This window comes from Podarcis raffonei, chromosome 11, assembly GCF_027172205.1.
Source record: "Podarcis raffonei isolate rPodRaf1 chromosome 11, rPodRaf1.pri, whole genome shotgun sequence".
Taxonomy (NCBI): domain Eukaryota; kingdom Metazoa; phylum Chordata; class Lepidosauria; order Squamata; family Lacertidae; genus Podarcis; species Podarcis raffonei.
The window spans coordinates 22103764-22164711 of NC_070612.1; the positions used below are offsets into that span (position 1 = coordinate 22103764).

The following is a 60948-nucleotide window of genomic DNA, read 5'->3' on the forward strand; positions in this document are numbered from 1 at the left end:
CTTCACTGCCTTCCTCTTCGCCACTCCAGGGAGGGTCTCCTTGTAGGCCGCATCCAGATCTCTCTCGCCATTTCATGGTATGATTGTATTTCTTTATTTTGCAGCGGTCCATGTATATGTGGTCATGCACGAGTAGAACGCATGTAAGGGTGTGTGTGCCTGTATAACACTTCCCTAATTTTCATACCCACCCCCAGCGTAACTCAAAAACTATAAGGCATAGGAATTTTTTCACACCCATGGCTGACCTGTGAGATATTCCAGTACAGCAATTTAAATCAAAATCTGAGATGTAGTAGTTATTAAAAATAAAAAATAAGATGTGGTGTTCTGTTGTGGAACAACCCCATTGAAGAAGATAATAGTGCTTAACCTGACCTCACTGCTGGTTGTGAAGGGGCCCCCAACAGTAATCTTCAGGGCCCCCAAAATGTAGGTCTGTCACTGCATGCAAAGCTTCAGGGATGTCAATGCTCTGCCCTCCCTTTGCCCACCAACTGAGACAATTGTCCCATTCCACTTCATTATTGGGCCAGCCCTAGAAATGGGATATTATGGAGGGTGTCCAATGGTACAGTTCCATATACATTTTGGTGACCATTCTTTCCAGATTAATAGTTTGCTTGACTTGTTTAGGTATGAGAAGTCCCAAATACGTTAAGCTGTCTCTTTGCCATGTGACTGGCCAATCGGTCTAGTGATTACCAACAGACAGATAGAATGAGGATATTTCAGATTGAGGCATGCAAACAAGTTGCATTCCTCAAGTGTTGCTAACTCCAGTTGTTTTTTGAGCGCTGTCATCGTCAACTTACAGTAGCCTGCACAAATATATCCAATTGCACTGGAAATATCTTGACCATCTCTGGGGCATCATCAAAGATCCCTGCATAAAATTTGTATTTGTCATCCAGAGTTAATGACATGATTTCAGAAGTGCTGTAAGGCCCCAAACACAAAACGACTGAGGGGGGAATCTAGATCATTTTAACCAGCCATTTCATATGCTGGGGTTTTTCTTCCAGTCGAAATGAAAAGGCTAACTCAGATGCTAAGTCTCTGCCTCATTCCCTGCACACAACTCAATAGATAAATTATAAATTTGCATGCACTGTTCCAGTTAAAGGATAATAGAAGTAATATTGGGTCTTGAGATCTAACAGACTTTCATATCCTCCAAGTGTCCCTATTTTCCAGGGACAGTCCCAGAATTATGAAAGCCATCCCGGCTTCTGATTTGATCCCAGAATGTCCCCGTTTCCCCCACCAGTGTCAACATGAGGAAGATGAGCTGGCAATTGTCCTGAGCGGTGGCAGTGGCAGCTCCGAAGGAGCATCCCATGGCCTCTACATGGCTGCCACTGCTGCAGCGGTGGAGCAAACCGATCGGGTACCTGGGGCGGCGCACGTGCCCTGCGCCAAGGGGCGGGGCCAGCTGTCTGCAGAACGGGGCAAGCTGGGGCCGGACGCTCCACGGGGCCTCCAAGGAGCCTGCCTGCCTCCTCCCACTCAGCTACCCTACAGCTGAGGGGGAGGCGACAGGCGGACCGTTTGGGGCAGCGCGGAGCCTGCGGGCACCCAGGAGAGCCACGTGGCTCGCTCCCAGGAGAACCGCATGGCCTGGGTGCACTGCAGGCCCCACGGTGAGTGCCACCCAGCATTTTGTCACCTCCCCCCAGTGGTGGCACCCGGGGCAGCCTGCCCTCACCGCCCCCCTCCTCTGCCCCTGCACTGCCAGCCTCCACCCTTGGGCAGCTTGTAGCAGCTACTGGAGACAGGTGAGGAGGAGGAGGAGCTGCCATCACTAAGGCCCAGCCCCACATGGTGTGCCAGCTCTGAGGGGCAGGCAGAGGGCAGGGTCATCCTGGGCGAGAAGAAAGAGGGAGTGGAGTGGAGTGCAAAGAGCTTTTTAGAAAAGCTCTGTGCATCCACATCTAATCTTGCCCCTTTCTAAAATGTAATTACTGATGTGTGTTTTTCTTTTTGTAAATCTACCAAAGAATCAAATCAAATCAAATCAGGATTAAGGAGTTTTCTCAGGATGGCAGAGGGTATGGACTTTTCTTCTTCCAGCTTACTTTAGCAATGGCCAATTTCACTTCCTTGAATGAATTTGTGAGGGGACACTTTGTATTATGCATTTGAAGAGTAACTCTCCACTACAAAATGCATGTGTACATCTAATGAAGCACTTCTGGTGGTTCCCCACCCCCGTGATTCAACTGGCCTTCACTATGGACCGAGCTGTTAATTTGACAGGCCCTGCCCTGTGGAACTCCCTGCCAATAGAGGTTCAGCGGTAACCATCCCTCCCTCCAGATGCCTTTTGAAAACGTTTTTGGTCAGACAGGCCTGTGCAAGATTATTTTTTCTTCTAACCAATCAGTATTTAATGATAGTTATTGGCATTTTGCTGATGTTTTTTAATGATGTTCTTATTGGTTTTATCCTCAGTCTTGCTATATTTGGTTGCTTGTAAGTTGCTTTTGGTTGCCTTGGGCAAAATAAAGCAACTAACAAGTTCAATAAATTGTTATATACCGTATTTTTTGCCCTATAGGACGCACTTTCCCCCCTCCAAAAATAAAGGGGAAATGTGTGTGCGTCCTATGGGGCGAATGCAGGCTTTCACTGAAGCCTGGAGAGCGAGAGGGGTCGGTGGGCACCGACCCCTCTCGCTCTCCAGGCTTCGCGGAGAGTTGCCTGCATGCCGAAGCCTGCGCGCGCTGAGCTCAGCACGCCCAGGCTTTGCGGACCTCTCCACAAGTGGCGGGAGCGCTCCCGCTGCTTGCGGAGAGTTGCCAGCATGCTGAAACCTGCGCGCGCTGAGATCAGCGCGCCCAGGCTTCACAGACCTCTCCGCAAGCGGCGGGAGCGCTCCCGCTGCTTGCGGAGAGTTGCCAGCATGCCGAAGCCTGCGCGCGCTGAGATCAGCGCGCCCAGGCTTTACGGACCTCTCAGCAAGCAGCGGGAGCCAGCGCTGGGCTCCCACGGCTTGCAGAGAGCTGCCTGTTTGGGGGCTGGGGTCGGGGGAAGCTCGGGCCTCCCCCGCCCCAGCCCCGCGCCTGGGGGGGGAAATAATTTTTTCCCTTTATTTCCCCCCAAAAATCTAGGTGCGCCTTATGGGACGGTGCGTCCTATAGGGCGAAAAATACGGTATATATTTATGAACATGGGATTTTAAAGTCATATATTACAACCACCCAATTGTATCAATAGCAGCATTTTGCTTCAAAATGCATATGAACAGGGGCGAGCTTAAACCAGGAAGCATGGATCACCAGTGGCAAGATATATCTTTAAGATCTGGCCTCGTGAAACAATACTTGTTAAAGTGCCAGCCCAACAAATCACAATGTAGTGTGCAAAGTTTCAAGTTCTCTAAAACTCTGGGGTGTGTTGGCATCGTTGCTTCACAATTAATTCAAGTTGAAATGTTCCCATGTGGATGTAAGATGCTTCTGTAGATCTGCACGAAATAAAAGAGTAAACAAATACAATCTGCCTGCCTCCTTATAAGTCTTAGCTGGTTACTTAACGTGTTCCTCCGCTTCCTCTAGCCTGAGAACTTTGAGGTCAAGATGAGGTCAAGCTGAGTCAGTCAGCTCTAGTGACACAGCAATACATACATCTGCTAAGCAATGGAGCCAAGGGAAGAGGGGGCTGGTTGGAAACGGAGGCTTAACGTCATTCTTTTCGGTTACTACCAGCCATAACCCTTAAAAATTATTAGGCATCCGGGTAAACCAGGAACAGCTGGCTCATTAAAAGAAAGAGGGTGAAGAAAAGATGGATCCACCCATAGAATAATTTTCAGTCTCCCTTCCAAAATCTGTTGATGACATTTTTGGGTCTTGGTTGCAAAGGATTTTGTGTTCGAAGGGATTAGAGGAATTTACAGTGTCAGCAACTGAGCCTTGGATCACAGCATAATGACAGAGACATAATGACTATTACAGCACCAAAAGTGGGTCATGCCATCACTTTCCAAGACCAATCAAGGAGACAGATGAAGTGTCCATCACAGAGATAAAGCTTCACCTTCCAGAGGCGCAGGGAGCAGGGTCCATGACATTTTTCAAGAGTACACAGAGTACTTTCGATCTTGCCAACTCCTGAAATGGCACTGAGGACATCCCCAAAGGGGGCTGTTTGCTGCCTTAAAAATGCAAAGGTCAAATGATCAAAATGTAGTAAATTCTGTACAACAAAATATGTTTTTGAATGATCACATTGTTTTGGCATCAAGCCCTAATCCTTGGCTCAAGCAAAATGTGAAACTTGGTTTTGAGAGATCTTGGAGAATTCAGTATGCACAGTCCAGTTTTTTAAAAAATGCCACAAAGGTAGTGTTTGTTTTCAGTTTGATACATATTTTGATTATTGATATATTTATAATTTGTACTGTGATTTATGCCAGAGTTGCAATCTGGGATCAGGTCCCGCTGTCACTAGGAGCTTTAAAAATAAAGAAAAATACACTTGGACCAAGACTGCCCCAAATATTTTCCTCTCGGCTTAAGTTATCACAAAAGGTCACAATTCCTTTTTTACTTTGGTTTACCCAGTTAAAAAACTGCATAGAGTATAAGCACTAAAGAAGACTTGTTTTAAGTATTATTGAAAAGCTCAGGTAGATGGATTTGGTATTTCAAGGCCCTGGATTTTCTACTTGCAGGAACACAAAAAGCTTTCTTTTCCTTGAAATTGTATTTATCACAAACAGCATTTACTGTATATATGAAAATAGATTTGCTTATAACCCACTCTGATTATTAACTTTCATATGTAATTTAGTGCCAATGTTAAAACAAGAAGAGGAAAATTTATTTACACCCATAGGGCTTTTTCCTGCAAGTTGATGTTCTTCAGCAGCATCAAAGAGGTATCTATGGAGAGATTAATTCACAGAGTCCTGCTCCGAGTAAAGCCTGATTGAAACAAACAGGGGACTTGCGGAAACTTTTATTTGTGAATGACTTTCCCAGAGCCAATTGCCATGACAAATGTGTGCCGAGATCACAGCCAACCATGTCCTCTGAGCTGTGAGTTCAGCAAATGTACATTGGGATCATCTTCGCACATTCATAAAACTGTCTAATATAACAAAAGCCAACTTATGAGGCTTCGTCAAAAGCAGTTATGTGGTCTGAAAAATGCAAAGGTTGTAAATGATACTGAGCTGTGATCTCAATGTGCATCAGAAAAGGTACCAGAAGAAATTAAGTTTGAGGTGGTTTGATCGCACTCACCACCACAATGTTAAAAAAATAAAATAATACTGTGTAAATTATCTCTTGCACAGATAGCAGCATTCTTACAAGAATCAAAATTCTATTTATTTTCTCCTGCAACATTTATGTTTCATTAATGTAGTGAATTAATCATTATGTCAAGGGAATTACTAAATGGATGCCCAGCCAAGTGGAGAATATTATGATAAACATATGAAGGGCCACAACTGGAAGGGAGGGAGCAAGTATGGCATTGAGCCTCTTTTCTGATGGCTCAGGCTCCAGGTATTGACAGAAGGTTTAGCCAATCAAAAGACTTCATAGACCATTAATGGCCAACTGCAGGACCCTTGCAGGAATAATTAGGTGCATGGGGTAGAGGTTCCCCACCAATGTCCTATTTCCTAACAACTCTGAAGAGGGTTCTGAGGGATTAGGGTAAACGAACCACTAGACAGGAGACACATCTGCAACATATAAGAGGGTTTATTGGGTTGTTTTTATTATGTTATTCTGTGTTTTTATATTGTGATTTGATGTTGTAACCACCCTGAGACCTGCGGATATAGAGCATTATACAAATTTAATAAATAATAATAATAATAATAATAATAATAATAATAACAACAACAACAACAACAACAACACTATTTTGATATCATTGAGCAAAGGCATCAAGTTATTTTATGAAGCGTGCCATTCTTTCAAGTTGTTCAGCTAGTGTTCCTGTTGTGGGTGATGGTGTATGTGTAAGGTTACCAGACGTCCCCATTTCACAAGGACAGTCCCCAGATATACAAATCAGTCCCCATACAAAAGCAATTGAAGTTGAAAAGTGTCCCCGGATTCATTGAAAAAAATCTGGTAACCTTATTGTGGTGTTCTCGTTTTAACTCACCATAGACTGATCAGGAAAGGAGGAATAGGATAAAACCTGAAGGAAGAAAAAACAAACAAAATGAGGTGTCCTATTATCAACGACTTTTAAAGCTCTTCTTTGCTTTAATGCATTTGAAAGGCTGCCCTGATGTTCTAAGGGTCTACCATAATGCCTTTAAACCTCTGGGTACTTTTCCATCCCTTAACAAAATTCAGGGCCATATCATGTTTGGGAGGACTTAGGATAAAGTTATAAAAACAAACACATTTTTGCAAAGTCTCTTCTATTTTATTATGGGGCCAACGTTTGAAAAACACCCGCTCTTCACTGAATGAAACTGAGTTGCCCTGGGTGTGAACCAAGTCCCAGAATTTAAGTCTGAAGTAAACAAACCTGAAAAAGAGTAGCATAGCCTATTATCTGAGCTTAAGGGATCAAGCCATTATCACTTGCATTCCATCTGCAGGTACTTTTTAACACAGCCCAGGGAGGTCAGGATCCCTGAGAGGAATTCGCAGTAACCATCCCGTGTAAACTGTAATGGGTTTTGTGGGGGGTGACTATTGAAATCGTTTCATTTTGCATATATTTTGTACAAATGGATGTTGTGGAAGGGGGGAGGGAATACAACCCTAGTACATTTTTTCACAGTTTTGACACCAAGTGTGTGAATCAGCCCTACTCAGTGAAGACCCAGGTGGAATCTACACACATTTAAAAAACACTATGAAAATGCTTTTTTAAGAACGTTATTGAATTTGCCAAAGCTCACTGTCGCCAGTGTCACATTTTCATATTGCACTTCACAATACACTTAAAACATTTTATTTGCAGCTGTATAGCTGAATCCCCTGTGTGGTGTAATGATAAGAGAGCTGGACTGTGACCTGGGAGACCAAGGTTTGAATCCCTGTTCAGTCATGAAGCTCACCATGTGTTTAGGCCAGTCACCGTCCCTCAGATTAATCTACCTCATAGGGCTGTTGTGAGGATAAAATGGGAAAGAGGAGAAGCACGTATACTACCTTGGGCTCCTTGGAGGAAGAGTAGGTATAGAAATGTAATAAATAAATACAGTGGTACCTGGGGTTAAGAACTTAATTCGTTCTGGAGGTCTGTTCTTAACCTGAAACTGTTCTTAACCTGAAGCACCACTTTAGCTAATGAGGCCTCCTGCTGCTGCCACGCCTCCGGAGCACGATTTCTGTTCTCATCCTGAAGCAAAGTTCTTAACCCAAGGTACTATCTCTGGGTTAGCGGAGTCTGTAACCTGAAGCATATGTAACCCGAGGTACCACTGTAACTGCATTTGAGGCGTGGCTCCTGTTTCAAAAAGGATGTAAGCAACAGTGATTTTGCAGTGTGGTTTCCCCCTGAGATCTCACGCAGTACCTCAAACACATGTTTTGGGGCACTGTGCCCCAAAAAGGACTTTTGGGGGGGAGGTGGGAAGCAAAGCACAAAATCACTCGCAATCACAGCAAGCAAAATGGCCAGCGTGCGCTCACGATAAAAAATGGGGAGATGGTGTCTGGGAAGATGGCATCCCGGATTTTGGCTTCTAAGTATGGGAGAGTATGAATGCAGGTGCTCTAAGTATCCCTATTTTCCAGGGAAAGTCCTGGATTTACCAGCCATCCTGGTTTCTGATTTGATCCTGGAATGTCCTGCTTTTGCTTAGGACATCCCTATTTTCATCAGAGAAGTGTTGGAGGATATGGCAGAATGTCCCTATTTTCATTGGAGAAATGTGGGAGGGTATGGAGTTAGCCAACCCTCAAGCTGTCTGAAGGTAATCCTGTACAGGGAAGTTTTTCAAACATTTAATGTTTTATTATGTTTTTATATATGTTTGAAGCTGCCCAGAGTGGCTGGGGCAACCCAGTAAGATGTGGAAGTTTCCCAGAATTGTTGTTGTCATTGTTGATGTTGTCATTGTTATTGTTGAATAGGACATTCCTACTTTCATTGGAGAAATGATGGGTGGTCTGTGAATGATGAGGTCGTGGCCTCCTTTGTTATTGCTTAGAAAAAATGTCTCACTTGTATTGGCTGTTGGCACCACCTCACTGCTACTGATCTGCAAAAAGCCCCATGGCAGAAGGTTTCATGATATCTTCTCCTGGGCTTTGATGGAGAAGAGCCATAACTAAATAGCAGAGCATCTTATTTGCATGCAGAAGATCCTAGGTTCAATCCCCAGCAACTCTAGGTAGCGCTGGAACAAACCCTGTGCCTGAAATCCCATAGACTCACTGATAGCCAGTGTAAACAATACAGAGTTACCGGTAAATGGACCAATGATCTTACTCACTATAAGGCAGCTTCCTCTGTTCCTATGCAGAATGCAGGTGGGAACATCACATGAGGAAATGTTCCTCCATTATAAATCCTCAGAGAGCATTGGGGAATGTTAGAAAGAAGTTGATATTGACCATTCTACATTTTGTGGTCACTTGTATTACTGACTGTCCCTTATATATGCACATTGTTACCTGTTATATTACCTGGGGAAGGAACATAGTTCAGGGAAGGGATGTAGCTCAGTGGTAGAACATCTACTTTACATGAAGAAGGTTCTAGATTCAATCCCCAACAAAGATGGGGACGCGGGTGGCGCTGTGGTCAAAACCACTGAGCCTCTTGGGCTTACCAATCAGAAGGTCGGTGGTTCAAATCCCCACGACAGGGTGAGCTTGCCTTGCTCTTTCCCAACTCCTGCCAACCTAGCAGTTCGAAAGCACACCAGTGCAAGTAGATAAATAGGTACCACTGCAGCAGGAAGGTAAACGGTGTTTCCATGCGCTCTGGTTTCCATCACAGTGTTCCGTTGTGCCAGAAGCGCACAACGTCCTGCTGGCCACATGACTCGGAAAGCTGTCTGTGGACAAACGCTGGCTCCCTCGGCCTGAAAGCGAGATGAGTGCTGCAACCCCATAGTCGCCTTTGACTGGACTTAACCATACAGGGGTCCTTTACCTTTTTTTTTTTTAACCAACCCCCAGCATTTCCAGGGAGGACTGGGAGAGGCCCCTGTCTGAAACTCTGGACAGCTGCTGCCAGACAGAGTAGACAATACTAAGCTAGGTGTACCAACAATCTGGCTCTACTTCCTATGTTCCTAAAAAGTGCAGGAGGCTGGCTTCCAAGTGCCTGGTATCAGAGCACTCACTGGTTTTGTTTTCGATGATTTTTTTAAAAAAAATCTGCTCTGATTTCCGTACAAGTAGACGAAGACTAAAAGTTATTTTAAAAAATGTCGAACAACAACAACAACGAGCAGCTGTCAAGAGCATGGTAGGCAGCTTCCGTGACTTCACGTGATTATAAGAAAAACCAGCTGGGGATGTCTTGGGCTTTTCATAAAGTGTGGCCACCCTGGAAGGCTTCAGAATACAGACCACCGGAGAGAGGCTTTGCAGAACGAAAGAAATGGCTCCCACAAACCCTGTCCGCCACTTCAAAATTAAGGTAAGTGCAACAGCAAAAATCCTCTGAAATATTTTTAATGATTTTCAAATGCCATTTCTTTTCACGTTACCTGATGAAAAATGGTTGTGGGGTGGGAGAATGGAAGACCCTTTTTGGCACAGCATCGAATAGACATCCCTTTACACAGTGCATGCACGTTCTGTACTCAGGTATGCATTTTTGAATAAATAAAGGAGAGAGGAAATCAGGCCTCAGCAAAAGAAGCTAACAAAAATAAACGACTGAAACCATTTAAAAGACAAGAGCTTTGATCCAAGGCGCTGAGTTTAGGCCTGAGCATCTCACAGGAAAAGCGGCAAGCCCATCCTTGTTCTTTTCTGTTGCATCAATAAAGGCACGGAGGACAGAAAAGAGTGAGAGGTTGTGACACTACCGGCCAATGCCAGAAAGATATTGATGACTTGGAGGGAGTTCAGAGCAGAGGAACAAAAGTGGTCAAAAGGGGGCGGGAGCTGGAGGAAAGATTAAAGATTAGAAGAGACAAACGTGTAGTTAGCTAGTCAGAAAAGACAAAAGAGCTCCAGATAAACAAAGGCTGTCAATGCCAGAAGTGGGGAAAGTGGGCTGAACAAAAGGGGGAGGGAAGTAAGCTAGGAATGCCCTGCCCGTGAAATTGATTAAACCTGGAAAAGGAAAAGGGCATTGGCCAAGAAAAGCAAGGGGAGGCCTATTACTAATTACAATTTTAAAAACTAAACTGGACCACATATTAGATCAACATTTCCCCATGTGGACAGCAGAAGAGCAACTCCCATGATTGCACTGTCTGCGCTCCAAAGGAAAGTCTTTAGAGTGGTATTTTTAGCAGGCCAGCTCAAGGCATTTTGCCACCTGAGGGAGACCACCCAGCTGCCGCTCCCTCTGCTGCCACCTTCTTCTCCTTCCCCCACCTCCTCCATTACAAAGTGCCGCTATCCCACCCACCCCCTAAAGACTCACTCTGAGGAAGAATTCAGAAAAAAGTGGGGGTGGGGAAAACACAGAGCATTGCCACCCACTTTCCTGCAACGCCAAATTTATAAATGGTTTTTGCATACCCTCTGACATTTCTCTGATGAAAATAGGGAGATCCTATTCCATACCCGCCAACATTTCTCCAATGAAAATAGAGACCTCCTAAGGAAAAGCAGGGCATTCTGGGATCAAATCAGAAACTGGGATGGCTTCTGTAAATCTGGGACTGTCCCTGGAAAATAGGGACACTTGGAGGGTGTGTTTTTGCCACTGTGGAAAAATGGAGGTGATACAGGCAGTCTCTGAGGCCACCTTTTCCCGCAATGCCTTGCTCTGAAAAAGGACCCTACACGGTGTACGGTTCATTTTCAGAGTAAAGCACGGGGAAAGCTGCATCTTGGACAGCCTCAAAACAGCACTGCCATCCATTTTGCCACAACAGCAAATGCCATATAATTTTTAAAATGTTTGCACTGTTTTTGCTGCCAAATTCAAGTAGTATCAGTGCCAACGATATCTTATGAGGTGTCTAAACGCATAGCCAAAATCTATAACTAGATGAAACCATGTATCTAACCAAATGCATAGTGAACAAGCAGCTTTCAAAATAGCATAATATTGTTATTTTACACAGGATTTACCTTTGGGCTAGCAAAGCTATGGTTGGGGGGGGGGGTTATCTCAACATGGAAGTTTATCAAAATTAAGAAACAATGCAGAAGCCAATTCATACCAGAATATACTCATTAAAAGTTAAAGCACGAAAAAGGAAAGGAAAGAAATTGTGTGGAATAATTGTCAGGAAGAATGACAGCAAAATGAATTGGATGAGCTCATTGTTCTGTGCAATCTTTAAACTTCTGTATGTCCATGAAAACAGTGCATTTTTCTGTGATGTGCTATTTGCAAGTCAGGATATAGCGCACCAGATGAAGAAAAATTAAGATGATAATATTTCGCTCATAAAACCACTGGTGTGCTAAACACTGCCATTGTCGATTCTGTGGTTTTTTGAAGAGGAAGAACGCCTGGTTCTTTTGAAAGAGTATTTTATTCCACACACTGACTTTTAAAATACGAGCTGGTTCTTCATTACACCAACCTTTCCACATTAGTGAGTGACAAGGATTTCTGTGGAGCCTGTTTCACATGTGGCTTGGCAGGTGCTTTACATTTAAGACACATGAGGTTTTTTTCAGATTGTGTTGAGTTGCTCTAATCATAACCTCAGAGAATCCGTCATTGTTTACTTTAGTTCTATCATAAGCACATCTGGGCAACTCTTTCAGTAATGGCCAAGGTAATTAATAATGAACTGAGGTGGAAATCTGATAAAGTACTTATGACATCCATATTAGTGCCAAATGAATTCATCATGGCTGGAGTTATTGTAAAAATGCTGAAGGAATTAAAAGCCATTTGAGGTAGTGTTTTAGGTGTGTTACTAGCATTCATACAGGACAAAAAAGAAGAATTGCTTTGCATCATGGGATAACACCGTATCTTTCCAAAATTCTTCTGTTTGTGTATTCTGCCTTTTCCCACTCCCATCAGTATGAATAATGATATATAAAGCTAAATATCAAAATAGGAGATTAATTTGAGTTTTGATTTCTGCAGAGCTCTCTTTCTCATTGTACATTTGGAGGCAAACATCCACAGCATTGATCTACCTACCCATCAACATGTTACAATAAACAGTAGCCTACAGCATGGTGGGGCTGAACCACTCATCTAACCTCCCTCTGACTGTGTCATTGCTTCATACAGGGATGGAGAGAAGCAGTGGCAAGGCAGCAGCAAGGTCAGCATAGTGCAAATGTTGTGCAAACAGCGAGGCCAATCTGTTGCTCCTGCCAGCGCATTTGCACTGTGCTGACTTCACCGCTACTTCCCCCTCTCTGTCCCAATATGCAGCAGCGACACAACCAGAAGGAGGTCAGGTGAGTGGAAAAGCCCTGCCGTGCAATGAAACCAGTTTCTGAACCACTCCATATTACTCAAGTTCCATCTCCATTTTGGGTAACTGAAGCAGAGGTTTAGGCGCAAGGTTTAGGCTCAAAATATATCTGTACATAAGTGAAGCATACAGCCAGGCATAACAGCATATGGTAAAAAGAATTAAATCTTAGGTCTTAGTGCATGTTTCGTTGTTCCATTACATTCCTTCTCTTTCAACATCCTCCATCAGTGTTTCCCAAACTTGGGTCTCCAGCTGTTTTTGGATTACAACTCCCATCATCCCTATTTAGCAAGACCAGTGGCCAGGGATGATGGGAATTGCAGACCAAAAACAGCTGGAGACCCAAGTTTGGGAAACACTGTACCCATAACACTGACCCTACACATCTCCTTATACAGGCATTATCAGGGGGCGGGGAGTAGGCCAGCCATGTACACTAGGACTACCATGTGTCCGGACATTACTGGGATTTCAAAGGCAAGTCAATCAAAAGCTCAACGACTTTCGGTGTGTCCTGGATTTTGCTTTTAGAAATATGACAACCCCAATGTAGAAACGCAGCCTGCATTCAACTGGATCATGCCTTCATTTATTGTATAAATTCAGAAGTTGTGTGTGTTCTTGTGTCCCTTTTTTAATTTGAATGTTAACTTTGCAGTGGCCACTGGTTATAGCATCCTATTGAGATCCTTACTTGCAGCACTCCAGAGGCCTAACAAAGTTAGTCAGTTTTGAGGCCTAAACACCAAACACTAAAAATGCCCTTTGAGTACATTCAAGTTAGTTGGGCTTGTGGCCATTACATGACTGCGGCTGTCTGTGGTGGACGGTACCTTATATATTGAATTATTTCTTTGTTTTTTCCTTTAAACCAACCTTTTCCTATTATAGCCAGTTTTCTTCTCTTTTTTTTATCACACATCAAAACCATTAAATCTGAATTAGTCATATCTCTCTCACATCCATTGTAAGAAAATGTGACATGTAATAAATGCAAAAAGTTTTATTTTTCTCTGCAAAACATTGCAAAACATTGAACAGGAAAAGCAAATAACAAAAATGATCATTGAAATCCTGGGGGGCAGGGGAAGTCTTTCAGAAAGCACAAGCAAAAATTCATCAAAGGGAATGCAGAAAAATTCTGGTTAAGTATATTAGTTCCTATATAAATATATTTTTAAACCTGCCTCGTTGAGTAAACGCTTCTTCAGGATATGGGATTTTTTAAAAAGTAAATAAATAGAATTAATAAGTGTCTGGCATTAAGCAGCTACAATTCAAAACATTTGTTTCCGATGAATTCCAAGGAATCGGAAGAAAGGCCTGTGATGATGAGAAAATTCATATAAAATTTTCATGGTCTCATGGTTTTCACTGTTGAACTGCCAATTACTCATTGGTGTCCCTGTGATGTCCAGCGGATGTACTTGCGCAGATTATTTACAAAAGCTAAGGAGTGATTAAGAAAGGCAGCAATGTTGAAAACATCCCCTGTTATGGTTTTGCTATACTTGTGGGCCCTTCTTTGTAATCAGTGAGAGAGAGAGAGAGAGAGAGAGAGAGAGAGAGAGAGAGAGAGAGAGAGGCATATCCCAAAATTCTATGAGTCATTCAGTTAGGTTTCTGACAGAGCGCAACTAAAAGCACACAAAAAAGAAGAAGGGAAGTGACCAGATGGCCAATGATTAGGGATGTTGAGAGCTCTGGCCCAACAACATCCAGAGGCCACCTTATTGGCTAACCCTGTCTTACAATCCAACATAAGAACATAATAATTGCATTGATATAATTTTGAAAGATCTGTTGAAGATACACTATCAGTGGAATCTCACTCTTAAATTTAAATGTTTATATGATTCTTAAATGGCTGTTGTTGATTTATGGGGGTCCCAGTTGTACGGGACACACAACAGCTCTTCACGCATAGATGTCCTCCATGAAGACATCTCTAAGCACCAACGCATTCCTGATGCTAACGGCAGGATCAGTGGCAGGTCCGCATTCTTCAGTCACTGTATGAACATGAGAAGAGTTTTGCTCTACTCTCACACTTGTAAAATTTAACTGCTTCTCCCACATTTCTTCTTTTTTCCATCGTCAACATTTCATTTGGTGTTATGAGTGGAGGGAGAACAGGATGGGCAGATAGAGATGATGTGAGCATAGGAAATGATGTAAGTCCTCTCCCTCACCAGTGGAGAAACCTGGACTGAGAATCCCCTAGACCAGGGTTTCCCAAACTTGGGTCTCCAACTCTTGTTGGACTACAATTCCCATCATCCCTCCTCACAAGCAGGACAAGTGGTAAGAGATAATGGGAATTGTAGTCCAAAAACAACTGGAGACCCAAGTTTGGGAAACACTGCCCTAGGCCTTTTATTAAATAAATAGTTAATGTGTTGTTTATTTGCCTTTGTTTGTTTCCTTGTTTAAAAAAATCCAAATTCACATTGTTGGGGTGGCTGAGAAATCCCATACAGAACAACCAAACTGTATCAATGGTGGCCACTGCTGCTTAGAGAATCTGCAACCAAACAGGGCAGCATCAATGATTTGAGGGTTTGAACTTTAAAATGGCATTTTCCCCACATGATGTCACAGACAGCTCTCGAGAAGGAGTCACAAGGTTAAGTGAAACTGTGAGCAATCTAAAATAATCAGGTCATTTTTGGAACCTGCAAAATGAAACACAGTTATGAAACCAGGTAACTACATGGCTGGTTACCTAATCACACCTGCATTTATCGAGCAGATGCAGCAACTCCGACTTCCAATAGCAATTCAGCAACAATCCTAAAAATGCCAGTGCCATTCCAAAGTAGAAAAGGGAAAGCCACACTCTTGACGTTTTACTCACAAGTCAGAATCCTGCAAAGTTAGTTGTGCCTTAAGCTCATTGACTTAATGGGGCTTAAGTGTACCTAATACAGTGCCAAACTGCGGCTGTAATTTGCAGAAGCACACACAATTGGGAGATTATGCATAATAATACCTCCTGCATAGAATTAGAATTCTACTTGCAATTGTAATTCACTAGCAAAATGCCCATCATTATGGGAGGTAGTGTATTTTGGAGAGAATATTCATATATAGTGGGGACTGCAGGCAGTGTTCTTGTTGGAAGCCAGGCCACCAACTTTGTGCCATTGTTCCCCTGCAGAACTTTGGTGTTCTCCATAGGTGTGAATGGCAGCCATTCACTTATATGGGAATAAAGGATACAATCAAGGACACCATTTGATGGGACAAATGGGGCTAGTAAATCCAGTATCTGGAATAAAGAGCGTACCCAACTAAAAATCAGTTGTCCCAAATTACAGCTCCTTTACTGCCTGCTCCCATCTGCAAAGCTCCACCTATTCTTCTGTATCACTCAACCCTACATTTCTGGGGTCACATTAGATAATGCTTAGAGCAAATCAGAAGATGCTTTCACTCATTCCGTCCACGCATACCACAAGAGGGACCATACTTGAAGGCCCTGCACACACAGTGAGTGGAATGTCTAACCCAAACTATATTAAGACTCCGTATGAAAAGAATTTAAGAAGAGCCCTGCACCCAAATATGTGCATCATCACCAAATGTTTGCATGTGTTTCCCAAGATCAGTCTAAAATGGACCAATGGATTTCTTTCCAACAAAACCTAACTGTGACTTTCGAAAACTGCTGTGCAGAAAGTTAGACCATTGTCAAGGCTTCAGGGAATCCTATCCCTCCTACGGTGGGATGCCAAGAAGCAGGAAAACAAGAAGAAATAAATTGCCAAGTAATTTATTCAATATTCACAGAGAGAGACGAAGGAATGCGGTCTCTCTTAGATAATGGCGTTGCTCCAAGTAAGGCCCCACATCCTCAGTTCCTCCTATTCTACGTCACCCCTGTGCCAGCTGAGCTGTACTTTTTGCCTCTGAGCTTTCTGTTCTACTACTCTCAAGGCACACCTGGTTCTGGGAGAGGGAGGGTCAGGAATGCTGTCAAGAGACACTGAGTCTGTCAGCTGTATCTCCCCTGGTGCTGCTTCTTCCTGCTGCTCTTCCAATACAGTGGTACCTCGGGTTACGTACGCTTCAGGTTACATACGCTTCAGGTTACAGACTCCACTAACCCAGAAATAGTGCTTCAGGTTAAGAACTTTGCTTCAGGATGAGAACAGAAATTGTGCTCCGGCGGCGCGGCGGCAGCAGGAGGCCCCATTAGCTAAAGTGGTGCTTCAGGTTAAGAACAGTTTCAGGTTAAGAACGGACCTCCGGAATGAATTAAGTACTTAACCCGAGGTACAACTGTATTTCCCAGCTTCTCCCGTCTGCAGCTTCTGAACTATGACCTTCTGCAAACCACTGTTCTAAATCTATACTGTCCTCTTCTCTGGAAGGTGCAAGAAGGGTGGGCCAGATCCCACCATTCCTCCTTAGTCCAGCCCCTGACAACCATTAACCTATCTAGCTCAGCCTTGTCTACGCTGGCTGGCAATAGTTCTCCAGAGTGTCAGACGGGTTCTTTCTCAACTCTACCTGGAGATGCAGGGAGCTGAACTTGGGACCTTTCACATTGCATTGGGCCAGTTCTGAGTCTTGCTTCTTGCCCCTAATTGATTCACATGGCTGGTTGTCAGACTTCTCTATAGTGGTGGTTCATTTTGTCTGTTTTGTTTGGGCATCCGGCGACAGTACACACCGGGAGGAAGAGACACAGGCCAAAAGGATACAGCCCATACAATTTGCTAAAGAAACACAAAACCCACAAGTACTGTGACAAGGCATATTCCCCAGTCCGAATATTATTTCTTCAGTGGTAATTTGCATGTTCATACCCCCTGAAAAAATTGTCGCAATGACTTTCTCATCGCCACAGGGAAACAGCAGACTGTCTCTGGGATTCCACCACCTCATGACACAATGGGACATTGTGTCTTGCTGTTAACCAGAAGGTTCGTGGTCCAAGCCCACCCAAGGACAGCTGGGGGCAGGAGGCCTGCATTGGGGTCCCTTCCAACTCTATGATCCTATAGCTCTAAGATTCCTCTCTGCGTCTGTATCCCTGAACAAATTCAGGCCACTCCCCACTGAGTGAGTTGCAAACATCTGAACTTAATTTTAGATTTTTCAGAAAACGTTGTGATGGGTGCTGTACGGGTTTTATTTAAAAAGTACAGTTGATGCAGGGGGCAAAACAGACCAAGTAAAAAAGAGTAACTCAGAAACAAAACAACCGCCAATCAGCTAGGTATAACTGCAAGAAATGAAGGTGAATTTCAATGAAGCGATATCTCCAGTACAGAATACAATGTGTACCCCAGGGATATAGAAGTTGTGACCCTCCAGTTGTTGCTGGACTTAAACTCCCACCAGCCCCAGCCAGCATAGCCAATGACCAGGGATGGTGCAACTTTCCTCTGTGGAAGGCTACACGTTTCCCATCCTTGGTACAACAGATCAATAAAGCATTAATCTCTCTCAACATCCACTGCCTTCCAGCCTCCTCAACTTCTGAACCTAGTTACACATAACTTGGCGCACCAATAAAGGCTTGTGCATTTGTATTGCCTAACCCATGTGTTTTCAGGAGGCTGTGGGGAAATGAGGAACCATGTATCATAAAAGCATTGTTGACTCTCTTAAGCCCCAGCCTCCCTGACACATAAGCTTATGACAAACCTCCCAACCCTTTTTAGATTTTTCAAGGACTGCCAATACTATTAGGGTTTTAAAATACAGGCGTTGTGGTTTATCTGATACACACACAGAGAGAGAATCTGAGTAATACGTGTTTTGGATAAAGACATCTAAATGCCGCGAACATTTCCTATGTATACTTTGAAAACGGAATTAAGCCCATTAGTAGAATGGAAGCTATTTGAGGCTTGTAAAAAGAAAGCGAGCTTGGTAGATTGTCTGGATTATTTCCCACTTTGAACATATTCTTTTACTTAACTCGAAATGACTGGTTTATATTAATACAGTTAAATATTGAAAGAGGTTTTGGGTCACAGGCTGATAGTAATTCCATTAAAGCAAATTATTTTTCCATTTCCAGAAAATCTAATTAAAAATGTGAAAGCAAATGTTTTGTGTAATTTTTTTTAAACTTTATTTTGCTACAGAATAATGTAGTAAATGTCTGGTAGTTCACCACCACCGCCTGTTCTGCTTCTATTCTTGTTACAGTTTCCTACCCTGGTATTTCTCATTATTTCTTCCTTGTTTTCCCCCCGCTACTGATTCCAAATTAAAATGTGTTTGTGTATGTGTGTGTGCGCGCGCGTGTGCACACACACACCCCATCTCTAGGAACTGATATGGTGAATTAGGCAGCCCAGAGTGAACTTGCTAGTAAAATGAGGCCAGAATACTACTTTAATTTACTTTGAGTTAAAAGGTAACAAGCAGAGGGGAGAGGAAGATTGCCATCAAGAAAACCATTGTTGAATAGGAAGAGGGAGAGATTTACTCATTTAATTTACCTATTTATTTAGGTCATTCCATTAGGCCATACCATCACAGAGTGAACAACGTACAATGGTACCTCTGGTTAAGAACTTAATTCGTTCCGGAGGTCTGTTCTTAACCTGAAACTGTTCTTAACCTGAGGTACCACTTTAGCTAATGGGGCCTCCCGCTGCTGCCGCACCGCAGCCGTGCTATGTCTGTTCTCATCCTGAAGTAAAGTTCTTAACCCGAGGTACTACTTCCGGGTTAGTGGAGTCTGTAAACTGAAGCGTTTGTAACCTGAAGCGTTTGTAACCCAAGGTACCACTGTATTAAAGCACACCAATGAATATTCTAAAAACCGATTAAAAGATCAATACAAAATAAACACACCATAAATTTAAAAGAAAGAATAAACTCAGTAGCAGAAGCACACTACAAAAATTAACCACAGAAAGGTTGAGTAGCACTGAGACTATTAAGGAATGAAGTGACATGCACATACACAGCCCTAAGACCTTACAGGAGAAAATACGTTGTTTTACTACAGTAACGCTGAAGAGATCGGCATCCTTTCATTTCAGTAGGACCTACAGCCTCAACAGCCAGCATTGTCAGGCATTTGCTGAGCCCCCAAGTCCCAGAAAGGGGGTTACCTTCGAGCACTAGAACCCCATAGTTTCTGCTCATCCTCCTTCCCATCTGCTTACCTGCCCTCTCCACATGGTCTAGAAGAGAATGGGACAATTAGTGAGCAAGTAGAAAGGGCAGTGGTAGCTACCATCTGCATCTTCACCAGTCCTAAACCTTCTGGACCATGCTGGAGACAAGCTGGACCCAGGCTGGGACAAACCTCCACCACTTCCCAGACTGAGAGGTGAGCAACTGAGTGGCAAAGAGGAGGCACTGGCGGATGAAGCTCTGCCACTGAGAGGAGGAGGAGGAGGAGCTGGCTGTTGTTTATGCCATGGTTCTGTTGGGATACTGCCGGGAAGATGGGGGGGCATCAGGCTGGCATCAGGCAGGCCCCCAGCTGGCTCCAGCCACTGGCCGGCAGCTGGTCTCCCTTGGAACAGCATCAAACAGCGACACAAGCCTCAGATACATTTAGAGACCCATGCATGCTCTGTCAGCAGAGTGTGTAAATCATCACACAACAGATGAGGCAGACAGAGAGATGTGCAAGCATAATGTACAGCATTTTATTCAGCATAGTTCAGGAACAAAGGAAAACATGTCTCCAGCAAAACAGCAGAGAGCAAAAGCTACATACAAACGGAAGTTCCCAGCAAGAGCTGGAAGTAAACAGGCATGTGACACACAATAGTCATGCCTGTTCCCTTTTAAGGTGGAATGAAACTATATCCTAACAGGTTCCTCAGACCCAGGGGCATATTTTATGTGTTACAATGCAAGCATTGACCTTATCTGGGGCAGGGCTCAGACTGAACGCTACAGGAGTGCAGAATGTTGATGTTGCTTCAGCAATGGTCATCTTCTCATCTCACTGCTTTCCCCTGGGAAAACCCACACGTTAGTGCTCAGTTGGAACAAGCAATTTAAAGAGTGGTTTTTTTCCCTGGGAAAGGAGTGGTGCAAGCAGAAAACCATTCAGACCCCTGCCTAGAAAATGAGGGTCAAGCGAGAAACTGCTCAGACTGTGCTTTCTAGTCACAGGATGAGCAGAAGGGTGGACTTAGCCTAACTTAGGAGCAGCAGTTCTGTCTCACCTGTAAGCTCTGCCTTTACCAGAAACTTCCTCTTCATTTAAAGGGGCTCAGCCAACTCCAGGTGTCTTTTACTCTGATAGTGCAGAAAAGACCCTGGTTGTGCTGGGGCTTCTGAGATGGGAATTCTGAGTCAGGACAGAATGTGACCTCAAACTGGAGGGAAGTTAGTATCATGGGCTTGTATGTTGGGCTTCTTCTGGGGGACCCTGCATGCAATTTCCTTTCTGACTTGGGAGCCCCTCAGTCCCAGAGCCACAGCACTAAGAAACTCTTATGGACACCACAAAATATTCATTTCACTGGCACCACAGTGAAGACCCCAGTCATTTACTGACTATTTAATATAGTGGAACTTCAGTACAATTATATTTTACCTGACGCAAGAGATGGGTGGTAAACTGTCCCTACTAAGCTCCCAATTTTTGTATCCTTCTGTTTTTCTTTTCACATGCAGACTCTTTTCTTAGCCTGTTGGTTTTGTCTAGATAACAACATGCCTAAAAATATGTCCATTCCACTCATCCTTGTCTGCCACTCTCATCAGCAAGAACTGTCACCTCTGATGCTCTTACCTTGTTCTTTGTAGCCTCCAAATTTGTATTGAAAAGGCACCTTCTGCAACAGCTGCAGTCTTTGGGGCCATTTAACAAATTCCTGAACTCTTTCTTTTTATCTTTTCAAAACTGGATGAAAACAACTCATCTCCAAATTGAGGCCCCTACAAATGATGCTCATACTTTTCCTTCTACCTTTTCTTGCATGTTGATGCTTTCTGACCTTGCAACTATAGCTCTTGTCTTTCCTTCTCCTGACTCTTAATCCAACACCATCACATACCATTATTTCAAATACACTTTGAGTAGTTACCAGAATAACACTTCAGTCATTCAAGTTCAAGAGCTGCCGTTTGTTGGCTAGCGATAGACCTGTACAGCCTCTTGAAATTCTCCACCCTAACTGAGGGCAGAGAAATGAGGAGACCATTTCCCTGACTTTTCCCAGGGGAAGGATAAATTCTCTGCAAACTTCTCAGGCATGGGCATAACTACAGATGGAAAAACATTTCATTTCAGCTTGCATTTAAAGGTGAACCTACTTAATGCACACTTTCCAAAACAATATGAGACCCAAAACATAGCGATCCTTCAAAAGTTGCACATCCCTTTTTAATTAATTAATTTGCGGCTTTCCAGCCAAGGAATGTGTACCAAAATACATATATTTGGGTTGTCAGGGTTCGAAATTAGCAGGGCATCAGGTGCATTTTGTGCCTACAGATTCTTCATTTGCGAGCACCTCAGAAAGTCTGGGCGCCATCTTTTGTGCCTGGCTGACACTCAAGGATTACTGAAATACATGTGCTTTTAAAGCCTGAAAGTACCGTATATGTTCAGGATTGACAATATGTTAAGGAGTTTAACAATAAAGAGTAAAGTGTTTCGAAAAGTATGGTATCAACATATGGTATCGAAAAGTATAGTATTGACATTTTTATTGTAAACAACAAATTAAACATGCATTTCTGCTAAAATGTGATATTAACAATGTGTCACTTATGTGAACTGCATATTAATTCATGCTTATTAAAATAATAAATAAATAGTCGCCCAGTGATGCCTAGACATTCTGTTTTGGCACCCATAGCCCAGGTCCCAGAAGCCATTTGGCTCCTAGCTTTTATACCCCAGTTTCTAACACTGGATTTGTTGTTGTTGTTGTTGTTTAGTCGTTTAGTCGTGTCCGACTCTTCGTGACCCCATGGACCAGAGCACGCCAGGCACCTCTGTCCTCCACTACTTCCCACAGTTTGGTCAAACTCATGCTGGTAACCTCAAAAACACTATCCAACCATCTCGTCCTCTGTCGCCCCCTTCTCCTTGTGCCCTCCATCTTTCCCAGCATCAGTGTCTTCTCCAGGGAGTCTTCTCTTCTCATGAGGTGGCCAAAGTACTGGAGCCTCAGCTTCACGATCTGTCCTTCCAGTGAGCACTCAGGGCTGATTTCCTTAAGAATGGATGCGTTTGATCTTCCTTGCAGTCCATGGGACTCTCAAGAGTCTTCTCCAGCACCATAATTCAAAAGCATCAATTCTTCGGCGATCAGCCTTCTTTATGGTCCAGCTCTCACTTCCATACATCACTACTGGGAAAACCATGGCTTTTACTATACTGACCTTTGTTGGCAAGGTGATGTCTCTGCTTTTTAGGATGCTGTCTAGGTTTGTCATTGCTTTTCTCCCAAGAAGCAGGCGTCTTTTAATTTCGTGGCTGCTGTGTGTATAAATATATATTCCAAATATAACTATTCCAAAAATGTGTTATATTAAGGGAAACTTCTCTACAAAAATGTATATGTCCAGCAAAATTCCATACAAATATGTGTATCCCAGAGGCTGCTGCCTCTGCTTGTTCTTTTCGCCAAGCCCTTTTCCCCATTAGGCAACCCTTCTTCATTCTGCATGTGACCAACCAACTCCCCCTCTGTTATTCATCAATGCCACTGGGTTTAATGGTGGGGGAAGGAGCTCTCTGAAGCACCTCCTCACTCCATTAAACAGCTCACCTGGGCTGCCTTCCACCCACACTGCTTGCTTGCTGGCCTGCCATATTGCACTGTAGTTTGTGCAGCCACCTATTGTTGGCCTCAAGAACTGCACCATGACAACAACCTTACATTTTTATGTATGTCAGAAGATTTGAAGAAGGTTGCAATGAAATGCTGGGAAATTTTCAGAATTACAGTTTTCTTATAATAAAAAAATGCAAACTGCTATGTAAATGTGAAGAATTGAACTAAAAATGAGAAACTGATAGATTTTCCCATTCCTAGCAGTAGCACACTTTTTTTTCATGGTTTTATGGTGAGGGCATAAGAGCCTGCTGGATCCAGATAGTGTCCCATCTAGTCCAGCATCCTGATCTCATGGTGGCCAAGAAGAGCTTTCCCCTTCTGCGGTTCTCAGCAAATGATATTCAGAAGCATGCCTGCCTCCAGGTAGAACACATCCATCAGGGTTAGTAGCCACTGATACATAAGTCTTGTAACTAAACTACCTTTCCAAGATGATTAAATAATCTCCAGGGTTCTAGCAGGGTTCTAACAATCACATACCCTCCAACATTTCTCCAATGAAAATAGGGACGTCCCATTCCATAACGATAATTTTACTATTTATACCCCACACATCTAATGCAGTTGTCCCAGCCACTCTGGGCAGCTTCCAGCGTATATAAAAACATAATAAAACATTAAACATTTAAAAAAAACTTCTCTATACAAAATTGCCTTCAGATGGCTCGGGGGTCAGATAACTCCATACCCTCCAACATTTATCCAGTAAAAATAGGGACAGCCTAAGGCAGGCATGGCCAAACTTGGCCCTCCAGCTGTTTTAGGACTACAACTCCCATCATCCCTAGCTAACAGGACCAGTGGTCAGGGATGATGGGAACTGTAGTCCCAAAACAGCTGGAGGGCCAAGTTTGGCCATGCCTGGCTTAAGGAAAAGTGGGACATTCTGGGATCATATCAGAAACTGGGACAGCTTCTCTAAATCAGGGACATCGCTGGAAAATAGGGACACTCGGAGGGTCTGCAATCAATGGCTGCAAGCAGCAAGGACTGCATGTAGCTGTACATTTCCATTAAGGAAAAAAAAGCACTGCATAAGACTGATGGGAAAGTGTATCTCCATCCATACTATGCAGTACCAATGAGGTTTACATGATCAGATGTTCATCCTCAGCTGCATGTTTTTGTTGCCACAGCAATCACTGCAAGCACCTGAGGCCCATGTACCAAGCAGGATCCGGCACTCATGTTGTTTAAAATCAACAAATTATTGGAACATGGAATTCAGGGTTCTAAAATAGATTTTAAACTGTTCAGCCAACAGGTTTATGAGGCTGTTGCAGGGACACAGGATGTGAAAGGAAAAGGGGGAAACAGAGTGAGAGAGATTTGAATTTGAATTTGATTTCATCAGCAGCCTCCCAAATCCAGCTGCAATGAAACTATGCGATGCTGTTAATTGAACAGATGTGCCATAAGGGCATAAAATAAAAATGGACCTTTTCTTTTTAGCACAGCTGCCTATTAAAGATTCAAGAGTACAAAATAACACATTGCCAGGCCACAAGAGTAGACTATCCGTACCAGGTAAAGCAAGTTACAAAATTGTAACTTCCCTCTCTCTTTCTTCTCCCCTGCCTTCATTTTTCGCTAAGGAATGTGGTTAACTGACAGTCTAACCCTCCCAGACAAATTATTAGTGGCAGGAGTAATGGCTTTTTATAAATAGTAAATGTGCATTGGACGATTGTTTCTGCCTACCTAATAATAATATACTGCTTGTGGTGCTTTTTCAGCAGTTCTGGATAGGTTTTTCAATTTTGCAGCACTTTCTGTGGCTTAATTATCGCTCTTATCTTTGTAGCCTCAAAGAGGCTTGTCTACTACAATGCAATCTATGTGGGACATCCTTCTAGAGAAGGATGTGAGCCTGGGAGCCATATTCACCTGTGCTCCAGTGTCTGATGAACCATGGCAGAGGCAAGACCACAGTTCTCTCCTGTGCTAAGCCAATTTGCCACAAAGAGAAAATGAAGTTCGGTTGGCCATACTCCTTACATACAACTGGGCTGGGGTATCATTTAGGGGGTTGTTGTCACTGTTGATGTCATTTTTAAATATCTTAATTTTGGAGCTTATGATTTATGTGGAAATTGTTCAATTTAGTTGTATACTTTCTGATGTTTTGTTTATTCTTTATGACTCCTTTTGTTATGTTTGCAGTTTTATGTAATTTTTTATATGTTGTACGCCACCTCGAGCATGGTTTTAGCTTTGGAAAGGTGGCACACGAATAAAATGATTGATTGGCAGCTCTCACTAAGAACACACAATATTCACTACAGGTCAAGTAATGTCTAACCAGGTATGCCCAAAAGGATATAAATGTAATTCCACACAAATCCTAAATTCAGCAAAACATCAGTTTCCCAGAATTTCCAAGTTGTGCTTTTGAAATTTAGCTTTGAGTAATGCTGTTTTTAAAGTACAGTGGTACATCGGTTTATGAACTTAATCCGTTCCAGAAGTCCGTTCTTAAACCGAAACCATTCTTAAACCAAGGCACACTTTCCCTAATGAGGCCTCCTGCTGCTGGTGCCCTTCCACCGTTCGGATTCCGTTCTTAGACCGAAGTAAAGTTCTCAAACCGGGACACTACTTCCAGTTTTGCGGAGTTCGTAAACTGAATAGTTCATAAACAGAGCTGTTCTTAAACCAAGGTACCACTGTATCTTCCTACCAAAATTTAGCACTTTTTAAGTTTCACTGACTTCTGCAAGAGAATTAAACCCATGCTTCAGTTTATCTCATTGCAATGTATGCAGTTAAAAGTACTTATCTTGGACTGGGTTGTTTTCATCGTCGTCATCCATCAATGCATTTTATAATCATCATCATCATCATCTGAGTTAGCAGAATGTAAAAGTACATATCCACAAGCAGACAAGAAGAATATATTTGAGATTTTCTTTCTCTCAAAACCGGTGAAGACCCCTGTCATTAAGAGTAATTGATACTGGAGGTTTCCTGGGGAGCGTAATAGAAACAGGGCAATCATAGACTAAGCATGAGATTGCAGTCCCTTGATAATCTTAACTAAATAGCCTTTGAGACACCTCTCCTCTGTGGATTATCTAGCCCTTTGTCAACCATACTTGTACTATTGCTAACTTTCCTCCTTTTCTGCTCTAAGAAGTCAGATAGGAATAAATCCAGCCAACCAGCTACTGTTTGGATTTATCCCAAATTGCAGCACAAGTGCTGCCTGGCAGATGCACAATGCACCCTAGGATTAATATAATACAGGCTAAGCCCATCTTCTCAATGTGGGGTGGAATTAAGGGCAGAGGCAGGGCTCTGCATCCTTCACTCAGACAGCGTGTGCCAAAACCAGCTCTGTGCTGTTCAGCATCTGCAAGGTCTGCTGCGGATTTGCATCCATGCCAGGGTCATAATAATAATAATAATAATAATAATAATAATAATAATAATAATTTATTATTTATACAGCATCTGGCTAGGTTTCCCCAGCCACTCTGGAAGGCATCCAACAAAATATTAAAATACAATAGTGCATCAAACATTAAAAGCTTCCCTAAACAGGGCTGCCTTCAGATGTCTTCTAAAAGTCTGGCAATTGTTTTTCTCTTTGACATCTGGTAGGAGGGCATTCCACAGAGCAGGTGCCACTACCGAGAAGGCCCTCTCCCTGGTTCCCTGTAACTTGGCTTCTCACAGCGAAGGAACCACCAGAAGGCCCTCAGAGCTGGACCTCAGTGTCTGGGCAGAATGTCAAAGCAGCCCACACAGCCCACCAGGGTTGGGGAGTGACTTCTGCCAGCCACCGTTCAATGGTGAAGCACAGACATGCAGGAGGTTCCAGGTGTAATCTCTGGCAACTCCAGGTTTCTTTCTCTCTCTTTTTAAGATCAAGTAGCTGGTGGAAAGGAAAACCTTTGTCTGAGACCCAGACAACTGCCAGAGTATTATTTGTTTATTCAATATTAGACCAAAGACTCATAAAGTCTAGCATTCCTATGGGAAGCCCAAAAGCACAATAGGGTTCTCATGGTCCCAGCAATGAATATTCACTGCCTCCAATACTGGAGATCACATAGCCAGCAGGACTAGTAGCCACTGATAGCTTTATCCTCCGTGGATTTGCTAAATCCGCTTTTAAAGCCTGCTACACCTTGTAGTTGTGAGTTCCAGAGCCTAGCTATGCACTGTGTGAAGAAGTACTTTCATCACCTTTCCTGCTCTATGCCATCCTTTGGGCAGCAGAAACAATGTGATCTGTTGCAGCGCAGAAAAGTTCAGGAAGGTGTCTGATAGCCTCTAAGCCTTTTAGTGATGGGTGGAGACCAGCAGAATGCAAGGGATACTGTCCAATACCAGCATTGCACTGAAAGGAACAGCGATTTAAAAAAAACAAAGCCACCATCCTGCAGCCGCCATCCGTTAGCACCACTGAAGCCTGTTTTCGGGGTGGGGAAAACCTGTTTGTTTTAACATGACACAGAACCAAGTGTGCTAACTCTAAAGCACAGCATCATATACAGAGAAGTATGTGTTGGAACAGCTGTGGCCTCAGCGTGAGTGCTTGTGGATCACCATGAATTTTTCCAGTGTATCATAATTACAGAAACACCTGTGCCAAACAGCTTACTCCTGATCCTCTATAAAAGTTCAGAAAGCCCTTCAGTTTTCTCATTTCTTACAAGCCTGTGCTGCCTGGAAGCCAAATCAGTGCTTCTCGATATGGGATGCTGTACAATTGCTCCTTTTCATGGCTGAAAGCCCGGGGGAGAACTGGGAGGGGGGAGGGATGCTCAGGTGCATTTGTCGGCATATAATTTCCTTGCTTGATTATTTGCTGTCGAAGGCGTACGGTTCGGCATGCAGCTAAGACGGCCCGAAAATGCAATTCCAGTCAACGAGATTTAAGCAGCCTAACTGGTTGCACTTAGCAGCCCAAGTGCACTGCAGCTCAGATCATTTTTAATTCCAGTAAAAGAAAAGAAAGTATTTGGGGGCATAAATCAGCTCCCACTGGAAATGTTGCAAGAACAAATCTTATGTGTGTTAATGGTATTTGGAGAAATATGTGTCCTACATTTCTGTGGGCATAACCTATGCCTCAAGTATCTGTTTAGCTGATGTTTTGCTACAATATTGTGTTTCCCTGTGTGTATCATATGATGAATACAGTGCAGCCTCAAGCATGAATAGCTTTGGTTTGGTTGTTATTCCACAAGTAATAGCACTACAGCTGCATCTCCTTTGGGAACTGTTGGCTAAAGTCTATTAGATTATTTACATTCAAGAACCCAAGAGCATCAGCTTAGACAGGGTCATAAGAAAGTCATCCTTTAGCAGTCACCACAGAAAGCATGACTGCCTATGCTTGAGGCAGAGGTCCAAAAAAGGGGGAAAGAGAAAGTCAGGATTTAGCTTTCCAGCTTAGGTCTTCATCTCACCAGACAAGGGTGGAAATATAGGGAAACGGAGGGTGGTGCATCCACGCGGCAAACTTTTGAAACTCAGTTCTCCTTTATAGCCGTATCTAATGGAGCCGAATTTTCTTTGCATCCTAATGTAAGAAAAGAAAATGGTGAGGATCCATCGTATCAGAAGTGGGCAAGTGTTTCAAGGTCAAGAGTTGTATTCCTCTGGGCGGAGTGTTTGGACCACTTTGGCATACAAGTGGTATATAAATTAATAAATGACAATAATAATTATTATATTTGTGGCATTTCCCTTCCATTTATTCTCTTTGTCTCTCTTTCTCTCTTGAATGCATGCATGGACACGCATCCATTAAAAAGAAAACCACACAAGCACCCATCCTCTTTCCGCTTCATTTGTTCACCATCCTTCTAATGATTATACCATTCAGTCTACTCCACTTTCTTCCTTATGCGGCACAAAATGCAGTAACTGAGGGTCTGTTCTGACAAACCTGAAGTTAAGTTAAAATGAGAGTTTTACTATAGACTGATTTGGGGTTGAGTTTTCATCCTGGCCATCACTTTACTGTGTCAGTAAATATCAGTTCTCATACACAAAAACAAAAAACACGTCTCCATTTCATTGAAAGCTTAGGTACAGCCAGCCTTCATTTCAGTCACTGTGTACAGCAAACATGAAGAACTCAAGGCCTGCAGGACAAATGTGACCTTCCAGGTCTCTCTGTATGGCCCTCAGAACTTTCCCAAGACCACACACACCCAAGCCACACCCCTCATTGTCCCTTGAGTGGCTTTCTCTAGCTTGAAAGTGCCATTGAACTCTGATGATGCTTCTTGCTTGCCTAAATGGGAGAAAGAGTGAAGAAACTAGCCTACTGTGCAAAGGTGAAGTCTACATTTAATGCTATGCTTACTGTACTTTTGCCTCTGGCCAGCCATCACTAGTATATGGCCCCTAGAAGGGAATGTGGCTATCAGTCTTTATAGGATAACCACAAGTGGCAAAGCCTAGCATTACGTACCCAAGTGTGGGGGACTTCAGGTATAAAGAGCAAGGATGAAAAGAACAGAAGGAGGAAGAGGGGAATAAAGACTTGGAGCTATTTCTGTGTAGTGGAGTGTGAATGCTACCAATGAACTAAGAAGTGCACAAACTAGAGCTGTGCTGGAAATTTCATGAATGTCTTTTCTGGTTTTTGGAGGGGTGGGTGGAGGTGAAACAAAAGCTTTCTGGAAAACCATGGAACTGAAGAAGATATTTTTTTTCCTGAAGTCTTCAGGAGGGATTGCCACTTCCCTCACTTGATGATCAGGGTGGGGAAACCTTTTGTAACCTAAAGGCCACCTTCCTGAATGGACCACCTTCCAAGGGCCACATGCCAGGGGTGGAGCAACAGATGTGACTATTTGTCCGGACTCTACAGTCAGAGGTTCTGCAAGTCCATCTGCCCATCCAGACAAGCAAGAGATATTGTCACAGGTCAAGGACACATTCTAGCCAGACACAAGACCTGGAGGAGGTCATGGAGGGCCCAAGATAAAGGGGTGTGCGGGTGTGTTGTTTTTCCATATGTTGTTTTGGCTTCTTGCTTTTTAATGAGGCTTACTGAGTGCTGGTCAGCTTCTCAGAATGAGTTTTGAAGGATAAGAAAAACGCAAACACTATGCAGGATTGCAGGAAAGGGAAATTGCTTTTAGAAACCGAGTGAGAAATAATGGTGTGCATGTTGGAAATGGCCTGGGTGGTGTCTAATTTTTAAAAGAGAGACGCTAGGGTGTGAATTAACCATTGGTGAGACTTAGAATGTCTTTAATAGTTCCAACAGGGAGAAGGAGCTAAGGTTCCCTGGAGGTGCCAGTCTGCTGCTTGTTTGCATTGTTCTCTTCTGGGCTTTGTTTACATTTAACTCTTCTTACTCCTCCCTCCCTGTCTCTCTCTGCAGACAATAATTTTATTGCACAGAGAGAAAGAAACACCACACCCAGCAGGTAGAAATGGGGCTAACGGCTTCTCTTGGTCAGAAATCTGTGCATGCTTCTTGCAACCTTTGACAATGATCTTCATCCTATCCTGGACCCCAGAAACCCACCCACGATGAATTTTAGGCTGCAGGTCTATACATATTTTGCTAGCTGCTGCAATGAGAATATCTGTCAACTTCAGTTTCTCATTTTTCCTATCTCAAGTTCAGTTCTCCACATTCCCACATCAGTTTGCAAGGTATTTTTTTAAATCCTCCTGAAAGTTCATCAGCATGTCTGGGTGGATTTCTCCTAATATACAGAATTTTATCTAATATGCACATTTTTGCTAACTAATTTCACCTAATATAATGGATTTTTGTATGTTACTTTCACCGCCGCATGCAAACAAATACATGCACCCTTTACCCTAGTATGTGCATTTTTCTACACACTATTTGGCTGGAGAAGTGCGTTGCAAAATTCAGAGACATGCTGATTTCAAAGGATGGTTGTGTGTTTGTGTGTTGTTTCAAAAAGTGTGAATTGGGTAGGTTCACCTTTAAAGACAAACTAAATTGAATTTCTCCCCCATCCCTACCTGTGAGTAAACCCAGAGGGCACAGTGAGACTTGCTTCTGTTCAAATGTGCATAGCATGGCTCTACAATTGCTGCTTCAAAGAGAGACAGCTTGTTTCTTTTCTCCCTACCTTCTGTAAATCCCATCATTCTGTCCAGTGGAACACACAAATGAAACTCAGTTTGGATAGAATCTATATAAAAGTGCTGCTACATCAACTGCTGTTGTAAATCATCAGAACCTTCAATGATCTGTGTTAAGATATCCATGTAAACAGATTAAGATGTATTCCATAAACTACTTAATCTACAACCCTAAGCACTTGAAAAGGCAAAGGGTTTCACACATTAAGTAAAGCACAAGCCACTTTCTAGCTATGTTGTTTATGGAACATGTGCATGTGTGGTGTGTGTGTGTGTGTGTGTGTGTGTGTGTGTGTCACATTACAACTTCATGATTTCCATTTGTTTTCTGCATAAAATGTCATGTGATTTGGTATGGCATTCATAGAAATAGTCTGCAAATGCATGTTGGCATTGATTGCTTTCCAGCCACCAAAACCAGCTGACACTAAAATGTTTTATGGTTCAATGGGTTTGTGGTTGTTGTTTTTTAATTAAGTGCAGACTTAAGCCATAAAGTTAGGGAAATTAATACACTGCAAAGCATGATTGGGAATGGGCATAGCTCAGTGTTGAAGCACATGGCTTTGAATGCAAAAAAATCCCTGACACCTCCAGTAGACTGGGAAAACCTTCTGCCAGAGACCCTCAAAGGAAACTGTCTTATACTGCATCATATTAATCTCATTCTGCATTGCCTCCACCAAGGAAAACCAATGTAGTATCTTCTAGATGTTCTTGGACTCCAGCTCTCATCAGTCCAATAGTCTGGGGTGATGGGAGTTGTGCAATAAACACAGGCAATAAGAGCAGATTAATGTCAAAACCATACAAAATAGACACCCATGGCAGAGAGCTGTTCAGTTGGAATAGCTTGTAGGAACAAAAAATATATAAGGAAAGGGCTGCTGGATGAGTCCAATGGCCCATCCAGTTCAGTATCATGTTCTCATAGTGGCCAACCAGATTTGGGGGGGGGGGTGTTCCCAGAAAGTACAGGTGGGTGGACATTGATTTATTTTTTACATTTTTAGATGTATATCTGAAAAGCGTTAATGGGTGAAGAAGTCCAATGTGGTTGCTACTGTGGTTCTGTATGTTTAAAAATGAAAAATGGGCACCGTTTTCATTTGTTGTGTTTAGGGTGGGCCCTTCTAGTGGAGCCTTTTCTCACTTGCAGCTTAAAATCAGGGTGCAGAGCAGAGAAAAGGAAGAGAAGCAGGGACCCTGACTGAGGGAGGAGCCGCCATTTGCCCTCCCTCAACTGTTGCCTAGTAACAGTCATTCCATCAGGCTACCTGAACTGTTTGCATCACAGCTGGACTTTGTTAGAACTATATCTTTAAGAAGTGGCACTGAGGTTGCTTTTTCTCTTTTTCCTTCTCCCTCCATTTCCCTTTTTCCTTCTGTGTCCTGTCTTTTAGGCTGTAAGCCTGAAGGCAGGAGCTGTTCTACTACGGAACAGGTGAGCTACTCTGAGAGACTTTTTTTGCTTAAATGGCAAAATAAAAGTGCTATCTGCATAAATAAATGTCATATTCAAAGGGTTTTTAATGTTTTATTTTGCTTTCTTCTCTTCTCTTCCCTTCCTGGCCCCCCTCCCCGCCCATTTTGTGATAGCTTCCCTTGACAACAGTGCACCAAACAGCCCTATGAGATTCCAACCTGCCCTTATGTTTTCTCCACTGTCCCACTGTTAACAATGTGTGCCGAAATCTATGACCTCAAGTAGGGACACAAGGGTCTGTTATTACTATTTCAGCTACCAATAAACCCCAAGCACGGGTAAGTTTGACCTTATACAGCATGTGCAGATTTATTTGGAGGCGTTTGGGAATGCCACCTGCTCGCATGCCCTTTTAACTATATCCACACAAAGCATTTGTCTAACCACACACAGTCACCACAGTCCTTAACGCTTTACAAGAGGCTTCTTGTATTTAAGGTCACAGACAGCCCGCACAGACACAACACCCCGTCCCGGTCCTTCCCTTGGCTCGTGATGAACCAAATACGCAAAAGAGACAACTGGTCTAATAAAGCCGCTGCAAAATGATTCAGATTTTTATGGAGACAGTGCAGTGAAGTTTCTTATGATGGTTTGCTTGATGAACACCTGAGAGTGGAGGACAGAGTGCTGGCCAGCCTGAATTTGTATGCATAAAAACCAGGAAAAGAAAACAACAATAAGGTCATGTCTATGTTTATGTGTATGACCATTTTTCTTTCATAATCTTTGTAGGTCGCTTTGAGATTCTTTGTAAAAAGAAGAAGTGATGAATGAATAATAATGATGATTATTAACTAATAGAAGTAAATAAATAATGTAAACTACCCAAATAGTTCTAATTTGCACTAGACAATCTCACAAACAATTTTTCAATAGGGTTTCAATAGTTTTATGACCACAGAATTTGGCTACTTGAACTGGTTCTAAAACCAATGCAAATATTTGTCACTAAAGTACAGTATTTTTCTGTGTATAAGATGATTTTTTTATTATTTAAAAATATTTAAAATTGGGGGTTATCTTATACATGGATAGTGCAGAGGGGGGACGGGCAATTGGTGGCAACCGCGAGCAGAAGATTGTCAGCGGTGATTGTTCAGGTGATTGGTGTCTGCGGCAAGGCCTGCTGGCGATTGGCTGCTGCTATGGCCATTGGGCGGGTGATTAGCAGCTGCGGCAAGGCCTGCTGGCAATTGGCTGCTGCTGCAGCAATTGGGTTGGCGATTGGCGGCGGCTGGCGGCGAGCGGGAAGACGATTGGTGGCTTTGGCGAGTTGTGCGATTGGCAGTGGCGGTCAGGCAGGCAATCCCCCCCCCCAAAAAAAGCTCAAAAACTCTGGGCAATCTACCCCCATTTCCTTAATTTGGTAAATAGGGGTTTTCTTCTACACAGGGGTGTGTTAAACACAGAAAAACACAGTACTATGTGTTAAAATTAAGGAAGTTCTTTCCATCGCTCTTTTCCATTTCTGATTTATTGGTGCAAGAGGGCGTGATGCAGCCAAACTCAAAATCCCACTGAAGGCACCTTGAAGTCCCACTGATTTCAAAGGTAGAGCTTTAAACATGTGCTTGGCTTTTGCCTGGATGCTCCAAATGGCAGCCATTACACTTGGAGCTTTGCACAATATGGACCACCCTGACCATCTGGAGAGCATACCCTTCTGCTGGCAGATAGGGCTGCCTTGGGAACTCTGCACGTGAGCTGAATGTGCTGAGAATGTGCCAGAGTGTCTACGGAGGAGGAGGGAAGAACCTTTCCCAGTTCATTGTCCCATATTCACTTCTAGGCAAACTTCCAGAGGTCACATGGCAGTGGTGGGAAGCGCCAAATGCAAAGGTGGGCGGAGCAATGGCAATGGATACAAATGCAGGCTAATTTCTATACACACATGCACACACCTCTCTCTCTATACTCCAAACAAGAGTCATTAATAGAGTTCAAGAACATATTCACATCCTCTCACCGAGGATGTCAAACCGCTCAACCATCCCGATTTGAGCGGGACATCTGGAATTAAATAATAATAATAATAATAATAATAATAATAATAATAATAATAATAATAATAATTTATTTGTACCCCGCCCATCTGGCTGGGTCTCCCCAGCCACTCTGGGTGGTTTCCAACAAAGATTAAAAATACATTAAAATGTCACACATTAAAAATTGCCCTGAACAGGGCTGGCTTCAGATGTCTTCTAAATGTCAGGTAGTTGTTTATCTCTTCGACATCTGATGGGAGGGCGCCACAGGGCGCCACTACCAAGAAGGCCCTCTGCCTGGTTCCCTGTATCTTGGCTTCTCACAGTGAGGGAACCACCAGAAGGCCCTTGGCGCTGGACCTCAGTGTCCAGGCAGAACGATGGGGGTGGAGACGCTCCTTCAGGTATACTGGGATGAGGCCATCCCGGCTTCTGACTGGATCCCAGAATGTCCCATTTTTTGGTCCGGCACTGGGGCATGATTCAACTAGCTCCCATGAGAGCTTGGGACCAAAGAAAAAACTGAGTTGCTTCATGGATGTTTTAGCTGAGATTCCTGTATTGCAGGGGGTTGGACTAGATGACCTCAGGACACTTTCCAACTCTACGATTCTATGAGTGTCCCTATCTGGATCACTGGGATGTTGGAGGATATGGGGTGTGGAGCAAGGCCAGTGCAGGGCTTGTGGCCTGGGAAGTGTGACACCCTAAAAAAAATGGCAGCCTTTCTGGAACATTCTAAGGTAGCTGATTTAAGAAAAAGACCTAAAGCGATTGGCCAAAGATAGTGGGTTTCTATTCTTAGCTGCTATTTTTCTCCTACTCCCAAGTACTTACAAGATGATATTCCTGCCCTGCCAGTCCCGGCTACAGTGTATTCTGGGTCTGTGAACTGCCATTTTAAATTTCTCAGAATGCCCCTGTTGTAGCATTGCTCCAATGCACTGTGGGGAATTTTAAAGGGAGACTCAGAGCGACCGGCCACCACTTCGAACTGAGCCAGTGGCCAGGAATCCACTAACTTAGGAGGGGGCCCTTCAAAGGACAATTTCTCAAAGATCCCCACAAAACTGAGAAGAGTTTGCTTGCGGAAAGTATCTCAGATATGAGCATAAAATCTCTTTGTTTCCATTGTCATTTATAAAATGGGACTAACCATGTTGAAAATGCTAGCTCAGTGTTAACCGCCCCCCCCCAAAAAAAAACAACTGGTCTCATGCTAGAGAAGCCATAACATTTTCCAAATCTGTGCCTAGACTGTGTTTAATCTCTAGTAGGAAAGATTTTCTATTTACCACATGCTCGGGTGCTTTGCTTCACCAAAACATTCAACAGACAGAAATAGTACCTCATGCACACATACTGTTCCTATCTGTTAAATGTTTTGGGGAAGCAAAGTACAGTGGTACCTCGGGTTAAGAACTTAATTCGTTCCAGAGGTCCATTCTTAACCTGAAACTGTTCTTAACCTGAAGCACCACTTTAGCTAATGGGGCCTCCCGCTGCTGCCGTGCCACCGCCATGCGATTTCTGTTCTCATCCTGAAGCAAAGCTCTTAACCCGAGGTACTATTTCTGGGTTAGCGGAGTCTGTAACCTGAAGCGTCTGTAACCCAAAGTACCACTGTACCTGAGTGTAACAACAGAGAAACAAGAACAATTATCAAGAAAAATTGAACCATCTGACAGTGATGGTCATTCTTCTGGAGGGCAAGATAAGCCTTGGAACATGCGCTGGAGAAAATTCCCAATGTTTACTAAAATGAAAACTGATTAAAATGACAATAAAAATAACATTCCTTACAAAGGCATACTGAATATGGTTCCTCACAAGTTGTCTCAAAGAACCATTTTCCCATGAGACAGGGTCGGGTTCCCCCTCATTGTTATTTTCCTCAGAATGCAGCCAGACATATTAAAATGTATAGGCTTCTGAAACAAGCTAGCTTTTTAATGAGAAAATGCAAAGCTTGAGAATAGCAGCATTCTTGTGTCCCGTGAGACAATTCCTTTACAGAGTGGGCATCATTGTTGCCTTTACTGTAAGTTACATTTTGTTGTTGACGAAGCAAGAGGAGGGAGGCAGGGCAGTCAAAATATGCTGATATATGAAAGGAAGATTTCAGGTCCAACAATGCTGCTCCCCGACATTGAGGTGCGAGCAAAACCAAATGTCTAGCATTTGAAGAAGCCAAAACAATAAAGGAAACTGCAGCTGTCTCTACGCGATGTCAGAAAACAGGTGTGATTCAAGTCTCCATACCAGGGCAATCATATTGATCTGCCGATGATGCACATCTGAGGCGCATATGGGACCGTTATGACCTGTTATGAGGTTTGCTTCCAGGAATATGGGCTGTTAAAGCTGCCCCTGTAATAGCAAATACTTTCTAGAATTGGGATAAACATTTTGCCCAGTGGATCAATATGAAGCCGAGGTGAAGCATGATCAAGGTGAAGCTTCAGTGAGAGAACGTGAACCATTCTCCAGAGCAAACAACCCTCCGTTTTATCCACACTGATCCCACACACTGGCTCAGTCCTTGACCTGATGTAACCAAGTGCTTTGCTACATGTGTGAACTGGGGAGAGGGAGTGATCTTTTCTCGAATTGCCAGAATGCTGTAAAGAATGAAGGCAGGTAAATTTTAATTTTAATTTTTTTGTTACTCCATCCTGTTGGCCTAGTTTTCTGCTGTTCTGTCCCTGACTATGTTTGCCACCAATTACCGTATGTCTTGTATTCTAATTACATTACTTTTCTCCTTGCAGACCAAGATAAGCTGGTGACACCAAAAACCACAAAATTTCCAACAGATGACATTTAAATTAGGGCCATGATGATGCAGAGTTTTAGTCTGCCTAATTTTTCATTTAATATGGCATATGAAATGGCATATAAAATCTTTCGAGTTTATATATGTTTGTACACAAATTGCAATGGCTTTCAGGTATCATCTATCTATCATCTATCCAGTATCCAACATGGAATTAAAGCTGAGATCCTGGGCCCCCAAATGCATTTCATTTCATACTTAGCACCAACAGGAAATACACAAGTAAAAGTTAACTGTATTCCCATCACTTCCATCCAACACCCTCTCATCTTGGGAACCAGGTGCCTTCCAGATGTTGTGGTGTCTGGGGTTTATGGGAGGGCACCATATTTGCAAAGGGTGTCATAGATAGAGTTCTACAGGGTTATGCAAGATGAGGGTCTGTTAGGATCAAACACAGTGCTTTCTTCTAGGGAGGGAAAAGGTGCCAGTACTCACCATGAAGTTGTTATGGTAAGTGCCACATTTTAAACCAGTGCTTTTCTTCTAGAAAAGAGGCAGTAGCGTACCATTGAGTAGTGGTAGGGACACGGGTGGCACTGTGGTCTGAACCACTGAGCCTCTTGGGCTTGTCTATCAGAAGGTCAGTGGTTCGAATCCCCGCAATGGAGTGAGCTCCTGTTGCTTTGTCCCAGCTCCTGCCAACCTAGCAGTTTGAAAGCACACCAGTGCAAGTAGATTAATAGGTACCACTGTGATGGGAAGGTAAACAGCATTTCCGTGCACTCTGGTTTCCGTCATGGTGTCCCGTTGTGCCAGAAGTGGTTTAGTCATCCTGGCCACATGACCCAGAAAGCTGTCTGTGGACAAACGCCGGCTCCCTTGACCTGAAAGCAAGATGAGTGCTGCAACCCCATAGTCACCTTTAACTGGACTTAACAGTCCAGGGGTCCTTTAATTTTTACCATTGAGTACCCCCAGAAAAAAAAACACTGACTGGTATAGTAACTGTATGACTACTTCCCAGTTCAAATATTTCCTTGGCCACAAATTTGACTTAAGTCAGAAAGTGGCCTTAAGTCAACATGGCACTGGATATCCCACCCACAACATCTGGATATCAATACCAGCTCACTTTGCCCAGATCTTGCAGTACATTATTGGGGTGCTGTGTGTGCAGTGCTCTGAGCCAAATATGCAGAACAAAAGGGGGTGCAGTGAGGTCTGTAATCAGCCTCAGGTCACAAGAGACCCTTTTGCATCTACATCCGTTGTGACTTTGAGCAGAGGGTAGAAAGCCAGCGAGCTTATCCGACTTTCTCAATGGCTTATTACAGTGGTACCTCGGGTTAAGAACTTAATTCGTTCTGGAGGTCCGTTCTTAACCTGAAACTGTTCTTAACCTGAGGTACCACTTTAGCTAATGGGGCCTCCTGCAGCCGGCGTGCTGCCTCCTCACAATTTCTGTTCTCATCCTGAAGCAAAGTTCTTAACCCGAGGTTCTATTTCTGGGTTAGCGGAGTCTGTAACCTGAAGCGTCTGTAACCCGAGGTACCACTTTATTTCCTTAGAACATAAGGCAGAGATCGCCAACCAGGCGCCCTCCAGCTGTTCTAGACTACAATTCCCACCAGCCTCAGCTCTGGAGGGCCCCAGGTTGACTTCCCTTGGGGGATGGCGTAAGGCTCAATCGGAGAGGCAGGACGTTTCAGCGGCAATATTTACAAGCCTGATTCATAAGGAAACGAGCAAAGTTTCAAAAGAGTCAGTGTCTGGGAAAACACCACCCGCTACGTGCGCGTGTGTTTTTAAGGGAAGCCAGAATAAATAAATAAAATATCCGGCTTTGTCAAAACCGTGCGGGAACACCGGGATCCATCCTAGACTCTGCCGCTACCTGTTTTCGACAGGAATCCCGCATTTTTAACGACGGTTCCTGCAGAAGCCTGGCTTGTTTTATTCCTTCCTGTCCGTGCATAACGGCATCTGCCATAAGAGGGCGCTCATCAGGCGTGCTATTGAGAAAGGGGGGAAAGGGAGAGCGCGGCTGAACTGATTTGGGGAACGGGGTGAGACGGGGAGGGGGCGCGCGGCGGAGGATGCAAAGAAGCTTCTGAAATTATCAAAATGCCCCGGAGCTCGGCAATAAAGATTATAATGACTATACTCCCCACCACCACCACCACCAGCACCACCCAAATATGTATATATATAAATTGCAAGGAAGAGGTCAGTCATTTACCAGTCTGGTTGTGAATGGGTGTGACGGGGGGAGGGGGGGATATGCCTCGGCGTGGTATTGTGATTCATGCCCATTTTTCAAAGGCGGGACCGTGGCCCAGTCTGAGGCACCCAAACAACTGTCTTCTAATATTAGCACGGCTGTATTTCTAGATCTATTATAGTCTGTCCAGACAGATCCCATTGTAATGGGATCTTTTATTAAAAGATTAGCACTATCTCCTGCAGTTGGTGGAAAAAAATCTGTTATCACTGAGTTATTTGCAGTTGTAGGAAGGGGGGTTGGTGGGGGGGCAGAGAGAGAGAGAGACTTGGGGATGGAGGGGGGAAGAAGGGGCAGACGGGGGGGGATAAAGGGGGGAGTCTGAAGTAGGATCGGCCGGACTTCGGTACAAATCCCAGTGACTTGGCAGTAAGCAAGAATGTTTGCCTGCATTTTTTGCTGTCTGTTGCCCTCTTGGTAAGGGCCGGGTACTGGACGAGGCTCGGAGGAGGTGGGCTTTTTTTATTGTTGTTTTTAAAGAGGCGGATTTTTGAATCAACACTCCCCATTTTTTTCCCGTTAAGTAATCGTTTGGTATAAAAGGAAATATCGCCTACTCAGTTTCATTCAGCGGTGCCAAAAAATGTTATTATAAATGAGTCCGCCAACTCTTCTTGAAAGAAGCCGAGAAGAATGCCAGACAGCGCTTAATAGACTAGCAACGCTGCAAAAGTTCATTAGGCCTGTTGCAATCGCGTCCGTCCCGTCTCTGCGCCTCCCCCGTCGTAGAGGAGGATGGCTTATTATTTTATTCTTCGGGAAGAGGGACCGCCTACGTCGCCTCCCCATCGCCAGTCCCTTCTCCTTCTTCTTTTTCTTCTCCTTCCTCCTCTCCACCGCCGCCACCACCTTCCATTGCAACTCCAAATACTCCAGACGCCCCCAAGTGAAAAGACTCACACTTGGGTATTGAACCGGGCATTAAACTTTGATTTGTTTTTGACGAGTCCCAGAGAGGGCGAAATATGTGCGCGCCAGACACTTAACTACTGTTTGGAGGTGTGAGGGTTAGAGATTTATGAGTAGCCACAACATCTGGGGCGCGGGGCTGGTGGTGGGGAGACGGCGGGAGGGGTGGGGAGACCGTGCAATACTCTTTCCCCCCCTCCCCGTCCAAACACTTCCAGGGAGAGGGGCGCAGGAGAGACAGACAACGAGGACAACGCCAAGGCTTCGTCTTTTTCCTCTCGGGAGGAAAACTTCGTGGCTGCTCAGTCGCCGTCTAGCTCAGCTGCACCTCCTTACAAGCATATATCTCTGCACACAATTCTCTTCCGTTCCAAACGCAATCGATGTTTTGCAACTCGCATATCACCCCCCCCCCCCGGCCAGGTTGGGTTGGGAAGGGGCTAGGGAACTAGGGTGGGAAAAGCAGGCGCTGCAAACCAGCGAAATGGGCTTTCGAAACAGACTCCCTAAGAAGTAGGGTCTCCTGTCTAAAGCGCCTCTCTCCCCGTTCTTTTCCCTGCGCCCTGGTTTATTAGCGGAGTCAGGGGGTGCCCTTATAAGCTTCCCCCCCTTTTATTTTAAGGCTGCTAGAAACTGTTGCTGTTGGCTTCAGACACACGCACACAAACCACCACAACAACGAACGCTCCTTCCTTCCTGCTACCGCAGACGGTAAGAAAGGTGAGGCGAGTCCCTTTGGGTAGGTAGGGTCGGTCTACCCGCCAGTGTGGCGAGTGGAGTGCCTGGCTTGCGGAGCGTAAAGACTAGATGGGCGCGCGTGTCTGTGTGTGCCCGCGCGCGCACCTAAAAAAAGGGGGGGGTCGGATCATTGGAAAGGGTTTCACACTGATTCGCACTCAACTTTTTAAAATCTCCAACACTCTTCCCCCCCCCCACCTCCGAACACACACAGACACTCTCGCGCGCACACACACATTAGGAGACCGCCCACCGCAGAGCTAAGACCCCATAGATTTAAAGAGAGGCAGCATTCAGAGCCTGACGTTCATTCAATAAGCAGGCTTGTCTGTCTGGCGTGCTCTTTCGTTTCCCTCGTCTTCCTCCTGCTACTTGAGAGGTTGCGTCTTCTCTTTCCGCTGGAGGGAAATAACTAAGGATGTTAAACCAGAGAATCTTCCCGGGCATGGTTTTTCTCCTGCTGTTTTTCTGCCACTTCATGGAAGATCAAACAGCACAGGGTAAGATGCGCTTTTACGCCTTTTTAATGTGCAGATGTGCCTATTCTGTCATCCGCCTGCCTAGAGAGAGTCTGTCTGTCTACCCTTTCTACCTTCTTCCCCCACGCTTTTCTCCAGAGACTCTCCCGTCAGATGAGCTGACTGTGGAACTCAACGGGGCATGCCTCTGAGCAGACATGTCTGGCATTTTGCATGTCTACGGCTGCCGTCTCGGACATAAATAAACAAGTCCGTTCAACTCGCACTGGGACTTACTTTTTTGGGTGGAAACGTGCTTAGGATCGCTCTGCGCGGGCTCCTTTGCACAAATGGCGCAGAGGTGACAGGGCGACCCGCGTTTGGCCGGGTGCATCGGGCAGAGAAGCTAGGCGCAATCATCATTAAAATCTTGATTGCCTTCATCATCATTAGCTCTAGCCCCTGTCTCAATAGCTTTTATCTTGCATCCCTAACGCGCTGCAGCTTAAATGAGCCGCTGCACCAGCTCAGAACTTTTCTGAGTTCGACCACCACGGAGGTCTGGTTTGGAACATGTGTGAATCTGTGTGTGCTCCCGCGCGCGCCTGAGAGAGAGGAAGGGAGGGAGGGAGAGGCCGTGCAGTTTTGTTTTTGTTGTTGCAGCTTTTTGGTAAGGTTGCTGTTTTATTTGCTAAAATCATCTTGGCGCGACGAGGATGGGAATATGGACTCCGAAAGGAACTCATTATTATAGCTCACACTCCTAGAGGAAAAGAGTTTTTTCAAGTTTGGATAATTGTTTTATGTGCCCCTGCTTCCCTCCAGTTTTATGCCATCCTGTGAACTTTGGCAAAGGATATCTTAGGGTGATTTTTTTTATATAAAAAAGCAACCCACAATGTAACCACGTATGTAAAAGCGTTTCGCCCCATCTCCACTCCAGTATTGATTAGATGTAGATTGAGGGGTTATTAGGGTACTTCTACAGTTTAGACTTGGGGCATTTATTTCTGTTTCCTTTGTTAATGATTATGCCTCCCTTGGTGCTATATTACAACCTTAGACTGACAGCAGCTAAAATACGATAATTATTATTACCATTACTCTTTTGAAGTTTTGAGGCGGATAGATTTGGTGCTTGGGACCACGTTAGGCGTGTGTGTGTGTGTGTGTGTGTGTGATTTCCTTCTGAATTCTTTGCTCTGGCAAAATTCCCATATGGATAAAGAAGCAGAATCGATTGCCACTGGGTGTTTGGAGGAGTCACATTGGTGGTTCACGAGGGACTGCCCCCCCTCCCCCCAATTCTTCAATCTCAGAGAATGGAGCGACAGGTCTAATCAGTGTTCTTGGTTCGGATCCAGAAGCAGCAGCAGCAGACAGCCGCAAGGTTGTTGTTGTGGGTAACCGTGTGTTTGTGCGCGCGTATGTTCCCCCAATTGTTTTTCTCTAGTAAACCCGTGTAAACTTGTGTAGCTTAATCCGATTCTTCTCCGCTTCCCTCCTCCTGCGCTTAGCAGTACGCGTGCACCCTTCGGTCTCTCACTCCTCCACTACAAGCCATCTAGTTCTTCTATTGATGAAATCAGCAAAGTTTGATGATTTCGAAAGACTACGGTTTTATCATCGCTGCTACCACCGTTGCCAAATCCTATACTTTGGGTGGAGGAACGGGAAAGACTGTAGTGAAATTTCCCCGTCGGTTGTGTGCGCGCCAACTTTTATGTATGAATTAAGCAAGGGGGTGGAGTGTGGGATGGACAAATGAGGGGGAGATAATAAGCGTCATTTTTTTCTTATGATCTTCTCCTTCCTTTTTTTAAAAAAAAAATTAATAATAATAATAATAATTCCTGAGATCTATTTCGCACCCTTGCCACGTGCAATCAAGTCTTTTCGGGCCCCCACCCTACCCTACACGCCACACTCCCCTCCAAAGCTACAGCGCTTTCTCCATATGGAAAAGTAAGACGTCAAATTGGCTTGATCAGGTTATTGGAATAGCGCTTCCATTTGGTCCAGAGGAGAAGCTTCAGGTTATGAAACCGGACAAATAAAAAGTAAACAGTCTAGTAAAAGTCAATGAAAGCCGCACGTGTTGTGTCTGGGTCACTGGTAACTGACATTGATATGGCTGGGTCTCTCTCTCTCTCTCTCCCTCTCTCTTTCTGAATGCAGCTGGGAATTGCTGGCTCCGGCAAGCCAGGAACGGCCGCTGCCAGGTCCTCTACAAAAATGGTCTCAGCAAGGAGGAGTGCTGTAAAACCGGCAGGCTTACCACTTCTTGGACCGAGGAGGACGTCAGCGATCACGTGCTTTTCAAGTGGATGATTTTCAGCGGGGGTGCCCCGAACTGTATCCCTTGCAAAGGTGGGGGCCTCTAAAAATAAAAATAGGAAAGGACTGCATTTCTTCGCCAGGGGTGTTCACATGTTGCATTCAATGAGTTGTGTGACAGCTTTGTACCTGTGTCCAGTGTAACATGTGAATGAATCTGTTAAGTTGCACAGTGCGGAGTCAGACACCATTGGTCCACACTGACCAGTAGTGTTTGCTCTGACCAGCAGTGCTTCTCTCTCCAAGGTCACACAGGCAGAACATTTTCCCCAGTCCTGCAACCTGAGAACTCTTCTTATCCCTGAAGCAGTCAGAGGTTGTGCTTGAGTTCTTCTGCATAGAAAGCTCTAAAACTGAGTTGCCGCCCCTTCCTAGGAAGGTGGAGACTTCTCACCCCACCCACCACAGCTTCGTAATTTGTGCCAAGGCTCAGAGCCCAGGCATCTGTTTTCAGTGCCGTGGGCTCAATCCTTTTCCACCCTGAGATCATCTGGTGAAGGGCGGGTTATATGCTGAATAACTAACTAACCATGTGATACATGTAGCAAGGCAGAAGATATTAAAGTGTCCCTGAGCTGGTAAGGGACGCGGCTGGCGCTGTGGGTTAAACCACAGAGCCTAGGACTTGTCGATCAGAAGGTCGGCGGTTCGAACCCCATGACGTGGTGAGCTCCTGTTGCTCGGTCCCTGCTCCTGCCAACCTAGCAGTTCGAAAGCACGTCAAAGTGCAAGTAGATAAATAGGTACCACTCTGGCGGGAAGGTAAACGGCATTTCCGTGTGCTGCTCTGGTTTGCCAGAAGCGGCTTAGTCATGCTGGCCACATGACCCAGAAGCTGTACACTGGCTCCCTCAGCCAATAAAGCGAGATGAGCGCCGCAACCCCAGAGTCGGTCTCAACTGGACCTAATGGTCAGGGGTCCCTTTACCTTTGCCTGAGCTGGTACAGAGTGCATTTGCCTTGCCGTTTGTTGACTAGCAAGAGCCCTACAGTAACAGAGAGGGCTTCCAGATCTCAGGTTGGTGTCTCTAGACAGTCTGCCATCCAGTGTCTCCTTCTCTACAAGAAAATAAATGCATTGACCGTAACAGCTTCTCCTTATAATAGACGTGGCTATTTTATTTTATTTTTGAAGGAGAGTTCCTGTGGCTCTAAGACTGCCTTGAGCTAATTCTAGATGTGTTTAGGGGCAGCTAGAGTTATGCAGAAATAAATTCTGCATGTGCTCTTCATACCAGAGTCTGCAGGTAGGCTTGCCAGCAGTTCCCCCTGTGCCTCTAACAGCTGCACAACAAGCAGAAGTTTGGCAGGCCACCCTTTCCCAGCCAATTCATCTTCATGCTGGGAGAAGCTTTTTGCCACATGGCTATTATGGCCACGGGGCCCTGCCAGGAACAACAACAACACCCCTGTTCCTCTTACTGACCACTGGAGTCCAAAGCATACTGTGATGAAGACTCAAGTTGAGCTCTGGTTACATCGGGGAACATGGTGTGTGAGTGAGCATGAAAGAGGAAGGCGGCAACCACTACGGACTTTCTTTTAGTGGCAACAGTGTGCAAAGCTCCATAGCAACTTTTGCTCACCTGGTGCCTTCCAGGTGTTTTCCAGCACTGGCCGGGGCAGATGGGCATTGTAGTCCAAAACATAAGGAGGGTACCAGGATGGCGAAGGCTGTTTTATAAAGAACTAAGGTGTAGCAGGGGACGCGGGTGGGGCTGTGGCTTAAACCACAGAGCCTAGGACTTGCCGATCAGAAGGTCAGTGGTTTGAATCCCCGCGACAGAGTGAGCTCCCGTTGCTCGGTCCCTGCTCCTGCCAACCTAGCAGTTCGAAAGCACGTCAAAGTGCAAGTAGATAAATAGGTACCACTCCAGCGAGAAGGTAAACGGCATTTCTGTGCGCTGCTCTGGTTCGCCAGAAGCGGCTTAGTCATGCTGGCCACATGACCCGGAAGCTGTACGCCGGCTCCCTCAGCCAGTAAAGCGAGATGAGCGCCACAACCCCAGAGCCAGCCACGACTGGACCTAATGGTCAGGGGTCCCTTTACCTTTTAAGGTGTAGCAGCAACTCACTTACCCAAGTATCTTGGGCAGGATTATTCTAGAATAATAATAATAATTTTTAAAAGAAATGGATCGCAGCCAGGGCTTTTCAGAGAGGCACGTGCAACCTTGGGCTGTCTGTAACTTAAATGACCTCCCCAATGAAAGAGGGTAGAGAACAAAACCCAACAGGTTAGGAGTGCTGGATGAGCAGAGAAGATACTGCATAGCTCAGTCAGTAGAGCATGAGACCCCTCATCTCAGGGTTTGAGCCCCATGTTGGGCAAAAGATTGCATTGCAGTGGGTTGGAGCAGATGATCCTCTACAATTCTATGATTCTAACGGACTGGAGAAAGGGAGGAGCTGAGGCAGATTTCCTCAAAGAAGCAATCTTTGACATGCATCTCACTTGCACGTCCTGCGCATGCAGTTTCTCGTTGGAGATTAGCCCCTTTGGCATGCCGTCAGATGATTAAAAGGATAGCATGGCCCACCCTTTCAATGGGGGGCGGGCTCTAATGTCTGTTGCTACTGCCCAATTCTTGCTATTGCAAGAATAATAACTGGGGAGTGCACATTATTTTGTGCCTATAGCACCAGAATAAGGGGCATTTGGGAAGGAGTGGAGTGGATACGGACTTGTGCGTCACGTTGAAAGCATCCAGCTCAGCAAATGGGAAGATCCTGTGTTTTTATTTTATGGCCTTTTGCTATGGCGAGGGGAGAGGGGATAACCTTCCTTGTATTCTGGGTCAGCCTGTGGTTGTTTGTGAAGCTGTGGTGAGGACTCTGGGTATTTAATTAAAGCAATGTCTCTGGGTTTTTTTCCCACCCACCCCCAACACTGCCCTGCTCCCTTTCCCGTTTCCTCTTTAGAAACCTGTGAGAATGTGGACTGTGGGCCTGGGAAGAAATGCAAAATGAACAAGAAGAACAAACCTCGGTGTGTCTGTGCTCCAGATTGCTCTAATATCACATGGAAGGGCCCAGTGTGTGGCTTGGATGGGAAAACCTACAAGAATGAGTGTGCCCTTCTGAAAGCCAGGTGTAAAGAGCAGCCTGAGCTTGAAGTCCAGTACCAGGGCAGATGCAAAAGTAAGTTTGCAACTTATCTGTTCTCTGGGTTGCAATGCTGGTGGGGGAGAAGGTATATCTGGAAAATCAGAAGTTGCTGGTGCTCCCGGTATACTACTTATCATGGTATATAACACAGGAGATACCAGTGCAGAAAAGTCCTTTGTGGATTCTAACTCAAGTTCCTCCAGTAAGGACTGTGTACACGCCATACATTTAAAGCATATGGCTTCCCCTCTAAAAATGGAAAAAGAATCCTGGGAACTGTAGTTTGTTAAGGGTGCCTAGAAGCCTGTCCTACCCATGTGTAACGGAATGAGGTGGTAGAGTCCTCAGGCGGTTGGCTCAAGTGTTCCTCTTCAGGCTGTAGGTGGGGAATGCCACTTGAAAATTACTCTCCCCCCAACCAAAAAACAATTAACATATGTACAATTAAAACATATGTGCAATTAAAAAGCAAGAATAATCCTGGAGAATAGTTAAAGCTGATCCTGTCCCATGATGCCCTAGTTGTTTCCATGTGCTGGGAGCTGTTACTTTTTCCACAACAAAACATTCACAGTGTCACACTCATCCACATAACAGGGGTGGATATTGGTATCATGGCATCCCGGGCGAGAACAAAATTTGGCAGGCACCCCTCCCTGCCTAAATATTTCTTATTTTCACAATAATTCATTTTGATACAGTAGCTTTTTTATGGCTCTTCTCAGTAGGGATCCATATAAATATAGATGATGATGATGATGATGATGATGATGATGATGATGATGTGCCCTCTTGGCAAGGGTTCACCACAAGGGGCACCGGGATGCAGAGGATGTGACACCTACTTCAAGTTTTAAAAACATCAGTGCTATCCATGTTGTGGCTAGTAAACCAAGCAGGGGTAGGGAACTGGATCGGGCCAATGGGCCGGATCCTTATGTCCCTTTTGCCACCACAGATAAGGGAGACTTAAAACACAGCAAGTTCATTCCCTGCCCCACCCCCACCCCGCTGTGTTTCAATTCACATTTGCATGGTGTTGTTCACACCAGACAGGAGGCAGATGTGTCTTCGCCTGGATGCGCATGGCTTTGCAACCTTCTCCACCTGGAATTCCTGCTCTTGCAGCTGTCATCTGCTTCATGTGTGGTGGCTGTCTCACACATACACATCCTTCTTAAGTATGAAGTAAATGCGGCTAATCATATTGAAGCTCTACATGGGGCTGTCTTTGAAGGTGACTCAGAAACTCATAACTTATCCAGAATGTGGCCGCCAGGCAGGGAACTGGGAGCAGCTGCGGGGCTATATAACTCTGGTCCTGAAATATCTACATTGGCTCCCAGTATGTTTCCTAGCACAATTTAAAATGTTGGTGCTGATGTTTAAAGCCCTAAACTGCTTTGGCTCTGTGTACCTGAAGGAGCATCTCCACCCCCACTGTTCAGCCTTGACACTGAGGCCCAGCTCTGAGGGCCTTCTGGTGGTTCCCTCACTGCGAGAAGTGAAGTTACAGGGAACCAGGCAGAGGGCCTTCTCGGCAGTGGCACCCTCCCATCAGATGTCAAGGAGATAAACAACTACACAACCTGCTAAATACATTTGAAGGCAGTCCTGCAACAGAATTTTATATTCTGTTGGAAGCTCTCCAGAGTGGCTGGGGCAGCCCAGTTGGATGAGTGGGGTATAAGTAACAAATTACTATTATTGTTGTAAGCTGGTTTGAGAAAAACAGCAGTTTACCTCAAGAAACTAGAGGATTCACCTGGATTGCAACGAACACCATGCATATGCGACTTCAAAAACTGGAAGTGGGAGCCCACTGGATGAAGACTAAGCAGTCTGGCTTGTTTTTGCCTGCTCACACTTCACAAGCCCTGATGTGTGGGATAGACAGATATATTTGTAGGGTGGAGCAGGTGAGCCAGAATAGTTTGGGGAAAACAGGCCTAATTAGCCAGAAATGGACCAGAGACTCCCCACCACTGAGACAGAGTGGCTATCTCTTCACTGTGTTCATTTCCATTTAACATAAAAAGCTAATAAACAACTTTTCAATGGTTGTTGTTGGTGCCACATGTTATTCTAGGCTGCTTGGTGGTGAAGGTGGCTCGTGTTGTTGCTAACAGGTCGTTCTCCCTGTCTATTCTTTCAGAAACCTGTAGGGATGTTTTGTGCCCTGGCAGCTCCACCTGTGTGGTCGATCAAAACAATAACGCCAACTGTGTGACATGCAATCGGATTTGCCCAGAGCCTACCTCCCCTGAACAGTATCTCTGTGGGAACGACGGGATCACATATGCAAGCGCTTGTCATCTGAGGAAAGCGACCTGCCTGCTCGGAAGATCCATCGGTCTAGCCTACGAAGGAAAATGTATCAGTAAGTACCATGCTCTGGGGAGGGTAGTACCATGCACCCGAGAGGCCTGAATGAAGGAGGCTACACCATCCAACTTGGGATCTGTGCCTCATGGGTGGAACCAGATATTGTGAGGGAAACACAGGGCTCCCTGCTCGGTGTCTAGTGGAGAGGCAGCCACAGGAGAGAACTGGCAGGTGGAAGGAGTGTTTATGGAAGGACCTTGGCTCAGTGCTAGAGCATCTGTTCTGCTTGCAGAAGATTGAATCCCTGCCATCTCCAGGCAGGGCTGGGAGAAAACCCAGTTTCGATTCCTGGAGAACGGCTGTCTGTCAGTGTAGACAAATACTTGGCATAAGCCACTTTCTATGATCCTGTGTTTTACCTTTACCCTGACCAGTTCTCCTCTTCAAGTCATTTTAAATAGATTGTCCCCCATCTGAGGACACACACACACCCCTTCCTGCCCACAGAACCTCTTCTGTGTGGGCTCTCCACCAGTTATCTTGGTAGGTTTTCTGAGTTCCCCTCAGATGAGTGATGGCCAACTGTATCTACTGAACAGTGATGCAAATACTGTTTTATAGAACCACAGTGCAGGAATGTAGGACTTTGAACACTCAAAAGGTGCTCTATAAACTTTAAATATTACCATTTACTGTTACTGTAATCCCCATTCTGCATCCTCTTGTCTCACGGGGAAGTTTACCAATGTGTGGAGCGGCCAATGGTTCTGGGGCTACCCTATTGGGAGCCAGATAGCTTCCATCAGTCGCCTTAACAAGAAGGGCAATGAGCGCCATACAACAGCTAGTGTCAGAGAGTGTCTATTCAATATTGGCTGGATGAGACACCTGGATTTGGGCAACCTGTAAGCCAGAGGAACCCTCCAGAGTGGAGAGAGGCTGCTTTCAGGGTATCTGTGCCCCTCAGAAATAGGTAGCATAAGTTAGCAAGGCAAATATATATTCATTTACATTACACACACTGGCCCCCACAATGATTCTGTGAGGTATGATTTACATTTTAAAGTTAAAGAACTAAAGGCTGTGAGAGAAAGAGGGTGTGAGATAGAGACTTGATCAAGGCTACCTGATGATTCTGTGACAGGAATCTTTTTTCAAACCACCTTTGCCTGTCCTTAAACTACATTTCTGTTACAATTAAGATGGCAAGGTTTAGATCAGGGGTGAGGAACCTGCTGACTAAAGATTCCATCATTGCTAAATGTTGGCTGTGTAGGTTGGGGCTGATGAGAATTGGAGTTCAACGATGTTGGAACCTCAAGTTCTCCACACCTGATTTAGTTGCTAAAATGTTTGGTGAATCTATTTTAAACAATTATATTGACTAAAAAGGTGCCCTGAGGTCAACTTGAAAATTATTTGTAATAGCCATAGCTATTAACACTGCAGATAGAAAGTATCATCTTGCAAGAGGCATTCTCTCCTATGTGAAAAGGAAATGCCTCTTACAAAATTCTGCCAGCTTCAATACATGTGTACATCAGTCAAACCAAATTTCAGCATGCTTCCCTCTTAAGAACTGCTGTGGCTTTTTTCCTCTCATGGGAAAATGTACATCAATTGATGGGACAACCCTAATACATATACTCCATGTCAATGACTTGAGATGTTAGGAAGCTGCATGGATTCCTCCATGCTGGCCTCTGCACCACTAGTATGGGGTGGCTCCACTGTGGCAGAGGTCCCATGCTATCATACCCCCCAACATTTCTCCAATGAAATTAGGGAAGTCCCATTCCATAATTATATATATATATATTACTATTTATACCCCACACATCTTACTGTGTTGCTCCAGCCACTCTAGGCAGCTCCCAGCATATATAAAAAAACACAATAAAACATTAAACATTAAAAAACCCTTCCTTATACAGTAATACCTCTGCGAACGTCCGCCTCATCTAGCGTCCATTCCAGCAAACGTCCGCGGCAAACCCGGAAGCGCGCATGTGCAGACACGGCACTTTGCCCTGCGTCCTTTTCGGCTAGCGGCCGGGGCTCCAGAACAGAACCCAGTCGCAAAACAAGATAAGACTGTACAGGACTGCCTTCAAACAGCTCGAGGGTCAGATAACTCCATAACCTCCAATATTTCTCCAATGAAAATAGGGACATCCTAGGGGAAAGTGGGACATTCTGGGATCAAATCAGAAAACTGGGGTGGCTTCTCTAAATCAGGGACGTCCTTGGGAAATAGGGACTCTTGGAGGGTCTGTGCTATGCCCAAGTGGGCGCAAAAGCTCACGAAGCCCTAAAATAGGGCTTTCCATTATGGGGAGCCACCTGCTTTAGAGCCATTGGATCCAAAGCCCTGTGCATCCCCTGAGGTCCCCTGCCCCCACGATCTATGAGCTGCTCCAACTAGTATTTGGATGTGGTGGTGACAAGTAGACATCTATAGTGTTGCACTGTTAATCAATTAAACTATCAGGTAATAATAATCCCCTAAAATTTCTCCTTCATCCGGCAACCATAATCATTCTAATACAATTTCTTTGCAACAGAAGAGGAGCAGATGGCAGTTTAAGTGACAGCAAGGGGAGAGACTCAGGAGTTGGGCTGGTGCTGAAATTCATAATTCCAGACTTGGAAAATGCAGATTTGGGTAACTCCAATAGGAGACTAGTATTGTGAGCCCAAAAACGCAAATTTGGGTAACTACAATATGAGGCTGGTATTATGAGCCCCAAATTTCTTCTCCGGTTCAGATTTTAACCTGAGTCCAAGAAGACCTTCAGTTCTCCCTTCCATCCTATCACTCAGTACGCCAAGGCTGGAGAAAGGTTTTTCTCATCCCTTCTTTCTCTGATGCTATGGCTATGCACGCTACATGGCTTCACTACAAACTGTTATTTCCCCATTCCTGTGAGAGATCTAGATTTTTTAAGGGAGAAAAGCTATTTTCGGTCCATGTAAAATAATATTCCCCATGAATTGTTGTTCAGGCAGTTGTTTCTATTGGAATCCAGTTGACTTCAACACTGAAGCCATGTGGTCTGAAAACATCTTCAAAGATCTGGTATCCTCATGTATTTGGGGTTCCAATGGGAGGTGGGCCAAAGATTTGTCCTCAGTAATTGTCAGCTGAATTAAATAGAAAGTTTTATTGAACTAAAACCTGGATTTCTGGATTCCAGGAATACATTCCTACTTGGTTTTTAAGTAATTTTGGAACTTTTAGCATTTTCTTCTGCTGTGGTTTTGGTGTGGAAGATGAGGAATGGAATGTGTTGCGCAAGGGGCGCACCAGTTTTTCTCTACTTTTTGGTCAAGACTAGCCTTTCAGTGGCATGGAAATTTCTACAGAAAATCCACTTTTCTAATTCCATTTACCTGGCTGCTATATCTCTGCCATTTCCCCTCTTGCTTCAACTTCTTGCACCTTCTTCATAGATCACCGTACCCACTGAGGAATTAAGTAATGAGATATCATTACAACTTTGCAAAGTCAGTCAGATTCGTATCACAGATGGCAGCTAAGGGTCAGGATAAGTGAGGGCAACTGAAACAAACCTTTTTGCAAGGAGTACCCCCCAGAATTGAGACTTTCGTCACAGGCAGAAATACAGTCAAAAGCAGTTAATACTTTTAGCCCTAGTTAACGCAATAATTTTTCTACAAAACCCAGTTCCCTGCTGATTCCAGTATGGAACTTGAAGATACAGTGGTACCTCGGGTTATGAACTTAATTCGTCCTGGAGGTCCGTTCTTAACCTGAAACTGTTCTTAACCTGAGGTACCACTTTAGCTAATGGGGCTTCCTGCTGCCGCCGCACCGCCGGCTGGCAATTTCTGTTCTCATCCTGAAGCAAAGTTCTTAACCCGAGGTACTATTTCTGGGTTAGCGGAGTCTGTAACCTGAAGCATCTGTAACCCGAGGTACCACTGTAGAGGGGTGGGGTTGCATGTGATAGGAGATGGCTTTTGCCTGTTTCCACAGAAGAGATGCTCTCCATCTTCCAGAAACTTTCTCATTAACCTTTATAACTCTGTCCTATTGGGGAAACATGGGAGTTCAGATCATTTATTAAAGTTGAGCTCTCCCCTTTCTCCAAAAAGGGCAAGCTTTTGGAGAAAGGGCTTTTTAACCTCGTTCTCAGAAACAGTGGATAGCATGTTAAACTCTCAGTGCTGTACCAATTCAGATTGCAGCTATGGACTTACATGATCACATGCTTCTCCATACAATAAATAAATAAATGTAGTAGAAAAGTAGATCAAAAAGAGAACTTCTAGCTTAGCTTTTTTCCTGGCACTCTATTTTTCTAGGGATTTTTGCAGGGAGCTCTCTTCTTTTTTTTTGCATTCATCCATTTGAGCTCATATATACAGTCTCAAGAGGCATTGTCCTGGCAAAGTTTTACCACCTCATCTGTCATTTGTGGGGGTCAGACATTAGATTAGCAACATATCCTGTGTCTTTTCCCCCAAGATCAAGTGGTGTGCATCACAGCTGAGCAGGGTTCTGAATGTATGTTTAACTTATTTAAATCTAGCACTCTATAGACACTACACCTCAATAGCTCCTTTGTACTTACATTCCCTTACATTAAAGGACTCTGTCCTGCTCTGCCAACCAGGTAGCTTTCCTAAGTGCTATTAAAAGCACATTTTAGTCCAGAATGCATCACTTGTGAGCATTTACAATGGATGATAAAAAGCAAAGAACTTCATATTTTAAGTCTGTGATTTCTACAAGTGAAAAATGCAGAACCCTATTTGAACATACCTGGGGAAATCAGCCAATTGGTGATATCTGCCAGTGTCAAAATTAGTGACAGGGAGCCATCACTACCAAGCCTGGTCTTGCATGGTGCTGGGCTTGGAAAAAACAAATTCAGAAAAAATAAGCTGAGCCTGTTGTCTCCCTGATGATACCACTGAGAGCATGGCAGCTTCTGGTCCCTCCCTCAGCTTTCCAGTCATTCTCCCCCACTACCCACTTGCATTCTCATCTTTCTAGGGCTGCCGTATGTCTGGAATACGTCCATCAAAAATGGCATCCAGGTGGCATTTTGGGAAATCAGTCAATATGTCTAGGAAAACCCAGGCATATGGCAGTCCATATCAGAAATGTGGGTTTTTTTGGCAAATATTTTTTTCCAAAAAAAAGCTTTTCAGTTTTTTACACATGGCAACCCTACATCCTTCCATTTATGTTTGGTCAAGGGATTAAAGCATATATTGGACATTTAGGTTAGCACAATTAAAGAAGATTGAAGTGCTCTGTGGCCCTAGTGTAACAAATCCACTTAAAAAAAATATCAACAGACTTTCTGCAGTTAGGAAAGTGACAGGGAAGTACACTGAAATTGTGGGATGAAGGAACAATTAACACGAAGCTATATAAACACTGCACAAGCAAATCAGGAGGTCAACTGGGGAACTACAGGAGATGAACAAAACAAGGGGACTTTCTTTCATATTCACCTCTCTTACGCCTGGACCATTGAGAAATGCAATTTCCACAGTGCTATACACAGCATGGGGGAAACTAGATCTCCCACAGGAGTGGGGGAATAATGGTGCAGCCATGTTAGCGTGCAAAATAGCCATAGCATCCAAGAAAGAAGATAATACAAGTTTCAGCTGAAGGTTGTACAACTGAAGCCAACGGCTGATGTGATTCCCTATATAATTTACTAATTTGATAATCAGCTGCAAATTATATATCTTCTACTGAATTTATGGACAGAAAGAAAGGCAACAGCTACAATCTAAAAAGCACTTTGCATGTGGCCAAGATCTTAGATTTTTAACTTTTTTTAACAGCAGCTCTCCCCCTGGCCTGCCTCACCACTGCCCTATACAGTCACATACACTATACACTCCATGCTAAAACAATAAAGACTGCAGTGGATCCTTCAAGGTAAATAAATTTAGCCTGGTATTAGTGTTCATGCACCACAAGCCATTGTACTGATTGCATGAAATGTTTTCCTCAGTTGGCTGTAAACATTGAAGCTAAAAGACCTTGACTTGCAAAATGTACAGCCTGTGACATTTCTACGCAAATTCAAACATAGGCAAAATGAATACAGTAACCGTTCAAGGCAGAGAGGTTTCTGATCACGCAATCTCTCCTTGCTTTGCCGTGCTAACCTAACACCTAGATTGGGAGACAAAACTTTGAGCTTGTTTGGGCTCCTTGCTGTAACACGAGCTGATTTTGCAACTCCTTCTGGTGTCATAAGTGGTTTGCTACATTATCTGACCCTTCTGAGAATGCAGAGCTAGTCATTCAGTGTGACCATTGCGGCTGGGTCTGCCACTGTTTATAAAAATAGAGGACTAATTGAGCCCTAGAAAGCAAGATGCTTCTCCCGCCCTCCCTCCCTCCCTCCCTCCTCGCATGCCTTTCCCTTAAAAATCCTATTCTGATCTTTGGTCTCAAAGATCAAGCACAGGGGTCTTGGGGCCAGCAGCAATTACTAGTTTATAACATTGTGCCAGCACTGGGAGCTGTCCCTGTGCCCAGAGTTGGCTCAGCAGCTCACGTGGAAGCTGTTACATTGGCAGTAGGCCACTACCTCTGACCTGGAAGATCAGTATGACACAAGAGCCACATAGCCCACTTCTAAGTCCTCCAGGGTTCCATGGGATTTGCTCCCTAGAGAGTATGCTTATGCTTACGGATCTCAGTGGCAAATGTGTGTCACCAACACCCCCTTTATCAGGCAACCTAGGGCCATTTTGAGGGCAGTCATGTGCGTTTTCTTTTATTCATAGGGAATGGGCCTAAAAATTCACCTTGAATCTCTGCCTTTTTAAAACCCTGGTTCCTTTCAAGGTCACTCTGAATTCTCTCTGCTTTGGGTTGTGTTTCTAGTTCCCAGGCACTGTGTCTAAAACAACTCTGTGTTTCTTCATTCACTTGTAATGGGGAATCTAACATTTGCTAAAACTTTTCCCTTATTTTGGCCAGAGTGGATGAAGTTTGTAGGCACAGTAGTCCTTCCAGAGTGGATTATGCCTGTCAAATTGTGGATAAATTGATCCAAGTGGGGTTTTTTTGTGAGGGACATAAAAGGGATTCATTTTTGTCCATAATCCTGAGTGGGCGGGTCTGTCTTTCTTTTTGATGTGGCACTTCAGCATGGGAGGGAAAGACTCCTGAATCACTCTGATTCACCTTGTTATCCAGCCCACACAGAGAGCTGACACTCACCCCTAGTGCTTTCCTATAGTCAGGCCCAGCCCTACCACTAGGCAAAGTGAGGAACCCGCCTCAGGCAGCAGATGCTGGTGGGTAGAAGCAGCAGCCACCCAGAGTTCCTCCTGAGCTCTGCAGCCATTCCCTTGTGTTGCCACACAGCCTTTCCTGGCCTCTCTAGGTGTGGTGAAGAGTATTATCCCGTCCTTAGTGTGGAAGTAAGATTCAACCACCAGCACAGTTGGTTTCTGTGTGTGGAGTAGAGAAGTGTCACCACCTTGTCCTTCACCCCAGACAACACAATTTTAAGGGCTGGCACTTTCTGTGGTGGCTGTTGCCGATAAATCAGATTTATAGGATTTGGCCATGGCAAGGGTTTCAGCTTGAGCCATTACACCCAAAGGCAAGTAGAGTAAAACAATCCTAAGGCCAGCAAAGGAACAGATGGCACTCCTCAACCTTCCATGTTCAGAAAGTAGATCAGGCTAGCAAATGAATCTTGTTTCAAAACAGGAGAAGGAACAGGATTCTGCACCAAACAGGAGGATAGCAGTATAGCTTATGGGGTGCAGGGCAGGCTGGGTAGCCCACACAGCTCTGTCATCCATCACCTCACTGCTATGCCTCTCAGCCACCAGCATCGTGACCCTGTCTCTCTACCTAGCCAGAGCAGACAGCATTGGAGGCTGGTCTGCTAGGATGAATGGAGCTCTGCCTTACCAATCTTAGTCTGTCCTCTGTCAGCCCCCACCTCCTAATAATCAGTCCAGAGAGTGGCACTAGCAGTCAGATTCCTCTTCCTCCTCCATCTCTTTGCACTTGCAGAATACAGTAGGGAGGAGGATGGGGGCAAAACCAGAATTATTTGGCCCTGCCTATCATTGTCTCTTGTTCTACCTGCCGTTGACTCTGGTTGCATCTACTGTTGGCCTCCCTGCCAGTCCTAAGGGGCATCAGCCTCTGCTGATTGAGAGTGTTGGATAAGGAAACCTCTCTGAGATTGCACTCACAGCCTCCAGTGCCTTTAGCTGAAACTCTCCCTCTTCTAGCTAAAACTTTCAGCCAGAGCCCCACCCTCCATCAGAAAACCAGGAGACAAGTAAAACTCAATTTTAAGTCCTAGCTTCTCTCCAAACCTCCAGCTTCACTGCCTCCTGTTGGGCAGTCACAGGGTTGTTGTTTTTTGGAATTGTCTTTGTGACCCTGCAGAAATTGTCAGAATATAATTTCACAGTTACTTTGCTTTTGTTCTTTTTTTTAAAAAAAACAAGCAAGCAAGCAAACGTCAACCTCTTTCCCCTTCCCCTCTTTTTCTTTTTTTTAAAAATGAAAATCTCTTGTAGAGGCCAAATCTTGCGAAGACATCCAATGCAGCACCGGGAAGAAATGTTTGTGGGATTTAAAAGTGGGCAGAGGCCGGTGTGCCCTCTGCGACGAGCTCTGTCCCGAAAGCAAATCGGATGAATCTGTTTGTGCCAGCGATAACACCACTTATCCAAGCGAATGTGCTATGAAGGAGGCAGCGTGTTCACTGGGTGTGCTTTTGGAAGTAAAGCACCCAGGATCTTGCAACTGTAAGTGAGATTTTTAACCTTCCCAGGAACGGTTATCTTCTGAAGGCAAAACAGCCCCCAGTTTAGGGAAGACTGACACCCTTATTAAACGTGAAAGGGAACATGAGAGAGATCTTATGCAGGAAGATTTATATATTATACAGACATCTTGTGGTTCGTAAGGCATAACAGATAGCCAACAGCGGACATTTTGGGGAGCCTTTTCTCATTGTAGGAAAGGGGTCTGCTTAACATCAGAGGGCTGCCTTTAAATGCATCTTTCGGGCGATTTCCTGCCCTCTCTTAATATCGTTTGCTTCAGTGTGCTTTGCTGTTTGCTTTATTAACACTTGGCTACAATCTAATCGCACCCTCCCTCCCCACTCCCTCCCGCGACCCCCCTAGCTTAACACTTAACCACGTGGGCTGCTGTCTCCTTGCAGTTGCCTCTGAATGAAGGACTCAAAAAAATAAAAATAAAAAAGCAGTTTAAAAAACCTAGAACACAAGAGCACTTTTTATCTAATTTCAGGAATCTGCCAATAAAACCTGAGCCATTGAGTCTTCAGAACTTGCTGCAGTTATGACTTCATAGATTATGTAACACACACACACATGCACACAAAAACTTTATTGCGTAACAGCAGATGCCAAAGCGCATCTCACTACAAGCCACGCTTAAAAAAACAAAACAAAAAAAGAGTAAAAATGCAACTCTCTATCACGGCTATGCAGGGGGCTTTGAAAACATGCTCTGAGCTGCTTCTGCGCTGTTGTTGTCCGTGTTTAAACAACAGCTCCCCTGTATTCTCCTATCTAGCCATTAATGAAGATCTTGACGAAGACGAAGAAGACGACGACCAGGACTACAGCTTATCTTCCAATCAGTGGTAAAACTTCCATCACTTTTGGAACAGCCATTGGGCAAGAAATACAATGTCCATACTGTACATAAATGTATGCTTATTTATTTGGGGAAGAAAAAAGTATACATATAGTTGAATCTTGTAGACATTTATTTATACTGTGTCATGTTTTATAATTTATACATAAAAAAATGTCCGATTGACTGTACACCTTTTTTTTTTTTGGAAGAAATTTAATCGTTATGGGATGAACAGTGTTATTTATTGTGAGGTCTCTTGCCTGTATAGTAAAGCTTCTTCTTTTTTTCTTGTAAACTATAAATCCATTCCTTAGAGCTTATCCCCCCCATCCCCGTCACAACTCTTCATAGCCTTGTTTCTGCCAGTGTTAACTCTTTTCCACTTTAACAAAACTTTGCATGTCAGTTTCCTGTTACATTTTTATTTATTGCATTTCCTTGCCGGTTCTGTACATACATCCACAATCCCTCGGGTATTTGTTTACAAGGAATCTTGACTGACCAAAAGGCGCTGTAAACTGACTTAACTATAGATTCGGGGTGCAATGAGGCAGTCTTTAAGGAAACCTCTTCCCCTTGGTTATCCCTTGGTTATGTTCTTCTGATTGATTCATGTTATTGAGGTGATCTCAGTGTACTGGACATTTCTACTGTACTATGAGAATCCAAACCCAAAGATCGGATTATGAAGGCCGTTAATAGCTATATGGCTAAATGTAATGAGAGCATAATTTTTTATTGGGGAAAAAAATACATTGTCACATGCATCAACGTTTTATTTGATGTTTCCTGTAAGATAGTCCTGCAGTTCCACTATTAAAAGTCCTTTTCATTTCTCATTCAAAGTGTTCACAGAATATTATATCAAAGCTTTATCAGTTCAAGTTTCTTGCTTTTCATAATACTTTTTTTTTCTGAGGCAATTTTATATTTTCAAACATGGCGAGTTAAATATAAATTCATTTAAATATATAGTTTTGTACTTTTCTACCATGTAAATGTGCAATGTATATAAAAGTTATAATGTGTATTTGTAAATAAATTATGAGTGAAAAAAATAAAAAAATGGATTTCTTTTCCCTATAATACATTGGCTTCAGTTATTGGTTGCTTAATGTGGTTCTTCCCCACCACCACCAAGGCTTTTTGAATGTGGAGGGAGTAAGTTTCAGAGCTGGCTTCCCAACTTGGTACCCTTCAGGTGTTGAACTACAATTCCCATCATCCCTCACCATTAGCTTTGCTGGCTGGGAGGGATGGGTGTTGCAGTCCGAAACAGCTGGAGGGCACCAAGTTTGCAAATGCAGGTTGTTATTGCATTGATATTGTCTGAAGGCCTGTCAACTTAAAACTAAACACGTATAGCCCTGGGCAGCGTCTGAATGGAAGACCATGAGGTTAATAATAATAATAATTTATTATTTATACCCCGCCCATCTGGCTGAGTTTCCCCAGCCACTCTGGGCAGCTCCCAATT

The 60948-nt window shown here is 44.2% G+C and overlaps 1 protein-coding gene and 1 long non-coding RNA gene across 3 annotated transcripts; one reads left to right on the forward strand and one right to left on the reverse strand.

Annotated features, from left to right (window-relative positions):
* Positions 1-28482: 28482 nt before the first annotated feature.
* Positions 28483-42608, reverse strand: LOC128423332 (uncharacterized). The gene is made up of 2 exons (XR_008332725.1): positions 42347-42608; positions 28483-28846 (listed from the first exon to the last, which is right to left on the reverse strand). It is a non-coding gene; the product is annotated as an uncharacterized LOC128423332 (long non-coding RNA).
* On the forward strand, positions 41824-60736 carry FST (follistatin). Of its 2 annotated transcripts, none has more exons than XM_053408373.1 (6): positions 41824-42091; positions 44228-44419; positions 47309-47527; positions 49650-49874; positions 58376-58606; positions 59118-59399. In XM_053408373.1, coding segments are annotated over exons 1-6 (951 nt in total). In that variant the 5' UTR covers positions 41824-42009; the 3' UTR covers positions 59120-59399. The 2 variants fall into 2 exon arrangements, with proteins under 2 accessions (XP_053264348.1, XP_053264347.1); XM_053408372.1 differs by lacking the exon at positions 59118-59399 and adding an exon at positions 59406-60736 and having other exon boundaries at positions 41827-42091.
* Positions 60737-60948: the final 212 nt, after the last annotated feature.

Coding starts and splice junctions, on each gene's coding strand:
- FST (XM_053408372.1), top strand. CDS start 42,010: ATGTTAAACCAGAGAATCTTCCCGGGCATGGTTTTTCTCCTGCTGTTT. Junction 44,420..47,308: donor GAACTGTATCCCTTGCAAAG/GTGGGGGCCTCT, acceptor TTTCCTCTTTAG/AAACCTGTGAGAATGTGGAC. Junction 47,528..49,649: donor GTACCAGGGCAGATGCAAAA/GTAAGTTTGCAA, acceptor CTATTCTTTCAG/AAACCTGTAGGGATGTTTTG.